We start from the raw sequence: 71,741 nt of genomic DNA, 5'->3' as shown, positions 1-71,741 counted from the left end.
CTTCAACCACCATCTGTCCCACCTGTGACAGAGACTGTAGGTCCCGCATTGGACTCTTCAGTCACCTGAGAACTCATTTTTAGTGTGGAAGCAAGTCATCCTTGTTACGTCCATAATGTAATTGAGTACTGTAGATGTAAGTGTGACCTTAGTCTCTTTATTCTAACCCAGAGTGTTTGTACAGCATGGGAGGCCTGCTTATATACAGTGCTCCCAAGGGATGATGGGATCCCTTGGGACTCCAACAGATACGCCCTCTGGTGGTGGCAGAATACTGGTTACATAGGGTTGCATACATAACAGTACTTTCTCCCAAAGTCAATAGTACACTTATTTACAGGGTGAGACAAACTGGGGCTTTTCGCTCCCTAGTCAATCGTTTCGATGCAAATGCAGGTGTAGGTGAGTTGGTTCGTTCTTCGCTGGGCTGATGAGCAGCTGGCCTTGCTGGGTTGCTGGGGATGATGAGTTCAGCTTCGTGGTCAACCGTGATGTTGGTTGCCACTTGTGTGTGACGGAGGGTCGAAGTTGGTGGTGTCCTCTTCAGGTTGCTCATGGCTGTCTGTGAATCGCAGTTTGGTTTGGTCCAAATGCTTTCTACAAGTTAGTCCATTTGACCTGAAACACCCTACTCCCATCTTTGAATACGACAGTGCCAGCAAGCCATTTAGGACCATGTCCAATAGTTGAGTACAAATACAGGGTCATTGACTTCAATATTGCATGACAAATTTGCGCGATCATGGTACGTGCTTTGCAGATGCCGCCTGCCCTCAACATGATTATGGAGATCAGGGTGGACAAGAGAGAGCCTTGTTTTAAGCACCCTTTTCATGAGCAGCTCAGCTGGGGGAACCCGATGAGCGAGTAGGGTCTGGTGCAGTAGCTGAGCAGGACTCGGGACAGGCGGGTCTGCAGGGAGCCTTCCGACACGCGTCTCAAGCTTTGCTTGATGGTTTGGACTGCCCGTTCTGCCTGGCCGTTGGATGCGGGCTTGAACGGGGCAGATGTGACGTGCTTGATCCCATTGCGGGTCATGAATTCCTTGAATTCAGCGCTGGTGAAGCACAGCCCGTTGTCGCTGACAAGGACATCAGGCAGGCCGTGCGTGGCAAACATGGCTCGTATGTTTTCGATGGTGGCAGTGGATGTGCTTACAGACATTATTACACACTCAATCCACTTAGAATAAGCATCCACAACAACCAAGAATATTTTGCCTAGAAACGGGCCAGCGAAGTCAACGTGGATCCTAGACCACGGTTTGGAGGGCCATGACCACAAACTTATGCCTCCCTGGGTGCATTGCTCAGTTGAGAGCAAGTGTTGCATTGGCTCACGCAAGACTCCAAATCTGAGTCGATGCCGGGCCACCACACATGGAATCTGGCTATAGCTTTCATCATTACTATTCCTGGGTGGGTACTGTGTAGGTCACGTATAAACGTTTCCCTGCCTTTCCTAGGCAAAACCACGCGATTACCTCACAAAAGACAGTCCGCCTCTACGGACATTTCATCTTTACGCCGCTGGAACAGCTTGATCTCTTCATGCATCTCCGCTGGGACGCTGGACCAGCTCCCATGGAGGACACAGTTTTTTACAAGTGACAGTAAAGGATCCTGGCTGGTCCAGTGCCGTAACGGGTGACTTTTCATTTTCAAATGCATCCATCACCAAGAGCAAGTCTGTAGGCTGTGCCATTTCCACCCCGGTGGTGGGCAAGTGGCCGACTGAGGGCATCAGCGCAGTTCTCTGTGCCTGGCCTGTGGCGAATTACATAGTTATATGCAGGCAACGTGAGCGCCCATCTTTGGATGCGAGCAGAGGTTGGTATTAATATCTTTGCTCTCTGAGAATAGCGATATGAGCAGCTTATGGTCAGTTTCTAACTCGAACTTAAGCCCAAACAGATACTGATGCATTTTTTTAACCCATAACCGCATGCCAGAGCTTCTTTTACAATCATGCTGTAGGCCCTTTAGGCCTTGGACAAACTCCTGGACGCATAAGCGACCGGTTGCAATGTTCCCGATTCGTTTGCTTGTTGTAACACACACACGACCCCGTATGAAGACGCATCGCAAGTTAGCACTAAACGTTTACAAGCAGTTTGTTGGAACATAACAGATTTCTAGCTTTCTCCTCTTGTGATTTCCCCCATACCCAGTCATCTCCCTTGTGTAGCAACATGTGTAGAGGTTCTAGCAAGGTGCTTAACCCGGGTAGGAAATTACCAAAATAATTGAGGAGTCCCAGGAACGGCCACAGCTCCGTCACGTTCTGTGGTCTCGACGCGTTCTTGATGGCCTCTGTCTTGGCGTCGGTGGGTCTGATGCCGTCTGCCGCGATTCTTCTCCCTAAGAACTCGACCTCTGACACCAGGAAAACACACTTCGAGTGTTTCAACCTGAGTCCCACACGATCTAGCCGGCTTAGAACCTCTTCCAGGTTCTTCGAGTGTTCGATGGTGTCCCGACCTGTGACCAGGATGTCGTCCTGGAAAACCACGGTGCGTAGAACTGACTTTAGCAGACTCTCCACGTTCCTTTGAAAAATAGCCGCGGCTGATCGAATCCCAAACGGGCATCTATTGTAGATGAACAGACCTTTGTGCATGTTGATGCAGGTGAGGCCTTTCGAAGATTCCACCAGCTCCTGCGTCATGTAGGCTGAGGTCAGGTCCAACTTGGTGAACGTCTTTCCCCCTGCCAGGGTCGCAAATAGCGAAAAACGGTTAATCGTTACTTTATAGTCCCCGCAAATTATGACCGTGCCATCGCCCTTGAGAACCGGAATAATAGGACTGGCCCACTCGTTGAACTCCACTGGTGTGATGATGCCCTCTCATTGCAGCCTGTCTAGCTCGATCTCCACTTTCTCTCGCATCATGTATGGCACCGCCCGTGTACCGGGAACCAAGTGGATCTGCACCTTTGCCCCAGAGAAATTTCCGATGCCTGGCTCAAACAACGACGGAAACTTGCTCAGAACCTGGGCACATGAGGCATCGCCGACAGACGAAAGCGCTCGGATGTCATCCCAGTTCCAGAATTTTCCCAGCCAGCTTCTGCCGAACAATGTGGGGCCATCCCCTGGTACAATCCATAGTGATAGTTCGTGCACTGCTCCATCATAGGAGACTTTTACTGCTGCGCTGCCAATAACAGGGATCAGCTCTTTAGTGTAAGTCCTCAGCTTGGTATGAATAGGACTCAACTTGTTGCACCACAGCCTGTTGAAGGCCTTTTTGTTTATGATGGACTGACTCGCACCCGTGTCCAGTTCCATGGATACTGGAATTCCATTCAGTTCAACTTTTAATGTGATCGGTGGACATTTTGTGGTGAAGGTGTGTACCCTGTACATTTCTGCCTCCTTGGTTTGAGTCTCTAGTTCAGTTTGATCCTCCATGGATCGGGCTTCCTCTGCAACGTGGTGGTTTTCAGGGTTTGCAGCTCGTCTGCATATTTGCTGGAGGTGTCCCATTGTTCCACAGCCTTTACACACATAGTGTTTGAAGCAGCATTGATGGGTTCGATGATCACCTCCGCAGCGCCAACAAAGTGTTAATTGCCTCACATTAACGTTTGATGGCGGTCTCTGGATCATCTGAGGTCATGCAGCTGCAGGCATGTACGTTCTGCCATATGTATTCCTGCCTGAAAACGACATTACTTTGTGTACAGTTTCTAGCCGAAACTTCTTTATGCTGCGAAATTTGTTTGGTGTTATCGCTGGTGGACATAAATGCTTGGGCTATCGTTATGGCTTTGCTCAGTTTCGGTGTTTCAACAGTCAATAGTTTGCGAAGGATAACCTCATGGCCAATGCCAAGCACAAAAAAGTCTCTTAGCATTTGCTCCAGGAATCCATCAAATTCACAATGTCCTGCAAGGTGCTTTAATTCGGCAACGTAGCTCACTACTTCCTGGCCTTCAGACCGTTGACACGTGTAGAATCGATACCTTGCCATCAGAACGCTCTCCTTCGGATTTAGATGCTCCCGGACCAGCGTACACAATTCTTCACCGGAGCAAGAAGATTCCATGAGGCCACAGGTTGTTGCCCCGCAGATGGTGAGGAGGATCGCCCTTCGTTTGGCAGCGTTCTCATTCCCTTCCAGCTTGTTGGCCACAAAGTATTGGTTGAGTCATTCCACGAAGGCCTCCCAATTGTTCCCTTCTGAGAATTTCTCCAGGATACCAACAGTTCTCTGCATTTTCGCATGATGGTTCGTTATCTCGTCGCCAGTTGTTACGTCCATAATAAAGTGATGTGATTGAGTACTGTAAACATGAGTAAGTGTGACCTTAGTCTCTTTATTCTAACTCCAGAGTGTTGGTGCAGCATGGGAGGCCTGCTTATATACAGTGCTCCCAAGGGAGATCCCTTGGGACTCCAATAGATACGCCCTCTGGTGGCGGTAGAATGCTAGTTACATAGGGTTGCATACATAACAAACCTCCACTCCAAGGGACTGCCTAAGAAGAAAGGAGAAGAGAAGAGAGTACAAGTAGAAATTTCAACATCAGATGTACTAGAAACAGGTCCAAGAGAAAATCAGAATTTAAGACTGAGTCCGAGTCAGGCACACAAACAGTCTGAAGTTGCAAAGGGTCCAACGGTCAATCAAGGGCTGCCCTTGGAGAAAAGCTTTCCTCAGGCTCAGCCTAGAATGAGTCTAAGTTCAACATCAAGTTTGGAAAGTTCTGTTCAAGAGCGAAAGTATCCTCTTCAAAACAGAAAACCAGTGATTAAGTTTGATTTATAAATATGGCAAAATAAGTCCATATATTTTGTGGTGTATAGCCATGCAAGTTATGCATAATGATTATTTGTCATGATTACTTCTTCAATAAGGAGGGAGAAGTGTAATATAGTGGACTACTGCTCCACCTAGTGGACTACTGTGGTAATGCAACTACTGATGTATAATAAAAGGATCATGTGACAAGGTCACATGACAAGTTTCTGTAGAGCCACTTCGTATATGTGTGTGTTTGTGATGTCATAAAAATATATTACAGAAAGGCTTTGGGGACTACACTTAAAAAGTACTTCATTGGCTGTGAAGCATTTTGGGATGACTTGAGGACATGAAAGGCGCTATATAAATGCAAGTCTTTGTTTTTTCTTTCTCTCTTTCACTTGGAACTGCCAAACACCCAACCTGAGTAAACAAGGGTAGACTCCACCTTCCCAGTGGGGAGTACTGCATACAGGCCAGGAAATTCTCGGCCTGTTGCCTATGATTTTCCTTCTCAGGGAAACTGGGACTGTGATTTTCCAGCTTGCAGTCGCCTCAAACATCACTCCATTCTCCAGACCACACAGTTGCCTCTGGTGCCTTCAAGAACAAATTTTAGATTAACTTGTTTGAGAAAGAGAAGCCAGAACAGATCTCGTGCAATGATGGCAACTTCACAGGGTGTCATCTCTCTGAATATAGAAGGAATGGATTATAACACAACTGTGGCAATGACAAGTTTATAGACAAATGTTTTTTTTTAATTTGATTTATTGAATGTTAAATTCGTAATTGATTCCATAGTCTTGCAGTCCCTGCCCCAGTCACAGGAGGTACGTTGAAACAATGCCACCAAACATCAAGGAGGCAAAAGAGTTTCTTACCTGAGTCGGCGAGGAGTCAGCGAGGGTGTCCGTGGAGGCCTATAAAAGGCCCAATAGTCAGGGAGCGTCGGCAGTCAAGGAGGAGGCTCGCTGGTGCAGGGTGAGAAGGCAAAAAAGAAGTAGAAAGAAATCGAAGGGTGACGTCACAGCCCAAGCGGGTAAGTGATTGGCTGGTGATTGGTGAGTAGTTTTTCTTTTTCGTTTCCTTTATCAGTAGGTAACCTTTATCATTGTTGTTGCCAAATTAAGTTAATCTAAGGGTTAAGTCATGACAGGAGAGCTCGGACACGTGTCAGGCTCCTCCTGTGCTATGTGGCAACTCAGGGACGCTTCTAGTGTCCCTGACGACTACATGTGCGGGAAGTGTATCCTGCTGCAGCTCCTGACAAACCACATTGCGGCACTGGAGCTGTGGGTGGATTCACTCTGGAGCATCTGCGATGCTGAGGATGCCGTGAATAGCATGTTTAGTGAGTTGGTCATACCGCAGGTAAAGGTTACACAGAAAGATAGGGGATGGGTGACCAGCAGGAAGAGCAGTGGAAGGAAGGTAGTGCAGAGGTCCTCTGCAGTCACCACCTCCAAAACAAATACACCGCTTTGGGTACTGTTGGGGGCAAAAACTCATCAGGGGAGGGCAGCAGCAGCCAAGTTCATGGCACCATGGGTGGCTCTGCTGCACAGGAGGGCAGGAAAAAGAGTGGGAGAGCCATAGTGGTAGGGGATTCTATTGTAAGGGGAATAGATAGACGTTTCTGCGGCCGCAATCGAGACTCCAGGATGGTATGTTGCCTCCCTGCTGCAAGGGCCAAGGATGTCTTGGAGCGGCTGTACGACATTTTGGAGGGGGAGGGTGAACAGCTAGTTGTTGTGGTGCATAGAGGTACCAATGATATAGGTAAAAAACGGTATGAGATCCTACAAGCTGAATTTAGGGAGCTAGGAGTTAAATTAAAAAGTAGGACCTGAAAGGTAGTAATCTCAGGATTGCTACCAGTGCCACGTGCTAGTCAGAGTAGGAATCGCAGGATAGCTCAGATGAATGGAGTCATGGTGCGTCAGCGAGAGGCTCGGGAGGTGCGTCGGAGAGGCGAGGCCTGTGCAGCTACAGGGAGAAGGCAAAAAAGTAGAAAGAAATCAAAAGGTGACATCACAGCCAAGGGGGTAAGTGATTGGCTCGTGATTGGTGAGTAGCTTTTCTTTTTCTTTCTTTATCAGTAAGTAACATTTAGCATTGTTGTTGTCAACCTAAGTGTATCTAAAAGTTAAGTAATGGCAGGAGAGCTCGGTCACGTGTTATGCTCCTCCTGTACTATGTGGGAAGTCAGGGACGCTTCCGGTGTCCCTGACGACTACATGTGCGGGAAGTGCATCCACCTGCAGCTCCAGACGGACCGCATTGTGGCACTGGAGCTGCGGGTGGATTCACTCTGGAGCATCCACGATGCTGAGAATGACGTGAATAGCACGTTTAGCGAGTTGGTCACACCGCAGGTAAAGGGTACACAGCCAGATAGTAAATGGGTGACCAGCAGGAAGAGCAGTGTAAGGAAGGTAGTGCAGGGGTCCCCTGCAGTCATCCCCCTGCAAAACCGATACATCGCTTTGGGTAGTGTTGAGGGGGATGACTCATCAGGGGAGGGCAGCAGCAGCCAAGTTCATGGCACCGTGGCTGGCTCTGCTGCTCAGGAGGGCAGGAAAAAGAGTGGGAGAGCTATAGTGATAGGGGATTCAATTGTAAGGGGAATAGATAGGCATTTCTGTGGCCGCAACCGAGACTCCAGGATGGTATGTTGCCTCCCTGGTGCAAGGGTCAAGGATGTCTCGGAGTGGATGCAGGACATTCTGAAAAGGGAGGGTGAACAGCCAGTTGTCGTGGTACACATAGGTACCAAAGATATAGGTAAAAAATGAGATGAGGTCCTACGAGACGAATTTAGGGAGCTAGGAGCTAAATTAAAAAGTGGGATCTCAAAAGTAGTAATCTCAGGATTGCTACCAGTGCCACGTGCTAGTCAGAGTAGGAATCGCAGGATAGCTCAGATGAATACGTGGCTTAAGGAGTGGTACAGAAGGGAGCGATTCAAATTATTCCTGGGGCATTGGAACCGGTTCTGGGGGAGGTGGGACCAGTACAAATCGGACGGTCTACACCTGGGCAGGACCGGAACCAATGTCCTAGTGGGAGTGTTTGCTCGTGTTGTTGGGGAGGAGTTAAACAAATATGGCAGGGGGATGGGAACCTATGCAGGGAGGCAGAGGGAAATAAAAGGGAGACAGAGGCAAAAGATAGAAAGGAGAATAGTAAAAGTGGTGGGCAGAGAATCCCAAGGCAAAAAACAAAAAGGGCCACATTACAGCAAAATTCTAAAGGGGCAAGGTGTGTTAAAAAAAACAAGCCTGAAGGCTCTGTGCCTCAATGCGAGGAGTATTTGGAATAAGGTGGACGAACTAACTGTGCAGATAGCAGTTAATGGATACGATGTAATTGGCATCACAGAGACATGGCTCCAGGGTGACCAAGGCTGGGAACTCAACATCCAGGGGTATTCAGCATTTAGGAAGGATAGGCAGAGAGGAAAAGGAGGCGGGGTGGCATTGCTGGTCAAAGAAGAAATTAATGCAATAGTAAGGAAGGACATTGGCTTGGATGATGTGGAATCGGTATGGGTGGAGCTGCAGAATGCCAAAGAGCAGAAAATGCTGGTGGGAATTGTGTACAGGCCACCAAACAGTAGTAGTGAGGTTGGGGAAAGCATAAAACAAGAAATAAGGGATGTGTGCAATAAAGGTACAGCAGTTATCATGGACGACTTTAATTTACATATAGATTGGGTTAACCAAACTGGTAGCAATGCAGTAGAGGAGGATTTCCTGGAGTGTATTAGGGATGGTTTTCTTGACCAATATGTGGAGGAACCGACTAGAGAGATGGCCATCCTAGACTGGGTGATGTGTAATGAGAAGGGTCTAATTAGCAATCTTGTTGTGCGAGGCCCCTTGGGGAAGAGTGACCATAATATGGTAGAATTCTTTATGAAGATTGAGAGTAACACCGTTAATTCAGAAACTAGAGTCCAAAACTTAAGGAAAGCTAACTTCGATGGCATGATGCGTGAATTGGCTAGAATAGACTGGCAAATGATACTTAAAGGGCTGACGGTGGATAGGCAATGGCAAACATTTATAGATCACAAGGATTAACTTCTACAGTTGTACATCCCTGTCTGGAATAAAAATAAAACAGGGAAGGTGGCTCAACCGTGGCTAACAAGGGAAATGAAGGATAGTGTTAGATCCAAGGATGAGGCATAACTGAAGACTGGGAGAAATTTAGAATTCAGCAGAGGAGGACAAAGGGTTTAATTAGGAGGGGGAGAATAGAGTATGAGAGGAAGCTTGCCGGGAAAATAAAAACTGACTGCAAAACCTTCTATAGATATGTGAAGAGAAAAAGATTGGTGAAAACAAACATAGGTCCCTTACAGTCAGACTCAGGCGAATTAATAATGGGGAACAAAGAAGTGGCAGACCAATTGAACAAATACCTTGGTTCTGTCTTCACGAAGGAAGACACAAATGACCTTCCGGATGTATTAGGGAACCGAGGGTCTAGTGAGAAGGAGGAACTGAAGGATATCCTTATTAGGCAGGAAATAGTGTTGGGGAAATTGATGGGATTGAAGGCCGATAAATCCCTGGGGCCTGATTGTCTGCATCCCAGAGTACTTAAAGAGGTGGCCCTAGAAATAGTGGATGCATTGGTAATCATTTTCCAGCAGTCTACCGACTCTGGATCAGTTCCCATGGACTGGACGGTAGCTAATGTAACACCACTTTTTAAAAAAGGAGGGAGAGAGAAAACGGGTAATTATAGACCTGTTAGCCTGACATCAGTCGTGGGGAAAATGTTGGAATCTATTATTAAGGATGAAATAGTCGCGCATTTGCAAAGCGGTAACAGGATCGGTCCAAGTCAGCATGGATTTATGAAATGGAAATCATGCTTGACCAATCTTCTGGAATTTTTTGAGGATGTAACTAGCAGAGTGGACAAGGGAGAACCAGTGGATGTGGTGTATTTGGACTTTCAAAAGGCCTTTGACAAGGTACCACATAAGAGATTGGTGTACAAGATCAAGGCACATGGTATTGGGGATAATGTACTGGCATGGATAGAGAATTGGTTGGCAGGCAGGAAGCAGAGAGTCGGGATAAACGGGTCCTTTTCAGAATGGGAGGCAGTGACTAGTGGAGTACTGCAGGGCTCAGTGCTGGGACCCCAGCTCTTCACAATATATATTAATGATTTGAATGAAGGAATTGAGGGTAATATCTCCAAGTTTGTAGATTACATTAAACTGGGTGGCGGTGTGAGCTGTGAGGAGGATGCTAAGAGGCTGCAGGGTGATTTGGACAGGTTAGGAGTGGGCAAATGCATGGTGGATGCAGTATAATGTGGATAAATGTGAGGTTATCCACTTTGGTGGCAAAAACACGAAGGCAGAATATTATCTGAATGTCGGCATGATTAGGAAAAGGGGAGGTGCAACGAGACCCGAGTGTCATGGTTCATCAGTCATTGAAAGTTGGCATGCAGGTACAGCAGGAAGTGAAGAAGAAAAATAGTATGTTGGCCTTCATAGCTAGGTGATTTGAGTACAGGAGCAGGGAGGTCTTGCTGCAGTTGTACAGGGTCTTGGTGAGGCCTCACCTGGAATATTGTGTTCAGTTTCGGTCTCCTAATCTGAGGAAGGACGTTCTTGCTATTGAGGGAGTGCAGCGAAGGTTCACCAGACTGATTCCTGGGATGGCAGGACTGACATATGTGGAGAGATTGGATCGATTGGGCCTGTATTCACTGGAGTTTAGAAGGATGAGAGGGGATCTCATAGAAACATATAAAATTCTGACTGGACTGGACAGGTTAGATGCAGGAAGAATGTTCCCGATGTTGGGGAAGTCCAGAACCAAGGCACACAGTCGAAGGATAAGGGGTAAGCATTTAGGACTGAGATGAGGAGAAACTTCTTCATTCAGAGAGTTGTTAACCTGTGGAATTCCCTACCGCAGAGAGTTGTTGATGCCAGTTCATTGGATATATTCAAGAGGGAGTTAGATATGGCCCTTACGGCTAAAGAGATCAAGGGGTATGGAGAGAAAGCAGGAAAGGGGTACTGAGGTGAATGCTCAGCCATGATCTTATTGAATGGTGGTGCAGGCTCGAAGGGCTGAATGGCCTACTCTTGCACCTATTTTCTATATTTCTATGTTTCTGTAGCAACTGAGTCCGAGTAAATGAAAGTTTCTGGGGACCGTCACTAACTGCTTCTAATCAGGGGTTTGGGCCATTTAACACTTTCCTCAGCATTTAGTGGCATTCAGGCCGAACAGAATTTCATGGACTGCGCTGTGCCAGGTTTCAGTGCATTCTTGGAAGGTTTGTTCAACCACATTTCTCCTGCTGAAGCTGCTGGGTCCACTCTCGAGTGGCCATTTTGAATGTGTGCCTCTGAGTGGTGAGCGCCAGCAGGCAATTTGACTGCAGAAGGCATTACAGCTGAATTCAACTTGGTTCTCAGCTGATGCCCACTTTCACATCCAAACTGAAGCTTGGGGTGGGTTGAGGGGGGATGTGGGGAGGGGTGATGTGGGGGAGAGGGAGGATGTGGGGGTGGTGAGATATGGGGAGGATGGAATGTGGGGAGGGGGAAGGGGGGATGAGAGGGAGGGGGATTTGAGGAGGGGGTGATATTGAGGGGGATGTTGGGGTGGAGATGTGGGGGAGGAGGAATGTGGGGAGGGGAGGGGGGAATGAGAGAGAAGGGGATTTGAGGTGGGGGTGATGTTGGGGGGGCTGTGGGTGAGTGGATGTGGGGGGAGGAGATGTGAGGGAGGTGGGGATGTGGCGAGGGAGGGTGGGGGTGGAATGAGGGGGGGATGTGGGCAGGGGAGTTGGTCACATGATTTCAGTCAGAAGCGGGCTCTGTGGTTGGATTTCCCCTCTTCCCCCCAGGTGCTGAAGCCAATATAACACCTGAACTGTGGTCTCGGTTAAGATTGAGCAGCAGTGGAGGTGTGGAATAGTAACGTGCCACTGCGGAATGGACGTATGGAGAAGATGCGTGTCAGACAGGTGCAACTGATAGCCCAGGAATTTTGCTGCATTTCCTTTTCTTAGACGTTGAGCAAACGAGACGATGTGGAGCTCAGCACCATCCCGATAGAGTCTGCAACAGTTTCCTCAGCTGTGAAAGGGTTAACTCTGTACCCGTGCCAGTCACACCGACCAATTGTGGCACGTGTTGGGAGCATTAATGCCAATGTACGCAGCGGGCGATAGGGTTAAAGGGGTCATAAGTAGGGTTGCCAACTCTGATTGGACAGATTCCTGGAGGTGTCATCACATGACCTGCTGCCTCCAAATCCCCGGCCCCCATTGGTCGCCCGACACGTCCATCCGTGCAGAGAGCTGCCTTCTGATGCCAACTGGTAAACGGATCGTCTCTTCATCACCTGATTGGATGATTTTTGACTGTTGGTCAAACAGATAGTTTCCACACCTCCTACATGTCCACAAGTAATAAATTAAAGTGTTCTAAGAAAATGTTTTTAAAGTCTTGATGATTTTTCCCCCAGGTTGCTGGCAGCAGTGCCCTGGAGATGAATCCCTTATTCCTGGAGACTCCAGGCCAATCCTAGAGGGTTGGCAACCCCCAGTCGCAAGGCTTTAAAACATCCAAACCAGCGTCTGAATCACAACACAAAAATGCCTCTGAAGGTTTGACAAGCACTCACTCCCACCCCGAACTACATCTGAGTCATTAACCTAAACCCAATGCATGTACTCACAAACAGGAGAAAGGAAAGCTCCCACTCAGTGAGGTATCTCATTCATTCTTTATTTGGTGAGAGTATTTTTGTCACTCGCCGAGAAAGGTCAATTGCCCACTTTCCCATTTAAAAAATAAATAGAATATGAGAATCATTTACAGGCCTCTTCAACAGGACAGAATTATAAGGGATCGATTTCTGACTGGGCACTCCTACGCTTGAAAATTTGGAAGTTTGCCCCCTGTAGTGTTGCTCCCAAATGCAGATGGATAGCTTCAGTAACAAGGCCCTGCCTTGTTTATTACAGCCAGGGCTGAGAACCAGAGAGCTCTACACACGCACGCAAGGTTCTAAGCAGAGAGGTCACCTCTCAGCTGAACTGTCTCTGGGAACGTTTATATATATATTTTTTTTTATTTCAAAATATACTTTATGGGAACGTTTATATATATATTTTTTTTTTTGAAATTCGTAGCCAATCGTTCCAATTCTTTGCCAAATCACAAACGCCAGAGGTCACCTTGCACACGCCAAGGATCACTCTGCGCCAATGCTCTTAGCCAAAAGGCCTAGAGCCACTGCACCGTTCCTGGAAGTACTGCAATACCAGGTTCGTGCCATGGAGGTGGATGGGTCAGGTCCCCCACACACCTCCGTGGAGGTGGATGGGTCAAGCCACCCCACCCACCTCCTGTTTCCAAAAAAGCAAGCATATACCTTCCTGATCCAGGGAGAACCACCCGGAGGTCATGGTGGCTACTCCCCTGTCAGGTCAGTTACGCATGATCTTAGCCAAAAGGCCGAGAAGCGATTTTTTATATACTGTACAGGACCTCACAGGCCCCTGCGTACTTTGCAAAGTCCCCTCGGCTCCTCCCCACAGTCAGGTCTGCACCTCCCTCCTGAGTTATATCGGTTCCTGAAAGAAGGGCTTGGATTTCTATAGCGCCTTTCACAACCACCGGACATCTCAAAGCACTTTACAGCCAATGAAGTACTTTTGGAGTGTAGTCACTGTTGTAATGTGGGAAACGCAGCAGCCAATTTGCGCACAGCAAGCTCCCACAAACAGCAACATGATAATGACCAGAAAATCTGTTTTTTTGTTCTGCTGATCAAGGGATAAATATCAGGCAGGACACTGGGATAACTCCCTTTGCACTTCTTCGAAATAGTGCCATGGGATCTTTTTCGTCTATTTGAGAGAGCAGACGGGGGTCTCGGTTTATCATCTTATCCGAAAGACGGCACCTCGGACAGTGCAGCATTCCATTGGGGGTGTCAGCCTAGATTTATGTGCTCGAATCCCTGGAGTGGTGATTGAACCCACAACCTTCTGAACCAGAGGCAAGAATGCTACTCACTGAGCCACAGCTGACTCTGACGCAAAGTGCTTTGCCAGGAGAGCCGACCACGAGATGTTGTGAGATTGGCTGGTGAACACACTCCTGACACACGTGAGCAACAGCTTTGCAGATCCCCTGTACCCACAGCGAGCCGAGCCATAAAATCGAGACACGCGATCCCATGGACCCACTTTTACATGGCCTGATTTGGGGTACTTCACTGCGACTGTACAACCGCAGGCTCAGACCTCCGATAACTGAAGCCAGCCAAGTCCGACGCCAAATTTCTCGGGTTTCTGCCCGTTGCATCAGCCTCGCCCACAAAAGCAGGACACTTCAGGACCATTAGAGCTAGTTGGTTGTTTTGTGGAAAAGTTTGGCTCTGCTTCTTTGCAGAATCCAAAAGCTGATGTTACATTTGCATTGTAAGTGGCAATTAGCTGCAGCAATGCAAGCAGTGCTGAAGGTTTGAGGATGGGACGTGCTGTAATACTCCGACATGATCATAGGGATCAAGGGGTATGAAGAGAAAGCAGGAAAGGTGTACAGAAGGAATGATCAGCCATGATCTTATTGAATGGCGGTGCAGGCTCGAAGGGCCGAATGGCCTACTCCTGCACCTATTTTCTATGTTTCTATCAGAGGGCTGTGGGTTCAAGTCCCACTGCAGAGATTTCAGCATATAATCTAGTCCGACACTCCAGTGCAGTACTGAGGGAGCACTGCACTGTCGGAGGTGCTGTCTTTTAAACTTTAAACCAAGGCCCAGAGTGGCCTCTCAAGTCCCTTAGTGCTGTTTCGAAGCGGAGCAAGGGAGTTCTCCTGGGTGTCCTGGCCAATATTTATCTCTCAATCAACATCACTGAAACAGATTATCTGGTCATTATCACTTTGCTGTTTGTGGGAGCTTGCTGTGTGCGAATACCAGCTAGGGTGTGGGAACAAGAAGGCCTGGCACCCTTATATCGTCCAAGGAGTTCCACGCATGAAATCAGTGTCTCTCACTCTGCATGTGCTCTTCCAACATCTCAAGGCTACTTTTCCACTTCACAAGTTTACATAAAAGTAGAGCAGATAACACATACTAAAAGGGAAAAGGCTCAGATATCCCATATCCTAGACTCTTTTGAAGGAGGCCACCCTGGGCATCTTTGCATAGAAGAGCATGGAGTTAGATGGGGAAGGTAAGGCCACAGATGGTGGATGCAGAGAGGGTATTTCCACTCATAGGGGAAACTAAAACTAGGGGCATAGTCTCAGAATAAGGGGCCGCCCATTTAAAACTGAGATGAAGAGGAATTTCTTCTCTCAGAGGGTTGTAAATCTATAGAATTCTCTGCTGTGGAGTCTGGGTCTTTGAATATAGTTAAGGTGGAGATAGACAGATTTTTGAGTGATAAGGGAGTAAAGGGTTATGGGGAGCGGACAGGAAAGTGGAGCTGAGTCCATGATCAGATCAGCCATGATCATATTGAATGGCGGAGCAGGCTTGAGGGGCCAAGTGGCCGACTCCTGCTCCTATTTCTTATGTTCACAGGCTTCCCCCAAGTTGAAGACATTCCTGATCTCAGAGCATGTCCCCCGCCACACAGGTTTACACACAGCAACACACACAAACATCTTTCATATCTTGAAACGCTCGCTCTGTTTAAAGGTGCCTTTTGGAGCCAGCATATTGCACTTATGTCTTTGTAGATCAGCGAACACAAACCTACCAGTGCCACAGGTTTTTGAATGCAGCAGCACATAGTTAGTGAGCTGGAGAGTGAAAGGCGCTATATAAATGCAAGTCTTTCCTTCTTTCTTTATCTGTCTTTGTCAATGACAGGGCCATGCTTATGTTGCAGATTGGCTGCCGGTGTCCACCCAACAGATGGCCAAGTTCTTCCATTGGTTCTCCACTGGCTTGAAACTTATTGAGGTGATTGTTCCTCGTCATTCGCAGGTAGATGTGCCAAGGTCTGAGGCTATGGCTAGTGGCACAATGGCAGCTCTGGGGCCCGCATGCCTGCTTTTGTGTTGCACCATTACATCGTCAAATACTGCATTCGGGGTTCATCCAAAATAATCTTCACTTGTTGCCCGCTATGGGAATCTGCATCTTGCCCCAGATGCCTTGTGGTATCGCAAGCCCTTGTGAAAGTTGGTACTGGAAGAATTCCTTTCCATGCGCTCTCCTTTTTCAAATGTTCCTGTTCTAACCATGTCTGAGCGTGGTATCCACTCGGTTTGCCAACTCTGGCTGGAGGTTTCATCACATGACCTCCCTCCAACTGCCCCGCCCCCATGCTTCCCCCATTGGTCGCCCAACATGTCCATTCTCACGGGGCAACTCTTTCCCTCACCCAATTGGAAAGTGACCAGACTCCTCAATGACTGTCAGTCAAACATAAAAAATAGGAGCAGTAGTAGGCCATTTGGCCCTTCGAGCATGCTCCACCATTCAATATGATCATGGCTGAACCTCTAGCTCAACATCATATTCCCGCTTTCTCCCCATACCCCTTGATACCCTTTGTGTGTCGAAATCTATCCATCTCCTTCTTAAATATATTCAGTGACTTGGCATCTACAGCCTTCTGTGGTTGAGAATTCCACAGGTTCACCACCCTCTGAGTGAAGAAATGTCTCCTCATCTCAGTCCTAAATTTCCTACCCTGTATCCTGAGACTGTGACCCCTTGTTCTAGACTTCCCAGCCAGGGGAAACATCCTCCCCACATCTAGTCTGTCCAACCCTGTTAGAATTTTATACGTTTCAATGAGATCCCCTCTCATTCTTCTGAACTCTAGTGAATCATCATCATAGGCAGTCCCTCGGAATCGAGGAAGACTTGCTTCCAATCCTAAAGTGAGTGCTTTAGTGGCTGAACAGTCCAATACGAGAGCCACAGTCCCTGTCACAGGTGGGACAGATAGTCGTTGAGGGAAGGGGTGGGTGGGACTGGTTTGCCGCACGCTCTTTCCGCTGCCTGCGCTTGTTTTCTGCATGCTCTCGGCGATGAGACGGGTGCTCAGCACCCTTTCGGATGCACTTTCTCCACTTAGGGTGATCTTGGGCCAGGGGCTCCCAGGTGTCAGTGGGGATGTCGCACTTTTTCAGGGAGGCTTTGAGGTTGTCCTTGCAGCATTTCCGCTGCCCACCTTTGGCTCGTGTGCCATGAAGGAGCTCTGAGTAGAGCACTTGCTTTGAGTCTCGAGTCTGGCATGCGAACCATGTGGCCTGTTCACTGGAGCTGATCGAGTGTGGTCAGTGCTTCAATGCTGGGGCTGTTAGCCTGGATGAGGATGCTGATGTTGGTACACCTATCCTCCCAGGGGAGTCAGGCTTAGTCGACCCAATCTCTCCTCATTAGACAGTCCTACCATCCCAGGAATCAGTCTGGTGAAGCTTCGCTGCACTTCCTCTATAGCAAGTATATCCTTTCCTCGGTAAGGAGACCAAAACTGCACACAATACTCCAGGTGTGGTCTCACCAAGGCTCTGTATAACTGTAGTAAGACATCCTTGCTCCTAAGTCTTTTATTTTCCATTGTTGAAAGAAAATGATTTTATTCTAATACCCTTATGATTTTTCTCCCGGGTTTGCTCCCAGCAGTGCCCCGGAGATTTAACTTCAATTACTGGAGACCGCAGGACAACCCTGGAGGGTTGGGTACTCCAGTATCCATTCATGCACACTTGAAGCAGGAGTTTCCATAGTGACCTTGAGTGGGAACTCTAGTTGATCGCTGAGGCCAGATGAAGTAGTGTTTGGTGTGCAAACTTAAAGCACATGGTATCGAGGGTAATGTATTGGCGTGGATAGAGAACTGGTTGGCAGACAGGAAGCAAAGAATAGGAATAAACGGGTGCTTTTCAGAATTGAAGGCAGTGACTATTGGTGTACCGCAAGGCTCAGTGCTGGGTACCCAGCTATTTACAATGTACATTAATGATTTGGTTGAAGGAATTGAGTGTAATATCTCCAAGTTTGCAGATGACACTAAGCTGGGTGGCAGTGTGCGCTATGAAGAGGATGCTAAGAGGCTGCAGGGTGACTTGGACAGGTTAGGTGAGTGGGCAAATGCAATATAATAAGAATAAATGTGAGGTTATCCACTTTGGTGGCAAAAACAGGGAGGCAGATTATCTGAATGGTGACAGATTAGGAAAAGGGGAGGTGCAACGAGACCTTGGTGTCATGGTATATCAGTCATTGAAATTTGGCATGCAGGTACAGCAGGCAGTGAAGAAGGCAATTGGCATGTTGGTTTTCATAGCAAGAGGATTTGAGTATAGGAGCAGGGAGGTCTTACTGCAGTTGTACAGGGCCCTGGTGAGGCCACACCTTGAATATTGTGTTCAGTTTTGGTCTCCTAATCTAAGGAAAGACATTCTTGCTATTGAGGGAGTGCAGTGAAGATTCATCAGACTGATTCCCGGAATGGCTGGACTGACATATGAAGAAAGACTGGATCGACTAGGCTTATATTCACTGGAATTTAGAAGAATGAGAGGGGATCTCATAGAAACATATACAACTCTGATGGGATTGGACAGGTTAGATGCAGGGAGAATGTTCCTGATATTGGGGAAGTCCAGAACCAGGGGACACAGTCTAAGGATAAGGGGTAAGCCATTTAGGACTGAGATGAGGAGAAACTTCTTCACTCAGAGCCTGTGGAATTCTCTACCGCAGAATGTTGTTGAGGTCAGTTTATTAGATATATTCAAAAGGGAGTTAGATGTGGCCTTTACGGCTAAAGGAATCAAGGGGTATGGGGAGAAAGCAGGAATGGGGTACTGAAGTTGCATGATCAGCCATGATCATATTGAATGGTGGTGCAGGCTTGAAGGGCCGAATGGCCTACTCCTGCACCTATTTTCTATGTTTCTATGATGTTTGAGACCAGTTAATTCAACAGAGACAAGGGATGGAACCTGGAACTTTTTTGGTTTGTGTGGCTCGGGGGAAGAATTATTTATTTTGTTGTTTACAAGAGGTATTTGCTTCTCCAAAGCTCAGAGGATCAACAACCTGTTCAGGCCTCGGCCAATGTCGCTATTAAATGTGTTCATAATCAGAATGCAAGAACAGCCCAGAAAGACACTTACGCTGAATTCCCCACTTCCCTAAACTCCCATTAGGGTAACACAACCTTAGAAAAGGTAGACGCCAGCACAAGATATGTAGGAGAGCGGGATTCATAGTTTGAATGCATTAGCAGAGAGCCTGCAGACACAATAGGCTAAATGGCCTTTTTTTCTATTCATTCTCGGGCATGGTCAGCATTTATTGCCCATCCCTAATTGCCCTTGAGAAGGTGGTGGTGAGCTGCCTTCTTGAACCGCTGCAGTCCGTGTGGTGAAGGTGCTCCCACAGTGCTGTTAGGGAGGAGGTTCCAGGATTTTGATCCAGCGACGATGGCGGAACTACGATATATTTCCAAGTCAGGATGGTGTGTAACTTGGAGGGGAATGTGGAGGTGATGGTGTTCTCATGCGCTTGCTGCCCTTGTCCTTCTAGGCGGTGGAGGTCGCGGGTTTGGAAGACACTGTAAAATTCTACTGAAGCCCTGTAAATGTCTCACTTACTGTCCAGTCATTATGCGAATGATAATAGATTTAAAACAAGCTTACTGTGATGAGTGACTAAAAAATGTTCCCAAAAAGTTATTCCAAAAATACATGTTAATAACAATTTTGGAAATATTGAAAACAACTGTAATTAAAAAGTACTGTAAATAATATAACAAAACAAAATCCCAAACCTGTTCCCCTTTAAGGGTAACATTGCACCTGAAACACAAATCTATTTCTTTTCTTGCAGATGCTGATAGACCTGTTGCACATTTCAATTATTTTCCGTTTTTATTTCCAACAATTTTTTGAAATGGTATTTTATTGGCAATTGGATCATCGCCCTCTCAACACCTAAAGCCATCGACCAGATGAAGAGCACTGGAGAGCCTACAAGCAAGTGAGCAGTGAGATAGATGAGACTGTCGATTAACCTGTTTAGGAAACTCAATGAGGGGCAGGCAAGGAGAACCTGCGCATGAGCCCGAACAACACCAACTTATAGCGCCTTTAATGTAGTTTAAAAAAAAGTCCCAAGGCACCTCACAGGGGCGATTATCAAACAAAGTTTGTCACCGAGCCACATAAGGAGATATTGGGACAGATGAAAAGCTTGGTCAAACAGGTTAGTTTTAAGGAGCATCTTAAAGAAGGAAAGAGTGGTCAAGAGGCGGAGTGGTTTAGGGAGGGAATTCCAGAGCTTCGGGCCTCGGCAGCTGAAAGCACGGCTGTCAACGGTGAAGCGATGGAAATCGTGGATGCACAAGAGGCCAGAATTGGAGGAGCTGGAGAAATTTACAGAGGTGTGTTATTAAGAGAGTGAGGAACGATGGTAAGGGAAACTTCCTTACAGAGTTGTTGGAGCATTGAATGCTGTGAGTGGAGAGAACCCATTCAGTTTTTTAATGGAACATTTGATAAATATTTGAAACGGAGGCAGATATAGGGTTATCATAGTGCAGGGCAGCAGGATTAGTTTTGGATTGCTCTACAAAAAGCCTTGTGTGTAAGCTATTATAAAGGGCAAACTGCACAGTGCTTGTTATTTTCCATCATTTGATGGGCAAGGGCTCTTCCCCCGCTCTCCTCCTGCAAGTGCTGACTCCTCAATGGAATCCTAGTTAGGTATTACTGTGCTCCATCAGGGGGATATGGTGCTGTCCTCCCGTACCTCACCCACAGAACCATTCTTTATTATAAGCCTAGAAAGCAGGTATTGGCTAATCAACTATAGGGCTATCACAACCAAGTCCAAGCTTGGTCCACCCACCTTGTCCACACTGACCTACACTGGCCACTGGATCACAATCAAAGTTGGGAACCCAATGTGGTGGAAGCAGGGAAGTGGGGAGAGATGGGACACATCATTCACTGAAAGTATCCAGTTAATTGAGATTGTTGTCCACAAAGTCAGTGTCAAGATCATTTCGCTGATTGAAGCCCCCCTCCCACTCGAGAAGAGAAGTTCTCCCCAGTGTCCTGGCCAATATTTATCTCTGAACCAACATCACTAAAAAAAACAGATGACCTGGTCATTATCCCATCGCTGTTTGTGGGAGCTTGCTGTGCGCAAATTGGCTGCTACGTTTTCTACATTACAACAGTGACTACACTTCAAGAGTAATTCAGTGGCTGTAAAGCGTTTGGGACGCCCTGAGGTTGTGAAAGGCGGCTACATAAATGCAAGTCTTCCTGGCTTACATTAACACGGGACGAGAGTGTGGCGTGGTGGGAGATGAAAGGGGGAGCGACAAGCAAGAGGCCAGGGTAATTTTAGCTTTTCAATTCAGACGCCCAGCAGATCCCAATGGGAATGACAAGATGGCCGCCGGGCAGGGGACGGAATATTGAGTGGCAGCAGACCATTGCTAGGGACACGAGAAAACGGTCCGTGGAATAAGGTGAGCGTAGGGAAGGGGGGCGGTCGGGTCGGGCTGATATTGGTCGTGAGAAGGGGAAGGGAAGCCCAGGGTTGGGAGGGGGTCCGAATGATCCATTTTGTGGCCTGCAGGAGCAGGACTACTACTCTTGGCCCACAAGTATACCTTCAAAAATATCTTACTAATTGGGCCTCTTCTGGCCCTGGAATCGAGTCTCCACACGATCCTAAGGCGCAGGGCACTGGGTTAAAATAGCGCTGAGGTCCAAAGGTCATCTCCGAACGCCGATTTTTGAATATTGATGAGGCCCTCACCCGTTTGGGGGAGAAAGACGGATTTGCTCCCGAAACCCCAGGGTTACCCACCCTCCGGGATTGTCCTGCAGCCTCCAGGAACTGAAGATTAATATTCAGTACACTGCCGCGGGGCAACGTCTTGAGTTATTGGCTGTAAAAGCATTGGAAATGGGAAAAGGAAGGCTGACTGACAGTCAAGAATCATCTAATCGGGTACTGCCCCCTTTCCAATGGGCATTGGAAGGCGGTGCGGGGCCAGGAGCGACGTGTTGGCCGACCAATGGCCAATGGGGGTGGGGCAGTTTGAGGCCAGAGGTCATGTGATGAAATCTCCAGGGATAGATGGAAGCAGTGATGGCCACCCGATCAAACCCGGGAGTTAAAACAGCGACCTACAACAACAACAACAACTTGTATTTACATAGCGCCTTTAATGTAGTGAAACGCCCCAACGTGCATCACAGGAGTATTATGCGATAAAAATGTGACAACGAGGCGCACGAGTAGAAATTAGCGCAGGTGACAAAAAGCTTGGTCAAAGAGGTGGGTTTTAAGGAGCGTCCTGAAGGAGTGCAATGCCAACTGGGAGGTAAGCATTCTGCCGCACCGACACCTGGGGGTCCCTGGCCAAAGACCGCCCTAAGTGGAAGAAGAGCATCCGGGAGGGCGCTGAGCACCTTGAGTCTCGTCGCCGAGAGCATGCAGAAATCAAGCGCAGGCAGCGGAAGGAGCGTGCGGCAAACCAGTCCCACCCTCCCTTTACTTCAACCACTGTCTGTCCCACCTGTGACAGAGAGTGCAATTCCCGGATTTGACTGTACAGCCACCTGAGAACTTACTTTTAGAGTGGAAGCAAGTCTTCCTCGATTTCGAGGGACTGCCTGTGATGATGATGAAATACTTAATCCCCTGTAATCTCGTTGCGTGTGTGTGTGGGGCGGGTGGGGGAAGGCAGTTATGGTATTTAGTTACATTTTGAAATACCCCGTTGTTTCTGTCGCCACAAGCTTCCTTGATAGACGATTCCAAACACTCTTAACTCTTGAATCATCAGAAATGGAACTCAGTATCTGTTCTGAATGTAATTTCCGCTAATGCCCATTGATGCACTGTGCTGTACATTAAAGAATTAACCTGATAATCATTTGTCTTTTACTGGGATGCGTGAGAGGCAATCTTGACTCGGGAACATTGTAGGATTCTGAGCACTTGCATTTAAAAAGGACATCGCCACATTGAAGAGCAAGTGATGACTCCAAGACTGAAACCTCACGCTGATGAGCAGAATCTCGCTGTATTGAATTCATTTGCATTGGAGCTACGATCGACAAGGGCCATGATCCAGTTCTGTAAGGTGTTTCGGGGCATGGTGATGGGGGTGTAGCAAGAGATTTAACAGAACTGGAGGATGCAAGCACAAAAGTAGCAAGCCTTGAGCAAGGGTGAAGATTTGAATTGCTTTCCCTCTGACTAATAAGTGGAATAAATCCCATAACCTCAACATTTTTCCAAAAACTGAACAAATTTACCAATAGCAATGCAAAAACTCCAATAATCTCTCCACCAGCTTTCTCCTCTATCTCTCTCTCTCTCCTTTCACTCCCTTCTGTGCATGTGCAGATGACCCCTAACCTCCTGAAACGCAGGAAAAGGCTGTTGCTATGGACGCTGGCCTTGCACAACTGAATAAATCGCTAACGGCCGTTTCACATCGCTATGGCTAACGCCGCAATTAAAAAGCGGAAATTAGCGGGTTTTAAAATGGCCGATATTCCGGCGATCACAAAAAAAATATAATCGCCAACACCGAAAATACCGCCCATTTCTGGGCGATTTGGACACCAATGCAAAGTCTCGCCTTCAAAGCTGTCGACGGACAGGTTTCATCATTGAGACAGAGGATATAACACCGTTTAACAAGGACTTGGATAAGAAGTTGAAAAAGATAAAAGGATATGGGGAAAGGCCAGGGAAAGGGAATTAGAATGGAACACGAGGACTAGCACAAGTTCAATGGCCAAGTGACCTCCTTCTGCCGTGTAATTATATCCACGATGCATAAAGGTTTTTTTCAAATAGGGTTTTTAGAAAATGGAATGCTTTATTATAGTATGAAATATATTATGGAATACTAGGCTTCCCAATCCTGTTTGGAATATCAGCAGTGCAATGAATGCTGTAGTTGGAATGGTAAGCTTCAATTATCAAGTTAACCTTGAATTACATTCGGGGTTAAGGAGGAATTTCACTGAACCGTTCGCTGTGATTGCTCACGAACCTAATGACCTCCTTCTGGTGCTAAGACAGAGATAGACAGATTTTTGAACGATAAGGGAATAAAGGGTTATGGAGAGCGGGCAGGGAGTCCATGATCAGATCAGCCATGATCTTATTGAATGGCAGAGCAGGCTCGAGGAGCCAAATGGCCGACTCCTGCTCCTATTTCTTATGTTCTTAATATGATCACGCCTCTATGAAGCACCTTGGGATGTTTTCCTATGTTAAAACTACTATATAAACGCAATCGTTGTTGTCTTGATAAATTGGGGGAAGTGTGAGCTGTGTGTTGGGAAAGGGTGAGTTTAATGGGCCAAATGGCCTTTGCTCATTCCATACCTTCTTCCATAACAGCTGAGTGCTGTTTACAAAACTGATGTCCACTTGTACTTCAATCACCTCCTGTATCCGTCCGGGATGTGGGCGTCGCTGGCAAGGCTGGCATTTATTGCCCATCCCTAATTGCCCTTGAGAAGGTGGAGGTGAGCCACCTTCTTGAGCCGCTGCAGTGACATGTCCCTTTAAGGCCTCTCCGTGTATCCCGTGTACCCCGGGTTATAACATTTAGGGAAACTGGCAGGAAATTACTGGATTTCTTCCCATCATTTTTTTATACTTTTGATGCTTTGAATTTTGACAGTTGAAGTATAACAGGTGGCACTGGCCGGGAATCTTGTTAAAGGTGCACTTTACACTGAGTGCTCACACTAAGTCAGAGGACGTGTCGTTTTATTATGGGGAGTTGGGCTGTGTTCGTTTTCTTTATTCATTCACCGGGATGTGGGCGTCGCTGGCAAGGCCGGCATTTATTGCCCATCTCTAACTGGCTCAAAGTGGTGGTGAGCCGCGCCTTCTCTAACCGCTGCGTTCTGTGTAGTGAAGGTTCTCCCGCTGTGAAGTTATGGAGGGAGTTCCAGGAGTTTGAGGAGGAGGAATTTCTTCACTTAAACGATTGTGAATTTTTGGAATTCTCTACCCCCCAGGGCTGTGAATGCTCAGTCGTTGAATATATTCAAGGCTGAGATCATTAGACTTTTGGACTCTATGGGAATCCAGGGATATGGGGATCGGGCTGGAAAGTGGAGGTGATGTAGAAGTTCAGCCAAGATCTTACTGAATGCCGGAACAGGCTCAAAGAAGCGAATGGCCTAGTTTAGCTCCCATTTTTTTATGTTCTTATGTAAAATGGATGGCCACGAATTCTATTGGCCATGATTCTGGTTTGAAGGCTCGGTTTTAGGGCTTGTATTGGACTGAACTGGAGCCAAACCAATGATCCTGATTTATCTCATAGGAAATAACGGTGTTCCCACCAGCCTCGGGTTTGAAAACAGGAGAGTTCAGTCCAGATTAATTGACAACAAGCAACTGAGGAATCCTCTGGCCTATGAGGAATCTCAGGGGTGAGAGCATCAGGCGGGATCTCAGGCTAGCAACAAGGGTGAACGAAGAGCTTTGTAGTACCAATCGTTTAATGACATATCAGCCATCGTACAGAGGTGTTCCCAACTGCAGGTACAGTACAATGAAACACAGTATCGGAGGCTAACGCGAACCTCACACTCCTATATCCACAGTTTGTATTCTCACTAACCAATACTCCGCAAGCCAGCTGCAGAGCAACTCCTCAATACTCTGTGTAATCAGAGCCCAGGCAAACATGAGGTAAAAAGTGTGTTCTCTCAAAGCAAAGCATGGCTCTGAGCTTTGAACTGTCGAACGTGAAGGTTCCTGCGTGCTTCGAATCGACCTGGAATGTTCAGTATTGCGTTGCTGTGATTACTAGGATGGTTCCGACCCATTTGACAACCAAAAAAAACGAGCCAAGAAATTCAGCAAGCTTGGCCAGTTTCCTCCTGTCATCACGCCCGAGGTGGCACTGGCACAGCGGATCAGATTACCCTCTGAGCAGCGTCAGGACAGCGTGGGAAACAAAGTCCAGTGAGCACGACTGAGCATCTGAACTTTCCTCGGTGCCTCAGTGTGAAGCTCCGGCCTGGCCCACGGCTCATCGGCAACTGTTGGATCGGCGGGGTCGAAGTTCACCGAGAGAGCGAGCAAGCGAGAAACTCTCCAATGTCACACAAAAGCACACAAATAAAACCCAGCTTTGAGGCACTCGGAGTAAAGTGCTGTGACACGAGTCGGAGCGTGAAGACAATGGAACGTGTGAACGCTTAAATAGTTTTTTTAAAAAACACACAACTTTTAAATAGACGAAGCCTTGTGCAACTAAAATGCTCCCTTCCGTACTCCTCACTAAGCTGCTCACTCGATTGGTCCAAGAGTGTGAATACTGAGCTCTCAACTTGTGGCTTTTTCTTGCCCGTCGAGCTCCCAGCTCTTCTCCCGAGGGATCAGCCAATCAGTTCCCAGTCTTTGATGCTGCTCTTAATAGATAGATTTTTGAAGTCATGGGGAATCAAGGGAATGTGGAAATCGGGCGGGAAAGTGGAGTTGAGGTCGATGATCAACCATGATCTTATTGAACGGCGCAGTAAGCCTCGAGAGGCCGCATGGCGTACTCCTGCTCCTATTTCTTATCTTCTTAAAATTTGTCGGAGTGGACGCTCTGATTGGCTGCAGCTCTGCCCGCTCACCCACTTCAGCGGGAGCCGTCACGAAGATCACGTTATTCCGCTGTGGCGGACATATGCTGTTGCAATCCTCGCACTCTCAAGTAGAATACAGAGATGTGGCTAGTTCTCAAAATCCAGGGCCTTTGGACACCAAACTGAACCCTCCAACAAAAGATCGAGCAAATGACCCCGGTCAGTGTATTCGTGACTGATTTATTTCTGCTCACTAAACCAGGGCACCAATCTGAGTCAGGTCTTGGCCTGTGTAACCTGCCGGATTCCGACCCCAATCGCCGCCACTCACCATCATGCCACATCACCACTCTGTATGGAGACTAACCTTCACCCACCGCGTACTACTGTATCACCACCAGCTCACGTTAAGTATCACACTTGCGCAGCCCAGATTGGAGCAGAGAAGGATTGGCATCTCCATGAAGACAATGGACGGAGCAGCGTCAGAGGGATATGTTGGTCAGAGTTTTTCCCACTCCTCCGTGCAAATGTCAAACACCCCTGGCCCGCCCAGGCTTCACGGGGGAATTGTTGACGTTACGCTGCAGACGCAGGATCGGGTGGAACGCCGGTTCTACACCCCGCTCAATACTCGGAGAGAGAAACCGAGCAGTGTTTCAAAGCAGCACCGCACCTGATCCCATTGGGCGGGTTGGGTTAAATTTGCCCCTCCGTATGTTAGTATCGCCAATAGAAATTTCCAGGATCAGTTCCCCACACACGAGTGGACTGTCTGGTTGCTCAGCCAGAGAGGGGGCTGTGCAGTCCCTCGCCAAGAGGGAGATCAGTTGCTCCGGCAACATTGCAATATACTGGACGGAAGTATGTGGGTGGCGCACAATTCCTGGTACGTGTAACCAGCAGGCGAGGCCCCCCACACGCTTGCTATTGGTTCTTGGCGTGCAGTTACCTGTCCTATCCTACTTTGAACCTGCTGTACACTTTGAGAATGAGCAGGGGCCTCATATATTGGTTATCACCAATTCATTCTTGGACGAACCTCTGCTCTTCTGCATATATTACAATATCACCTGGACGTAAATAAATATCTCAGTAACTTATTCCAGAGTTAGCCTGCTCAGACACAAATAGAAAATTCTCACCTAGAAACGTTTAGAAGGAAATCGAATCCCATTTTCTCACTAAACAAAACAATTTGGCACCACGTATCTACAATGTATCTCTAAAACCTCAAGCATAGACTGCAACCCCATTAAATTGCGTCCCAAATGCCAATATCTACTGTCAAAAATATAATCTTCAAGTCCTAAAGACAACTCTACAATTAGGAGAATAAAACTCCACGAAATTCTATTAAAAACATTTCTATAACTTAAAACTGAATTCACGCTCTCTCCTATAATTTGATATTTCAGCCTAAAACCTAAATTCATTACAAATAAGATTAAGTTCCTCTGTAACCGTCTCCCAATCTAGCCCCGACACCACACAAAATCTTTATAAAATCAAGTCATAAAAATAATCTTTCCCTTAATAAATAAATCTCCCATATTGTGTGTGTTTAATATATCTGTGTTCATGTTACCAGCTGTACTTTCGGCAACTGTTTTTGTCCTTCGCAGTGCCGTCTAAAGCCATTGCACATCCATCCAAGAGATGTTCGAGTTTGTCCTGCAGCTTTGCAGAAGGGCAAACGAGAATTTGCAACAACAGAGCTTCAAGTTTCGTCTCTAAGGCTATATAAAAAGGTAAGGCGTTTGCTTGCAGCTACTTCACGACGATTGCAACTTCATCCGTCACCCCCGAGTTGGGCGGATCAAAAGTTTCGAGTTTCGAGCAGGCTGGCAGACCTGTTTGCGAGAGTTCCCGCATCCTTGACCAGTTTGTAGCCAAACAGCTTCATCGCCGGCTCGCACACCTTCTGGACAACCTCGGCGATCTTGAAGGGCAGAGCCAGCCGCCACTTCTCGAACTGCTCCGACGAATTCTTGTGGGTGGAGTAGACATTGTCGCTGCCCTTTGAGGTCTGGGTGTTTATGTAGATCCACTTTTTGACCTCCGGGGTGATGGGAATGCCGGCGAAGTGGTACATCTCGTGCGCCTTCTTCATGGGCTCCAACGCTATGTCCTCGTAGCGCATCAGCATGAAGCGGTCCTTGAGCCAAGGGGGCTGGCTGAGGCCGAGCTGCGCCGAGGCCCGGAGGTTTTCACAGTTCCCCCGGAGTTTGCTGACCTCGTCGTCATCCGGCACCGCTCCCTTCTCGGCCCACTTCTTCCAGGCCTCGTACTTGCTGGGGAAGGCCACCATCCGGGAGGCCAGCACTGCCCTGGGGTCGCGCACCAGCTGGATGACCCGGAGGTTGATCCGGAGATCTTCCACCAGCGGCCGCAGGAACTCCAGCTGCCGGAGGCGCACCGTCTTCATGGCCATGTGCTGCTTCTGGCGGCAGGCCTGCGCGGCCAGCGTCATGTTGAGCAGACCGCACCGGCGCACCCGGCAGTGGAACCTCTCGGTCGAGCCCGGCTTGGGCGGGGTGCACACCGCCCCCTCGCACAGCGACTTGCTGGAGCCTCGGCGGAACAGGAAGGCGGTGATGTGCCGGTCGGGCATGGGGAACAGGAAGTTTTCCAGCGCGTACAGGTCGCACAGCATCAGCTGCTGCACCACGTCGCGGTAAACGATGGAGGAGGCCACCGCGTTGGCGCCGCCGGGCTCGAAGGTGACAGTCCTCTCCACGTGCCACAGCGGCTCGAACAGGTAGAAGACGTCGCTGTTCTGGTTGAAGAACTCGCCCACAAAGGACGAGCCTGTCCTCGTCGTCGCCATCAGCAGCAAGTGCTTCCTGCCCGTCAGATCCCGCGTGTCTTCCCGGCTCGCCGCAGCCTGCGGTGATGTGCAGTTCCTCTGCGCTTTCAGCAGCTGCCAGAGGGCCGAGCTCGTGCCAACGACAAGGGAGTCATTCTCAGACAAGGCCCTGGCCGAAACTGTGTTGTTTAACCCCACAATCTCCACCTGTGGGAACTTCAGTGCAAACTTGTCAGACACCCTGAATCGGGAGGAAAAAAAAAATAGCGCATTAATGGAAAGATATCAATTGGTCAATATTATAAACACAATCAACTGATGGGCTCAGGAGAATGATTAGAATCTGTCGAAGGGTCGATATTATAAACAGAATCTATAAATGAATCGTGACCATGAACAGAATTAAATCGGTATTACAAATAACAACAACAACTTGTAGTTATATACCCCATTAACATTGACAGTTCACAGGACAAAAAAATAAACAGAATCTATTGCTGGATCTATGAGGGTACAGTTGTGCAGTGGTTATGTTACTAGACCAGTAATCCAGATAACAGGAGTTTGAAATCCCACCAAGGCAGTTTGAGAAGGCAGATAATGAAACAGTCCATACCCAAATGCAACAGCCCCTTACCATCAACATCCTGGGATCCCAACTGATCAGAAACTGAACTGAAGCAGCCCTATCAATTCTGTGGCTAGGGCAGGTCAGAGGCTAAGTATTCTGTGGTAAGTGGCTCCCCATCTCCCTCCCCAAAGCCTCTCCAACACTGGCAAAGCACAAATCAGGGGTGTGATTGAATGCTCTCCACTGCAACAATGTCCAAGAACTCAATACCATCAAGGACAAAGAAGCCCGCTTGATCAGCATCTCATCCACCGCTTTAACATCTACTCCCTCCACTGGGGCCGCAGTGTGGACTATCTACAGGATGCATTGCAGTGTCTCGCCAAGACTGCTTCGGCAGCATTTCCCAAATCCGAGACTTCTGCCAGCTAGAAGAACAAGGGCAACAGGTGCATGGGAACACCAGTAGCTCCAAGTTCTCCCTGCAAGTCACACACCATAAAGACTGAGTCATGTATCACCATTCATCATCATTGGGTCAAAATCCAGGAACTCCTTATCGAACAGCACTGTAGGAGCACCTTCACCACACGGACTGCAGTGGTCCCAGAAGGCGGCCCACCACCACTTTTTCAAGGGCAACTTGGGATGGGTAAAGAATGCCAGCCTTGCCAGCGACACCTACATTCCAAGAATTATGAGGAAACTATTAGACATAAAATCTATCGACAGATTGGGATTATAGGTGGAATTGCAAATAGAATCTATTGATGGAACAATATTAATAATGGAATCAACTGATGGATTGGGGTTATGTTAAACATTTGTCTACAGTTATTGTAGTGACCCCGAGCCTTGCATGTCTTAAGGTTTATAAAATACAAATGGGGAGAAATTCACATAGTTTGCGCCTCCCACTAGTGCCCACAGGGGGCGCTAACAGCGTGCAAACGATTTCTCCCCGAGGTGGGGGCACGCTACTGCCTCCCACAGAATTGTGCGGGAGTTAGCAGAGGTGCAAACCGGCAGCACCCTGCTCCCGCTGAGAGTGTCAAGGCCGGTGATGGTGATGTCATCGCCATGCACAGCGACCCGTTTTCATCCCGCAGCAGAAATTGGGCAGCACCCCACAAGACCGCCGCGGGTGACGTCAGCGGCAACTTCGCGGTTCGCGAGCCGGGCCGCACTCTGCTCGTGGGGCAGGGGGAAAAAAGGGGAGATGCGTGCCACCATTTTTTTCTCCCAGCCGACTTACCAGTCCGGCCTTTCGTTGTCTATTTCGCGGGGTCCGTGCCATGATGGTGCAGCTGTTAATACGGATTCTTTTTCCCTCAATCTGTTTCAGCGAATACACTGACACGCGAACACCTCTTGCCTTTTCTGTAAAAGACCTTTATTGAAGATTCTCTGGCCGAGACTTGTCAAGACAAAGGGACACTCTCAATCAGAGTCTGTTTACCTTCCCCTGGACAAGCCCCTTTTCAGTGCGAAAAGCACAGTAGATATATATTTTCAAAACAGAACACATTTGATTCGCACTTGGTCTATCCAATCCCTTTCTGCCTCCCCCCCCCCCCCCCCCCCCCGAGTACGTCCAATGGCAGGCAAGAAAGTCTCCCAATTAGGGATGGTGTCAGGTAGGTTAGTTATAGCTTTGCTACACTGTCTTCCCTTATCAGTAAAGAACCCAATTAGTTTCTCTTCCTCCTTATCAGTCGAAGCTATTACTTTTCCCTTCCTATCTAGAATTGCTTTCTTTCTTTGTGCTGCCTTGGGCTTTCTCATGACCCGTGTCTAACCTCAACTTCAACTCTTGGTAACCACTTTTTTTTCTGTTGATTCTGCAGTTGTCTGCATCTTGACCATTTCTTTAGCTACTTTCCCATAATTCCCTATCTCCATCCTTTTGCCACCTTCTCTAGCCATCTACCACTTTCGCAACCCTTTTACACATTCTCATTCCCCCCCTTTTATCATTCCATGATAACCCTGGTGCTTATTCCAGGAGTATTGTGTTTAGCCGTGCGCACTCTCTTTCCTGATCCTCCTTGTTGTCTGTGAGTCCGCCTCGAGCCTCTTCGCAAGGTCTTATCAATGTCTGTTTAGGTTCTCACATCGTATCCTGTTGGAATATTATTGAATTGATAACTTTTGGAGCCTTGGTACAAGGCCGAAGAGAGGCCTTTTACCTCCTTATGGGCCAGTGCAGGAACCAGCACTTTAACCCTTGTCCCACTGGTATCCCTAATGCCAAATTTTTCTCTTACATTTCCCCCCTTTTGGCCCTTGGCTATACGCCAAGCTGGCCATATTTCCCAATAACTATCTCCCTGTAGGCAAGTTCCAGATACGTTCACCTGGGTGGCCATCTCCCAAGCTTCGGGACCTCCTGAAACCTTCCCACAGAGCTATATAAAGTAAGTCCTTCCTGTAGGACTGCTTAAATTTTCATCCCTCATGGCCTTAATCATAGTGCGTGCCCTGACTTATCGTTTGGCCTGTTTAATTCGTGCACATGTTAATCCCATCATGACCATCAGAACCAGACCCTGTATTACTACAAGTACATGTGATATTATTCTTATCCATGGGTGAATTTGAATATTAAGTCCAATGTCCCACAGCTTTGAGTACCAGGGCTGATCAGCCAGCATTGCGTTAGTGTCTCTCTGTAAGTTGTCTATTTCTTCCATCAGCCGGACATACTGTCGTCTTTGATTCTGGATTCCTTGCACCAAACGTAATTGTTCCTCATTTAGTTCCGGCATCTGTTTGCCTTGCGGTTCCCATACTGCCTCTTCATACCCCTCTCGGAGGGTATCCGTGATTGTTCCGTCGATGATTTCCGTTGTCTCGGGATGTATATAATATCCGTCTATGTCTATTTCTCCCTTGGGTCTGAAGCAGAAGTTAGGAGTAATGAGGACACAGGGGGTGACTCCTCCCCTGGTCTTAATGGTTAAGTTGGCTGCCCCCGTGCTCGCGCATCACTCTCCGTTCCCTTGCGGGGCAGCGATGGTCTCAAGATCGTGTTCGAGAGGAGTGATACTCAGCATGCATCCGTTTGTTTGGTGGAATCTGCACTCATCATTCGTCATTCATGGCGTACCTCGACATAAAACCACTTGGTTAATTTTATAGCAGTCAGTTATATCAATGCCTTTGGTACTATTGTTAATTTTAATCACCCGTCTGGCAGGCTGATGGTAACGTAACCGAGTTTGGTTTCTCACTTCACCAATATTATCGATCTGATATAAGAGGTCTCCCTTTGTTATATCATACTGTGGTATGGACAACACAAATCCGATCATATTCACCCGCCCAGTAATACATCTGAATTTCGGCACCCATGCGTGACTATTCCTTCGTACCTCGCATGTGTTATTCATTTTTTTATCTAGAGTCCAATTGTTAAGTATGCTGTTCGGAATCCAATCTGGTATGTCTCCATTCTGGAGTTGCTCCAAATTATGTTGTACCTCACTTAATATCCAGGCCCCATACCCGGAGCAAACTATCTCAGCCTGTAATCGTTTACTTATATCTTTCCCCATTCCGTGGATCAATTTTATTGTCTTGGCATTTCGGCAATGTATGGGCCACTTGTAACAGTTCCCCTTCCGCGCCATCTCCCCACCGCGCATGTAGGGCTTGGTTATCCAAGTCCCTCCCCACTAAACCACTCAAGACTACGCCATTAAGTTGTTAACCTGGTCGTATATTGCCTACAGGCCTATGGAATTCATTGTCATAACCCCTGCTGCATAACCCGTGCCTAGCGTTTCCAGTATTCCCCTTTTTTTCCCGACCTTGCCCTGTTCCATTTCTGACATTAAATCTCAGGGTAGTGGGTTCCGGGCCTTCGAGGATCCGTTGTGCCAGGTTCTGGTATAGACTTATAGTTTCATTCCCACAGAAGCTAGGAAAAATTATATCCATTAGGTTTAGGATAAGTAGTCGCTGACGCACCCCAAATTATATCCTTTCTTTAGATTATTTTATTACTAGCTCCGTTTTCTTCCCAGCCTTCTGTTCTTGCGGGGTGGATTTGGCGGCTTGTTTGCAGCTTCGTCTGCCCAGGCATGAGCTTCTAGAACTGAAATTCCATCCAGTTGGATTTCTGCGCCCTTCCCCTTTTGGTCCTATGAACTTGCTCCTGTCCTTGGAATCTACTGGTGCCCATGGCATCGGCAGCCTGCTGCATTACAACCTTACTTAATACACTATACATAGCCATGCGTTAAAATAAGTTCTGTCCTTGCTCCAGTCCTTGGCTGCTGGGATGCATATTTCGGCAGTCAAATTAAACAAAGCTAGTTCATGTAGTTGTGTCTTTCCTGCGTGTGCTATATCTCTCATAGTCCATCTGTATTATCCTGTGCCTGCGTGGGCCTCAAGGTCCCCAGTATCCTGAGTCTCCAGAGTCGAAGTAGCCGCTGCGGTCCCATCTCGGTGAGTGTTTTATCTGCAAATTTTAAACAGATAGCCTGGTTGTCACCAGGTGTTAGGTTCTGGTCTACTCATCTTTTATCCATGCATGTCGAGGTCACTCTGTGAAATCGGAGGTAAAGTTAGGTTGGGTTTGTAGACTACACTTACCCACCGTGGGGTACATTGGCTCTATTGCCATAGGTGATGGTGCTATGGCTGCGCACTGCACTATCTGTCTGGCCCCGTTTTTTTAAAAATCTCTTCCAGCTTATTTATCTTAGCTTTTAACTCTTGAATTTGTTTTGTTTGAGTATCTTTCTTTTATTTGTATCAGGCGAGTATTATTACATAGGCTAATTCTGTTTTTATTTTTATTCTGACTATCGCACCATTTCCTCTGTTAGGTGAGTCTTTTTTATTCTATTAAGAAATCCAAATTAATAATGTCCAATATAAAACAGCAGTCAATGGAAAGGGTTAACTCCTTTACAGGTTTGTAAGAAAGCCTGATGTCATTACGTGACTTCACGTAATCATCCGAAAAATTCTTATTTTTTAAGTCTTTGTGCCTTCAAAACTTACTTAGAAATTAGGAATCCGTTAAAAAAGCAGAAATCATTAGTAAAGCCATCATAATAAAAGTCTTCTCATCAGGGAAGACAGCATTTTAGAGTAAACTCCAATGTTTTCTTAACTTCTAATTGGCAAAGATTTTTTTTGATTGATTTAAAACGAGACCACACATTTTTAATAGCTATTTTCTTTACTGAAATCCAAATTTCACACACGCTGTGTACATTCTAACATTTCGTTTTATTTTGCGGTCCCGTTCACTGGGCAAATCTTGTGTTTTATTTCTCTCTCGGCACAAAATCTAAACATCCGTGCCAGTTCCATTTTCTATAAGAATTTTAAAATTCAGTAAGATTCTCTAATTCCCAGTTTTTTTTCTTTGCTGAGTTCGCATAGCTTAGATCTTTTCTCCTCGTTATTTTCAAAACCCTCCTGCTTGTTTAGACTGTTCGGGACTTTTCTTGATAAACAACGTCCATTTTGGAAATCTTTCAAACTGGAGTGAAACTTTCTCATAATTTAAAATCAAGGTGGATTCAAAAAAAAAAAATTATTAAATTAAATCTGATCTCTTAAAGAAAAAAGGAGATATAAAACTAAAAGGTTTGGAAACAATCTAGAAATACCTTCAGGGATCAGGTCAAACTCCTGGGCGAGTGGCGAGCTATCTGCGAAGGTGTAAAAGGGACTTTTGAAAAATGTTAAAAACAGCAAGCTTTAGCAGTTTAGAAGAGATATTTTAACGACTTTGAAACTGGAGCATTTTGAGATAACGAAAAGCAGCCCTCAAATCCTGTAGAGTGTCTTTTACCTCTTCCAATTTTTTTTTCCTTTTCCTAATTAAACCAATATCTTTTTCACAGCAAACATCAACTAGTATTTAGTAAGTTATATCTTTTTCCATCACAAACACATTTTTTTCAGCACTTATTTTAGTACGTTACATCTTTTTTTTCAGATCTCCTTTCTTCAAATTAGGTTTTGTATTTTACATGGAGGGCTCGTGACTCCATAAATTTGTTAATTTCAAATCATTTGTTTACTTTCAAAATGGCGTCTTTATCTTTTTCTTTTCTCCATAACTAGAAATGGAGTCAGCAATTAGGCTTTGAGGGCTGCTTTTCGTTGCCTCAAAATGCTCCAGTTTCAAAGTCGTTAAAATGTCTCTTCTAAACTGCTAAAGCTTGCTGTTTTTAACATTTTTCAAAAGTCCCTTTTACATCTTCGCAGATAACTCGCCCAGGAGTTTGACCTGATCCCTGAAGGTATTTCTAGATTGTTTCCAAACCTTTTAGTTTTATATCTCCTTTTTTCTTTAAGAGATCAGATTTAATTTAATAATTTTTTTTTTGAATCCACCTCAGTATTTTGCTGTGCCTTCTCTGAATATCTCAAAATCCCAATTCAAACTTGTAATTTCAATCTTTATTTAAAACTTTTTTTTTGAGCTAAAAGCTTTTTTAAAAGGCATTCTTTATCTCATTCCGAGACTAAATTTACATCTTTCAATCCAATGTAATCAATCATTGCATGTTTTCTTTCGACAAGTAAATCAGCGTGTCAAATAAATTCTTTTTTTTCAACCACCGGGGCCATGTATTTTTTATCTTTTACTCAACAAACCTATCCTTTGTGCATTTCCTAGCTCCGTAACTTATCATCCGAATAAATCCACACATGCGTTTCTAACGTAAAATGTCTTAAAACATCCCACATACAGGACAACACTACAAAGGGTTAAAAAAAACTTTCACTCTGTTTAGAAAAGTGGGTGGAGCTAAAATAAACAGACAGTTGCATTCCTCTTCCAACCAGGCTTTCGGAAACATGAAAACATAAAAATTAATTCCGCAGTCAAAAAATCACACAAGTACTCTCATTCAAAAACAGACATTCACAAAAGTCTCTCTTCATTCAACAAAGCTTATTAATTAAATTTTTTCTTTGGCCGGCTCTATTTTTGGATCCATGATTGCCCAATTTTATCCTTACACAATTCCTTTTATCCTTACACAATTCCTCGCGTCACCCCGCGATTTAGTTTTACACAATTTCCCTTTTCTTCCGCGCGCCCCGTGGTTTTCCTATTCGCGTCGCCGCGCGATAGTCTATTTCCCTATCCCTCTGTGTCGCCGCGCGATTATCTATTTCCCTATCCCACCGTGTCATCGCGCGGTTTGCGTCACCGCGCCATTGTCTTTCCCTATCCCTCTGCGTCGCCGCGCGGTCCGCGTCGCCGCGCGATTGAAGTCCAATCAGCGCCTAGACGGACTAAGTGATATACAAAGTCGACGTCGTACCTGACTTGGACACTTATTTCCTAAGTTAAAAGGTATTCGGCAGATTGACCTGGATCTCGTTCAGACGCTACCTGAGAACCAGCGAGTGGCCAAACTTTCCTCAGACTTTTGGAACTGAAGGAAACTGAAGTGGTATTTTAAAGGGTACTCACTCCAGTGGCCACTTTCCTCCCGCCTCGTCCAAGGCTAGTTCGGCTCTTAATTCGCAAGCTTTCGGCAGCCGTCCGTTGAGATCCCACTTCTGACACCAAATGTTAATACGGATTCTTTTTCCCTCAATCTGTTTCAGCGAATACACTGACGCGAACACCTCTTGCCTTTTCTGTAAAAGACCTTTATTGAAGATTCTCCGGCCGGGACTTGTCAAGACAAAGGGACACTCTCAATCAGAGCCTGTTTACCTTAACCTGGACAAGCCCCTTTTCAGCGCGAAAAGCAAAGTAGATATACATTTTCAAAACAGAACACATTTGATTCGCACTTGGTCTATCCAATCCCTTTCTGCCTCCCCCCCCGAGTACGTCCAATGGCAGGTAAGAAAGTCTCCCAATTAGGGCTGGTGTCAGGTAGGTTAGTTATAGCCTTGCTACACTGTCTTCCCTTATCAGTAAAGAACCCAATTAGTTTCTCTTCCTCCTTATCAGTAGAAGCTATTACTTCCTATCTAGAATTGCTTTCTTTCTTTGTGCTGCCTTAGGCTTTCTCATGACCCGTGTCTAACCTCAACTTCAACTCTTGGTAACCCCTTTTTTTTTCTGTTGATTCTGCAGTTGTCTGCATCTTGACCATTTCTTTAGCTACTTTCCCATGATTCCCTATCTCCATCCTTTTGCCACCTTCTCTAGCCATCTACCACTTTCGCAACCCTTTTACACATTCTCACAGCTTGGCACCCCGCTCCTCGAGAAGTGGAGGCCCCTCGCCCCCATTGCACAATTCACAGCGTGCCTTCCCCTTTAAGAGAAAGCGTAGCGCTAGAAAATTCACGTGCTTACCACCCGACATCGCACTCCACTTCCTCCCGAGGACGGTAACCCTAAATTCGCAACCGGGGCGGGACTTCTGGACCGGGTGCAGGGAGTCCCGCCTTGCCTCGGTTACCCCCCCACCCCCAAACGGGCCGATACCGAATTTCGCCCTTCAAAATGTGTGAAGTTGACATCATCTAAAGGAAGAAAAGACAGATTGATGTTTGGGCATGACTTGCACCAGATCTTTGCTTTCGATGATTTTGGCTCACACTTATCCCGCTGAAACTACTTGAAACACAAATTGTCTATTTGCGATACCTTAGTTCAGGTAATCACCCTGTCTATGACTTACCATGCCAAAGGGAAACCTTTTGTCTAGAATTCACTGTCAGATGGAATCAGTGTGGGTAGGTATGGTTTAAGGTTTCAGTTTTCAAATTAACATAGCAACAGGAGGAGGCCATTCAACCTCTCGATCCTGTTCCGCCATTCAATTAGATCATGGCTGATCTGTATCTTAACTCCATTTACCTTCCTTGGTTCCATAACCTTTATTACCCTTGCCTAACAAAACGCTATCAATCTCAGTTTGGACATTTTTGATTGGTCCCCAGCCTCAACAGCTTTTTGGGGGAAGAGAGTTCCAGATTCCCACCATCCTTTGTGTGAAGAAGTGCTTCCTGACATCACCATGAAAGGCCTGGCTCTAATTTTAAGGTTATACTCCCTAGTTCTGGATTCCCTCTACCAGAGAAAATAGATTCTATCTATCCACCCTATCAACTCCTTTAGTCATATTCCAACACCCCAATTAGATCACCCTTTAATCTTCTACACCAACGCAGTGCATCTGGGCTTATGATTCCCAATGAAAGGAGTGGAACCCTTTACAAGCGTATCGAACCCCATACAACGTTTATTTTCATATTTAAAACATTTGTCACCCTTTTAGGAGAAATTATTTTTGGCTTGAAGGCCAGAATTACGGTGTGGTCCCCAAATGTCCAGCAAATAAAGTCTCCAAAAGCAAAGTTTTCTTGGGGGAAGGGGAGGAGAGACAGCGGAGGGAAGGAGCCGGGAAAAGGAGGAGAAGGGGGGGGGGGGCGAGAACATGCCCCAAGAACCTCTTAGGAACTGAATCCCATTTCTTCCACACTTTACATCGCACTCTGAGCCATTTCTGCTTCAACACTGCTGCAGAATGTGATTTTAGGTTCTGTTTTTCGCACTAAAAGCATTAGAATGTTTGCTTGGAAAATCAGCACTAACAGCAGAAAGCCCCCTCCAACCGTGCATATTTCATTGGGCACCGACCACGATCTTCCATCTGTTGGATGATCAAAGCAAATGCAAGATATCATAGTCCATAATTTGCCAAAAAGCCACAGGCAACAAGCAAGACGACCTGATCTTGTGGCCTGACCTGATCTTATGGCCCCGTTCAGTGTGTCTGCAGCTTAAGTTGCAGCAAGCCCCAAGCCCCACTGCATTTTCAGTCTAACCTTTTGGGGGAGAAATTTGCAATGTTTGCACCTCCCAATGGGGTGCAAGTGATTTCTCACGCGGGCTACCACCTCCCGCAAAATTGCACGGAAATTAGTGGGGACGCAAAACCGACAGTGCCCCGCTCCCGCCGGTAACGCCCCGGGCCGCTGCGTATGACGATGGTGACATCGTCGCCGCGCGTAGCAGCCTGTTTGCGCTCTGCAGCGTAAATTGGCCAGCGCCCCGTGAGGCCGCCGTGGCCGATGTCAGAGCCACCCTCGCGGGTCGCGAATCGGGCCGCACTCCGCTCGCGGGGAGAAAAGTCCGTGCCACGATGGTGCAGCCCGGCACTCCGCTGCTGTGCCGCGGTGGTGCAGCCACGGCACCCCACTACCCTGGTGGCTGCAGTGAAGGCCCCTCGCCCCACTGCAGAGCTTGCAGCGTGCCCTCCCCTTTAATGGAAGGGGAGGGCCCTGTGCTCGCGCCAGCGCTATGCAGACAGGCCGCGTAGTGCTGGCAAATTTGAGCGCTTACTGCCCTGGTCCCTCCCTTGAGAGGAAGTGTCACACCCGACATGGTGCTCCACTTCCTCTTGGGGGCGGTACCCCCAATTTCGCGGTCGGGATGGGTTCTTTCGCGCCGGACACAGGACGTCTCGCCTTGCCTCGTTTACCATCCCCAAACGGGGCGATACCGAATGTCGACCCCTGTGTCTCCATGTCTCATAAAATCTACATTCTGGGCTGATTTTTAAGTGGCCAGATTTAGGAGCTGTTTCAAGCTAGCTTTCTAGGCTGGCCACTCTGCATGCACATGAGATCCAAGACAGCTCAATCCAGAATCATTTCCCTCAGCATGCTCACCGTTGACAAGGAAGGGGTAGGATTTCAGGTTGGTGTGCACCAGCAACAACCAACGAAAGCTGCTTCTTGGGGTTCCTTTAGAACTTTACAATGTTCTGCAATCTCGTTAAAGGTTACATCCTGCCTTGTTCCTGCCTCCTCTTCCCGTCTGATGCCACGATCCTCCACAGCATCGGAGATGCTCGCTGTGACAACCTAAAAACTTTCTCGAGAGTTACTGAGATCAGCGAGATCCCTTGCTAGTTTTCCATTGTCACTAGACTCACTAACCTCTGAAGGTCTCTCAATATCCAGGTCTATTTATTTCTATCTTGAATATACTCAACGATTGAGCCTCTACAGCTCTCTTGGGTAGAGAATTCCAAAGATTCACCACCCTCTGAATGAAGAAATTTCTCCTCATCTCAGTTCTAAATGTCCGGCCCCGTATTCTGAGACTGTGACCCCTGGTTCTAGACTTCCCAGCCAGAGGAAACATCCTCCCCGCATCTACCCTGTCAAGCCCTGTAAGAATTGTGTACATTTCAATGAGATCACCTCTTATTCTTCTAAACCCTAGAGAATATGGGCTTAGTCTACTTAATCTCTCAAAGAAGCCCCCTCCAAACTCCAATGAATCTGCTGGTGCCTAAAAGACTTGTTTGCCATTGACACTAAGCCAGATGAACTCTCTTGACCATATAGCATATAGAAAACTGACCTTCTACACCGAATGCACCAAAAGCAAGAAGGAAAGTAAGTGTTATGGGGTCCCAGTTTATTTTTCATTATTTTGTTTGTGAATTTTGTGCAGATGAAGCCGATGGAAGTTTTTCCTGAGAAATGCAATACATTTGAAGCTCCCATTGCCTTTTTAAGAATGTGTTCTCCAGATGAGGGCAATGCTGGCCCTAGTTGCCCTGAGAAGGTGGACCTTTTCAGCAACTTTGGGCCTTGTTAGGCCATTTAGGAGGGCAGTGTACAGGACTGCTGCCAGCATCACGCACTCCCAAGTCACGTGGAGCTCCCTCTTCTCTGCCCCAACCAGGTGCCTCAGGCCCAAGCTCAGAGGAGAGCTCCCTGCTGCATCAAGGTTACAGTCCCATTTCCCACAATAGCCTCCCGTGCCCTGACAGAAGCCCTTTTCTATTTGAAGCCTGCAGTCAGCAGCATTCGCTACACTTGGAAATATCAGTGACTAAAACCTTTGTTGCTTCAATGGACAGAAGGTCAAGAGTTTCCTGAGTCACGCACACCGCTGTTGGGTCTCCGTGTAGCAGCATCGAGTCAATCCTCTCACCATTAGTAACGGGATACTTGGCTCCGCGGCCTGCGAAGGGTCTTTGTTAAGGGCAGCACGGGATGAAAGAGAAAGCGGAGATCAGCTCACAGAGATGCCAGTTCTGTCCTGGGGCATACCTCCTCCTGTGACACCCCCTCCTGGGACACCCCCTCCTGTGCCACACCCCCTCATGTACCCCACCCCTTCCTGAACCCCATCCCATCCTGGGACATCCCCTCCTGTACCCCATCCCGTCCTGTGTCACACCCCCTTCAGCTAATATAAAAGATTAGTTCTAACCAATGTCACATCAGAGATATCCAGCAACTGGACTGTCCCAACCCATTCCACACAGGACCTGTACAGCAAGGCCACAATGTCCTCTCTGCTCTCTGGGCTGGAGTTGAACTCAAGTCCCAGAGGTAAAAAGGTTTTGTTTACGACATTGAACCATTCACCAGGTCGTTCCCAAATCCAGTTTTTTCATTGGGGTCGACACTTGACCAGGATTGTACAGGAACAGTGGACAACCAAACAGACAATATTTACGTAGAGTTACATCGGGACCAAAATTGTTCTCCAACCGAAAGGGGGCGCACTCACCGATCGTAAAGATCTTTCTCCATCCCAATCCATGGTGCGGAGAGTGGAGCAAAATTCGTCTCTTTCAATTTTTTACTCTACCGTGCAGTGTTCGGGGCGTACGTTGGTCGGTGTCACCAGCGCCACACTGATACCGTCAGTGCAATGTCCCTCCCCTTTATTTAAAGGGGAGGGCTTCTGCGAACTCAGCAAGAAGTTTAGTTTGGCCCACTGGGTCACCAGGGAGAGTTTCGACGGGGCCAGCATCCCGGTATCCAAGAGGGAGGTCTGGACGAACCTGTGAGCGCCCGTGTCGTGCCGACCTCGGAATCGGCCGACAATTAAAATAAGATGGTGGCTGCAGGAAAGTACCCTCCCCTTTAAGGGCGGACCCGCCCTCCAGCCACTGGCAGTTTCCCGCCGGGGAAAAGCTGTCGGGGGCACCGAGCGGTGGACGATCCTCTCCCGCGGGGCAATTTCCCGTGGGGCGGAAAGGGGTCGCCGCCGATCAGTGGGGGATCGGCGCCGGTCAGTGAGGGGCGGGGCCAGTCAGTGGGGGGCGGGGCCAGTCAGTGGGGGGCGGGGCCAGTCAGTGGGGGGTTGGCGCCGATCAGTGGGGGATCGGCGCCGGTCAGTGGGGGGCGGGGCCAGTCAGTGGGGGGCGGGGCCAGTCAGTGGGGGGCGGGGCCAGTCAGTGGAGGGTCGGTGCCGGTCAGTGGGGGGCGGGGCCAGTCAGTGGGGGGTTGGCGCCGATCAGTGGGGGATCGGCGCCGGTCAGTGGGGGGCGGGGCCAGTCAGTGGGGGGTCGGTGCCGGTCAGTGGGGGGTCGGTGCCGGTCAGTGGGGGATCGGCGCCGGTCAGTGGGGGGTCGGTGCCGGTCAGTGGGGGATCGGCGCCGGTCAGTGGGGGATCGGCGCCGGTCAGTGGGGGGCGGGGCCAGTCAGTGGGGGGCGGGGCCAGTCAGTGGGGGGCGGGGCCAGTCAGTGGGGGGCGGGGCCAGTCAGTGGGGGGTTGGCGCCGATCAGTGGGGGATCGGCGCCGGTCAGTGGGGGGCGGGGCCAGTCAGTGGGGGGCGGGGCCAGTCAGTGGGGGGCGGGGCCAGTCAGTGGAGGGTCGGTGCCGGTCAGTGGGGGGCGGGGCCAGTCAGTGGGGGGTTGGCGCCGATCAGTGGGGGATCGGCGCCGGTCAGTGGGGGGCGGGGCCAGTCAGTGGGGGGTCGGTGCCGGTCAGTGGGGGGTCGGTGCCGGTCAGTGGGGGATCGGCGCCGGTCAGTGGGGGGTCGGTGCCGGTCAGTGGGGGATCGGCGCCGGTCAGTGGGGGATCGGCGCCGGTCAGTGGGGGGCGGGGCCAGTCAGTGGGGGGCGGGGCCAGTCAGTGGGGGGCGGGGCCAGTCAGTGGGGGGTTGGCGCCGATCAGTGGGGGATCGGCGCCGGTCAGTGGGGGGCGGGGCCAGTCAGTGGGGGGTCGGTGCCGGTCAGTGGGGGATCGGCGCCGGTCAGTGGGGGGCGGGGCCAGTCAGTGGGGGGTCGGCAGTGGTCAGTGGGGGGCGGGGCCAGTCAGTGGGGGGGTTGGCGCCGATCAGTGGGGGATCGGCGCCGGTCAGTGGGGGGCGGGGCCAGTCAGTGGGGGGCGGGGCCAGTCAGTGGGGGGTTGGCGCCGATCAGTGGGGGATCGGCGCCGGTCAGTGGGGGGCGGGGCCAGTCAGTGGGGGGCGGGGCCAGTCAGTGGGGGGCGGGGCCAGTCAGTGGGGGGTTGGCGCCGATCAGTGGGGGATCGGCGCCGGTCAGTGGGGGGCGGGGCCAGTCAGTGGGGGTCGGCAGTGGTCAGTGGGGGGTCGGTGCCGGTTGGTGGGAGGGGGATCAGCAGTGGGGATCGGCACTGGTCAGTGGGGGGGTCACCGCCGGTCGGTGACGGGTCGGTGCTGGTCAGTGGGGATTGGCGCCGGTCAGTGGGGGGTCTGTGCCGGTTGGTGTGAGGGGGGTCGGCGTCGGTCGGTGGGGGGGTTGGCGTCGGTCAGTGGGGGGTCTGTGCTGGTTGGTGTGAGGGGGGTCGCCGCCGGTCGGTGATGGGTCGTTGTCGGTTGGTGTGGGGGTCGCCGACGGTCAGTACGGGGGTCGCCGATGGTCAGTTATGGGGTCAGCACGTGCTCGATGGGAAGGCAACCCGGCAAAAAAAGGAGGGCAATTTGTGTCGGTTAGGCGGTGAGTACTCACCGACCCATGTCCCCCTCTTCGAGGTAGTTACGGCTCTTATAGAAAGGGCACAGTTCAGCCCCATGGAGTCTACAGCACACAACCAGGCCATTAGGCCCAAGGGGCGTTTACGGCCCGCTCGAGCCTCCTCCCACTCCTCATCCTCTAACCCGGACAATTCTGGGAGATGTGAAATACAAAGAGGGGACAAAGCCTTACCTTGAAATTATATTGTTTTCTTTCTCAATGATCACAAGAGCAGCAACAAAAAACAGAATGATTGCATATTTGCTCCTCATTCTCATCGCTACTGGCTGGGAGTCTGCAATCCTGGTGCAGCCGCTGCACGGGGAGTCCCTACGTACTGGAGTGATGGTCTCAGTGGTCCGTTTGCAATTCCGCAATGCCTGCTTCAGTACCAGGGCAATGCCAGTCTACCAGTGAAGGCATCTGTCGCGTCGGCTTCTGCCTGTCCCCAGTAACACCAAATTGTGCTGCAAAGACAATTTCAGAGAAGCAGTTTTAACAATTGGCTCATAGCAGCAGACGCGCAAAACCTGCCCCATCCCTTCCCCCAGTCAGTAAGGTCGGCAGCTCTGTTTGAACATAGTCCAGGAGGTTTCATTCCATGATCTCCTCCTACAACCACCCCACCCCCCCCACACACCTTCCATTGGTCGCTCAACCCCGTCCAGCCTCAGCGGCCCCCAGCGATCATTGCCACAGCCAATTGGAAAGCGCAAAGACTTTTCTTTACCCAACTGGATGATTCTTGACCATCAAACCGTCTTCTTTCCCATCTCCACTATTTTGTTTTTAGCACTAATGAGCAGAAGTGCTCAAAGTAAATGAAAACATTTTTTTGTTCAATGCCCCTGTGATATTTCTCCCGGGTTTGCTGGCAGCGGTATCCAGGCGATTAATTGTCAATTCCTGGAGAGTCCTGGGGGGGGTTGGAAACCCCTAGCCAATCACCGTTAAAGATAGACATTTGCAAGCACTCTCTCGCACGTTCAAATGTAAGATTACAATGCAGGGATTGTCAAAAACAAGCTGGATCAATGTCAACTCGGGTTAACTGTTAGAATTCACCAAGAGATTTATGGCAGTCTTTTGACCCCCGAACCACTTACCGTATTGCAATCTCTTTGTCTCTTCTCCACCTTGCTGTTACACACTCTCCCCCAACCACCCTACTCCCTCAGACTGAACGTCATACAGGGAGCCTTAATTACAAGCACTCTCTCTCCACAGTTGCCTCTCTCTCTAATGTCTGCTTGTGTCACACTCTCCCTCACCCACCTTGCTCCCTCAGACGGAACATCATGCAGGAAGCCTTAATGACAAGCACTCTCTCTCCACAGTTGCCTCTCTCTCTACAGTGTCTGATTATCACACCTCAAGAAAGCTTTCAGAAAGTGGCGATTGGATTCTGTCCAGGTGTCGAGCAAGACTCAGGAGACTCTTACTTAAATTATTCTGAGAGTGGGACTTTGAACCAACGGTTTATGAAATGAGTGGTGGCTATATGACAATGTGCTAGATCAATAAATGCACTTAATTATACACTGTAATGTTGTGCCCCTGCGGCTTTTGTGCAATACTTTTTAAGCTATCATCTCAAATTGTTCCCACTGCAACATCAAACAACTTTAATTTATATAGCCCATTTTACGTAGCATAACGTCCCCAGGCACTTACGACTGTTGACTGATAGAGGTTCTTTCTGTTCTGTCGCATAACTTGCTCTGAAAAATTGTACTCAAAATTTGGAAGGACAGAATCTATAAGTGTAGGAAATGAATTTGAGAATCCTCATCCTCCTTTTCAAACGTCTCCACAACCTTGCACCATCCTACCCGAATCTTACATCCTCTCCCGCTTTCACCCTCCACCGACCTCCCTCCTTCGGTCCAATTACGCGCCCTCACTGGAATTCAGAAGAATGAGAGGTGATCTTATCGAAACGTATAAGATTATGAGGAGGCTTGACAGGGTGGATGCAGAGAGGATGTTTCCACTGATGAGGGAGACTAGAACTAGAGGGCATGATCTTAGAATAATGGGCCGCCCACTTAAAACTGAGATGAGGAGAAATTTCTTCTCAGAGGGTTGTGGATCTGTGGAATTCGCTGCCTCTGAGAGCTGTGGAGGCTGGGTCATTGAATAAATTTAAGACAGAAATAGACAGTTTCTTAAACGATAAAGGATTAAGGGGTTATGGGGAGCGGGCGGGGAAGTGGAGCTGAGTCCATGATCAGATCAGCCATGATCTTATTAAATGGTGGAGCAGGCTCGAGGAGTCGCATGGCCTACTCCTGCTCCTATTTCTTATGTTCTTTTCCCACTACTAGTGGCATACCCTCAGCCCTACTAAAACTCCCTCCATAAGCCTCACCAAATCTCAATTTCTCTCCCTGCCTTTAAGTAACTTTCTTAAATCCCATCTTTTCAAACAACTTTGTGGTTACCTCATAAAATTAAGTCGGACTTACAGCCGAGAAACAGGCCATTGGGCCCAACGGGTCCGTGCCGGTGTTTATGCTTCACTCGAGCCTCCTCCCTCCCCTTTTCATCTCACCCCCACAAGTGCAAACATCTTCGCTATGCCTACCTTATCAACCCCTTTCCTAATTTTACAGGTCAGCCTTCTCTACTCTGGAGAAAACAGCCCTAGCCCGTTCAATCTTTCTAGTTTTGGAACTAATAAATAAGATGCAAAGTTTGGAAGTCTGTTTTTAAAAGGCTTAACACCATATTCTCGCCAAGAGTTCTTCAACATTCTGTTGTTGCTAAAAATGTAATTGAATACTTTTCTACATCATTTATATCAGTAAACATCTCACCAAGAGGGTCATGTTTCCTTGTTTTTAATTTATTTCCTTTAATGGCTCATGTTTCATCCCTTCCACATTCCACACTCATCTAAAACTCAGCAGCCCATGTCCTAACTCGCACCAAGTCCCGCTCACCCATCACCCCCTGTGCTCGCTGACCTACGTTGGCTCCCAGTTAAACAACGCCTTGATTTCAAAATTCTCATCCTTCATTACAAATCACTCCATGGCCACGCCCCTCCCTATCTCTGTAATCTTTTTCAGCCTCACAATCCCACGAGATGTCTGCGCTCCTCAAATTCTGGCCTCTTGAACATCCCTCATTATAACTGTTCAACCATTGGTGGCCGTGCCTTCAGCTGCCTGGACTCTTAAGCTCTGGAACTCCCTCCCTAAACCTCTCTACCTCTCTTTCCTCCTTTAAGACGCTCCTTAAAACCTGCCTCTTTAAACAAGCTTTTGGTCACCTGCCTTAATTTCTGTGGCTCGGTGTCAAATTTATCTGTTTGTCTGTAACACTGTTGTAAAGTGCCTTGGGACGTTTTACTACGTTAAAGGCGCTATACAGGTGTGGTGTCCGAAATCCAGAAACCTCGGGACCGAGGTAGTTCCGGATTCCGGGTATTTCCGGATTTTGTCACATCTTTGCCTAGGCCGAGGTGGGTGGGGTCAGGCAGCCGAGGTAAGGGGGCGGCAGCCGAGGCGAGGTCGGACCGCCAAGGTGGGGGAGTCCGGATTTCGGAACATTTTCCAGTTTCCGGATGGCCCCGCCACAGATCGGCCCGGTGTCTGGATTCCGGAACATTCTGAATGTTGGAACTCCGTATTTCGGACACTCAACCTGTATAAAGTTATTATTATTATTATAATGGTTTAAGGATATCTATGCCACTCGGCAAGGAGTGAATCCTCTGTGTGATACGCAGGCTAGTGCACTCACTGCTGGCTGCAAGACTGTGCATCTCCACCCTATCCCCTCCATCATCATAGACAATCCCTCAAAATCGAAGAAGACTTGCTTCCAGTCTACAAGTGAGTTCTCAGGTGACTGTACAGTCCAATACAGGAATTACAGTCTCTGTCTCAGGTGCGACAGATAGTCGTTGAAGGAAAGGGTGGGTGGAGAGCCTCGTGGGGAGCACCATGGTGGAGCAACAAACACCACCACCTGGGTGAAAGATCTGTGGACTTACGGCAGCCAGTGTGGGTGGGAAAACCCGGCAGCCCGACACCCGTCTGTGGAGCCCACACAAGGGCCGGACAAATGTCCGTGACGGTAAGCGGGGAGCTGAGTACGAACAAATGCCTGCTCCAACCCGGCAAGGTGCGGTCAGTGGACTTGGCAACTCCTGACTACCAGCAAACCCCCAGGAGTCGTCACCCGACGATCCAAAGCAACGCATTGCCTGAGAACGCCGCACCGATCCTTCAGACGCAACCCTCGGCCTCCTGCTGAGGCTAGCGCCGGAAAGAGCGCATCGCACGAGAGATTCGCTACTCTGCCCGTGTACATCAACAAGCAGGGCAAAAATAACCGTGCTGCCTGCGCTCGATTTGCAGGCGGCCGTTAACCCTGGCCAGCGGGGACACCAGCTGAATCGAATTTCTCGGCCTTGTTTTCTAAAGAATAGGCGACCTCCGTATTCCTCCTAGGAAAATGTACCTCTTCCAACTCGCCATCCTGGCATGATGTTCCTTTGTTGTTTCCCCCCGTTGCTGGGACAAGCCGTGGGATATTGCAAGTTCTTGCCGTCGCTGGTTGCTTTCCACATTTCAAGTGGATACACTGAGAAACTGTCAAGCCCACCATTATAGTGTCCTGAAATCTCAAGGGAGTCTAACACTGATCAATCAGCAGCAAGTGAGGGAGACAAAACAGTACGTGACACTGTTTTGGAATGTTGTACTCCCCTCCCCCCTGCCCCAATTTCCAAGTAGACCGGATTTTTTTTTTGTTGAAACAACAACAAAAAATGAAAACCTTCCTCTGGTCAAAATAAAAACTCGACAGCCGAAGCAATGCAGAAGGAGCAGAGAAAGCGGTGCGTTACAGCGCCTGTTCAATCTGATATAGGTTTGTGTCTATGAGATCACACTGCTCTCAGGGTGAATCGTTAGGTTAATGGTTAACAAGCTGCAGTGCAAAGGTATGCTAATGGAGGATTTGTATCTGTACATTACAGAAATTCGGTGCATTGTGTGTGAGGGGGCCGGGGGGGGATGTGGGGGTGGAGTTGGCCTGAGTTTGCAGGATTCCACGATTCAGTGCCAAACACAGTCCACTCGCCCACTCATCCACTATCCTTTCCTTCCCCTCCCTGGACCCCTTCCTCCCGCCCCCCCCCCCCCCCCCAGTCTTGCTGGAGTACAGTTCCACAAGAAAAATAATAAAAAGGGGGAAAACAGGAGAAGCAAATGCTGGAACTCTGAAATTAAAAAGTGACCATGGTGGAAAGGCACAGCTGCTCAGTCAGAACCTGTACATTGTGAATCCTCGGATCGCTGACCTTTTATAAGGACCGAGTCCTGATTGATAAGCAGGCATTTTAATAAGGTTAGAAGAAATGGGGGTGGGGGTAAGGGAAGGAGGGGGTGGGGAGGAAGGGGTTAAATGGCCCAAAAACTGTATGTTCATCATCGTCATAAGCAATCCCTCGGAATCGAGGAAGACTTCCACTCTTAACATGAGTTCTTTGGTGGCTGAACAGTCCAATACGAGAACCACAGTCCCTGGTGGGACAGATCGTCGTTGAAGGAAAGGGTGGGTGGGACAAGTTTGCCGCACGCTCCTTCCGCTACCTGCGCTTGATTTCTGCATGCTCTCGGCGATGAGACTCGAGGTACTCAACGCCCTCCCGAATGCACTTCCTCCACTTAGGGCGGTCTTTGGCCAGGGACTCCCAGGTGTCGGTGGGGATGTTGCATTTTATCAACGAGGCTTTGAGGTTGTCCTTGTAACGTTTCCTCTGCCCACCTCTGGCTCGTTTGCTGTGAAGGAGTTCCAAGTAGAGCGCTTGCTTTGGGAGTCTCGTGTCTGGCATGCGAGGGATTGGTCTTCAAACACTCTTTTCCTCAGGCGGCCGAAGGCTGCACTGGCGCACTGGAGGCGGTGTTGAATCTCGTCGTCAATGCCTACTCTTGATAGAAGATTGTTCGATGATGTGAAAGTTCATCCCTGAGCAAGGGAGAAAGAATGGGCCAATAGGACGGGGGGAAAGGAATTTGACACCAACAAAAGTTTGAGAATGTAAGGAAAAATGAGCAAAGAGAGGGAAAAACATCAGATCAGATATTAGAGCAGGAAATACAGGCAGAACGTGGTCAATTCCCAGTTGCAACAAGAAGACAGAAAGATGAGTCCACACACTGAACCCAGAGCTTGCCAGCATTGTGCTCTAACAGAGCCTCCCTCCTGAATATCAACCTGATCCCTTTCCCACGGGGCCACTTTGCAGGTCATATGACCTTAGAACTCCCGCTTTGTGATTGGCCCATCTGTTGTCACTACACCTCCCCCGTTTTCCAACCTCACTGCAATGCCTGTCCACCTTTGCTCACCCAATGTCCCCGCACATGTGCACTCAGTGACCCGGACTGTGCGGCCTGCGGTGAAGTGACGCCGTTTGCCGCTGACCTCGGAGAAAACTGGCCACAAACCTTTAGCGGGCTCTGTGTCGTCGATTTCACCTTTACCGATGTGACTTTGCACCTGGCACAATCTACAGAGGTTCTGTGGCGTCCAGCCACAGTGATATCATCAAGCTGGCTAAGCAGCCAACCACACTGAAGAATTCTCACAGACTGCAAACCAGGAAGTAAAAAGCAGGATTTATCCACTACTTTAAATATTTTTTTTTCACAGAAAGCGAAATAAGGATTGGGACGTGCACATGGGATTAAGGTAAAAACTGAAATATCATAAATATATTTAAAAATATAAAATAAAAATGTTTTATTATTTTATAAATCTATGGAACGTTTATTATGGAATGGAGAAAATGACACTCCACAAATATAAAATTAGGTTTTTAGGGCCATAGAGGTTGTTTAGCAGTAATTGTGTCTTAGTACACTGTTAAAATCTCATTTAACATCACTAAAAAACAGACTCTCTCATCATTCTGACATTGCTGCTTGTGGGAGCTTGCTGTGCGCAATTTGGCTGCCGCATTTCCTACATTACAACAGTGATTACACTTTTTTTTTAAGCCCTTCATTGGCTGTACAGCACTTTGGGACGTCCAGTGATCATAAAAGACGCTATATAAATGCAAGTCTTTCTTTCATTCAACAAGGAGTAACATTTTCAAGGATTTCTACAGCGAGAATTGTTATGTTTTCAGTACAACCTCACAAACACACACAGGCTCTGAGATGGCTGATAACATCAGGAAGCCAGTCAGGTGGCTCCCTCTTTATTGTAAACAGCATGGCTGCAATGCCACAGTAGTCCACTGGGTAGAGCTACATATATTACAAGAATAGTGCATAAAAAGTGGAAGTTGACGTGATATCTAATTGACTTCCACAACGCACCCTGTGGAGCTGCAGGATATCACTGACAGCAGCTTTCAGATATCAGCGTTTAACTATGCACGTGTGGAGCCTATCGGCTGCTGTCTGTTAATGACAGCGATTGCTGCCAGTTTCTTCATCATTACAACCGCACATTCTGGGCCATTATCTTTTCAGCCAATATGTTTATGGCTAGAAAACAGAAACTGTCTGGACATCACAAAATATCGATCGAACCAGGGCCCCTTTTGTCTGCATGGATTAGCACTACACTGGTTCGAACCTTCCCCCAATCGCAAGCATTCTGTCTGTCTAAACATCCGCAATCAGCTAACCACATTTGCAAACTAGCATTGTACTTCCTGCAATAGCACAGCTGTTCATGCAAAACAAAACAGAGAGCAAAAGTCAAGCAGCAGGTGGTGCATAGACCTCGAGCGACAGAGACTGAGGCACAGATTGCTCCGTTTGTAACTGACCTATAAAAGTACTATGGCCCCAAGTTTCCACATGATTTGCTCCTGATTTTTAGGAGCAACTGGTGTAGAACGGAGTATCTTAGAAATCGGAATTCTCGTCATTTAGTTTGCTCCAGTTCTAGTCAGTTAGAACAATTTCACTTTGGAACAGAATTTTCTTTTTCAAAAGGGGGCGTGTCCGGCCACTTACGCCTGTTTTCAAAGTCTCGTCAGTGAAAACTTACTCCAAACGAACTTAGAATGGAGTAAGTGAAGATTTTTGTACGCTCGAAAAAACCTTGTCTACACTTTAGAAAATCAGGCGTAGGTTGCAAATCAGGCGTAGGGAATGGTGGGGGGGGGGGGTTTAAAGGGAAGTTTACAAACATTAAACACTTCAATTTTACAAATAAAGAGCTATCATCAATAATAAATGATAAATACATCAATAAATCAACCAATAAATCAATCAAAAAAAATGAATAAGAAATAATTTTTTTTTTAAATCAATAAATAAAACATTTTCTACTTACCGACTGCAGCACCGGAAGCCCTCCAACAGCGTGCTGGGATGCCCCCCCCAGTGTGTCTCTGTCAGTGTCTCTATCTCTCTGTCTGTCTGTGTGTGTCTCTCATTCTCTGTCTGTCAGTGTCTGTGTTTCTGACAGCGAGGAAGGGGGAGGAGGGGGGTAGAGGGAGAGAGAGGGGAGCAGAGGGAGGGAAGGGGGAGGGATGAGGGAAAAGGTGGAGGGATGGGGAGAGGGTGGAGGGGGGGAGAAAGGAGATGGGGGAAAGGAAATGGGGGGGGAGGAGATGGGGGGGGTGAAGGAGATGGGGGGGAAGGAGATGGGGGGTGAAGGAAATGGGGAGGGAAGGAGATGGGGGGGAAGGAGATTGGGGGAGGGGAAAGGCGAAGGGGAGGGAGGCTGAACAGGCCGGGCCCGAGACTCTGGGGGGGGGGGGGAGCGGGAATCGGGTCGGGTCCAGTCGGGGGGGGGGGAGCGGGAGTCGGGTCGTGTCCAGTCGGGGGGGAGGGGGGGGTAGCGGGAATGGGAGTTGGGTCCGGTCCGGTCCGGAGGTGGGAAGCGGGAGTCGAGTCGGGTCGGGAGGAAGCAGGAGCTGGGCGTGGGAGGAGCCTTATTCACGCAGCCCCAGCGAGGCCATTCGGCCAGGGCTAGGGGCTGTGTGCTTCGGGCCCCTCCCACACAGTTTCGGGCGCCTGGAGCTACTGCACTTGCGTGCCCACTGTAGCGCACATGTGCAGAGGTCCCGGCACTGTTTTCAGCGCAGGGGCCTGGCTCCGCCCCCTACAGCTCGTGCTGCGCTGCGCCGAGGGCCAGAGGACCTGCAGGGAGGTGGAGAACACGGAAGTTTTTTTTAGGCGCACTTTGTGGCGCGAAAAACGGGCGTCCAGGTCGGGACTGCGCCGTTCTAGGCGCGGCTCGAAACTTGGGCCCTATAAAAGGTTCAACAACTCTCCATATGCGTGGACCTTAAAAGTAATGTGTCAGTTGTGGCTCGGCAGGTAGCAGTCGCACCACTGGGTCAGAAGGTCGTGGGTTCAAGTCCCACTCCAGAGGTTTGAGTACACAATCTAGGCCAACACTCCAGTGCAGTGCTGAGGGAGTGTTGCGTTGTCAGAGGTGCCATCTTTCGAATGAGACATTAAAATGAGGACCTGTCTGCTCTCGCAGGTAGAAGATCCCATGGTACTATTTCAAAGACGAGCAGGGGAGTTAACCCCAGTGTCCTAGCCAATATTTATTTGTAAACCAACATCACTAAAAACAGATTATCTGGTCATTTATCAAATTGTTGTTTGTGGGAATTTGCTGTGTGCAAATTGGCTGCTGCATTATTCTTGTTACAACAGCGACAACACTTCAAAAATTATTTCATTGGCTGTAAAGCACTTTGGAACATCCTGAGGTCATGAAAGGCGCTATATAAATGCAAGTTGTCCTTAGTCCATTCCAGGACTTGAGCACACTCCACTGTCGTACTGAGAGAGTGCTGTGTTGTCAGAAGTGCTGTCTTTCCAACGAGGTACTAATATCTCTGCCAGTTCTGATGGTTTAGGTGGGCAGTAAAGATCCCATCAACCTATTAGAGTAGGGAGTTTTCCCGGTGTACCGGCCAACATTCCTCCCTCACCCAACAATCACCAAAAGCAGATTAACTGGCTGTTCATTAAAATGATGCTTGTGACACTTTGCTTTGTGCAAAATGGCTGCAACATTTATCCATACAACAACATCAATTACACTTCAAAGCAATTCATTGTACGTAAAGTGCCTTGGGATGTGCATGTGAGATGTGGACAGATGCTACAAAAAGCAGAATCATTCTTCCCTTTGCTGCTGTCACCAGGCCGATTGGTTGCGTTAACTATAGGAAAGCGCATTTAAACCAATACACTTTAAATCGACACTAACGTTCAAATTGTTCCCACCATATAACTTCACACCACAAAAGCTGGCTATCCATTTAATCCCACTCCCCTGAAACTGAATCCTATTGAACTCTTCATTATAAGAACATAAAAAAACAGGAGCAGGAGTAGGCCATTTGGCCCCTCGAGCCTGCTCTGCCATTCAATAAGATCATGGCTAATCTTCTACCTCAACTCCACTTTCTTGCACTATCCCCATATCCCTTGGTCCCAAATATCTATCGATCTCAGCCTTGAATATACTCAACGACTGAGCCTCCACAGCCCTCTGGGGTAGAGAATTCCAAAGATTCACCACTCTCTGAGTGAAGAAATTTCTCCTCATCTCAGTCCTAAATGGCTGACCCTTTATTCTGAGACTCCCTAGCTAGGGCAAACCTTCTCCCTGCATCTACCCTGTCAACAACAATAATAACTTGTATTTATATAGCGCCTTTAACTGAGTGAAACATCCCAAGCTGTACTGTTCCGTGATTCTATGATTCTATTCTATTATTCTATGATCTTCAGCATTGAACAGGATGGATAGTAATTGCTGAATAACATCATGAGATTATTACAGATGATAATGATGCGCCTTAATTCAGTGATCCAGAAAGTTTCTAAAGATCCTGCCACTGCCTTATCCAATTGTTGCTTAAACGGTTCCCGGGTTTTAGCCTTCCCTGCTCTATCTGAAAGTTTATTCTGCACTTCAATTATTCTTTGTTTGAAGAATTTCCCAATATTCATAAACTTTGACGAGTTTGAACCTGTGGCTCCCTGTCATACTGCCAGTTTCACTTGAAGCGATAATTTGGATTTACCTTTTCCAACTCCTGGACTATGCCATATATTAGCCGTGGCTCAGTGGTAGAACTCTTGCCCCTGAGTCAGAAGGTTGAGAGTTTAAGTTCTGTTCCCAAAATCGCTAAAAAAACAGATCATCTGGTCATTATCACATTGCTCTTTGTGAGAGCTTGCTGTGCACAAATTGGCTGCCACATTTCCTACATTACAACAGCGACTACACTTCAAAAAATATTTCATTGGCTGTAACATGTTTTGGGACGTCATAAGAACATAAGATAAGAACATAAAAAGCAGGGGTAGGTCATTCGGCCCTTGAAGCCTGGTCCACCATTCAATAAGATCATGGCTGATCTTCTACCTTAACTCCACTTTCCTGCCCTAGCCCCATATTCCTTGATTCCCTTAATATCATGAAACACAAAAGTTAGCATGCAGGTACAGCAAATAATTAGGAAGGCAAATGGAATGTTGGCCTTTATTGCAAGAGGGATAGAGTATAAAAGCAAGGAAGTCCTGCTACAACTGTACAGGGACCACGCCTGGAGTATTGTGTACAGTTTTGGTCTCTTAAGGAGGGATATACTTGCATTGGAGGCAGTTCAGAGAAGGTTCACTTGGTTGATTCCTGAGTTGAAGGGTTGTCTTATGAAGAAATGTTGACCAGATTGGGCCTATACTCATTGGAGTTTAGAAGATTGAGAGGTGATCTTATTGAAACGTATGATTCTGAAGGGGCTTGACATGGTAGATGCAGAGAGGATGTTTCCTCTCGTGGGGAAATCTAGAACTAGGGGGAATAGTTTCAGAATAAGGGGTTACCCATTTAGAAGATGAAGTATTTCTTCTCTGAGGGACATGCATCTTTGGAATTCTCTGCCCCAGAGAGCTGTGGAGGTTGGGTCATTGAATATATTTAAAGTGGAGATAAGACAGATTTTTGAACGGTAAGAGAGTGAAGGGTTATGGGGAGCGGGCAGGAAAGTGGAGTTGAGGCCAAGATCGGATCAGCCATGATCTTATTGAATGGCGGAGCAGGTTCGAGGGGCCAAATGGTCTATGCATGCTCCTATTTCTTATATCCAAAAATTGATCGATCTTTGCCTTGAATATACTCAACGACTGAGCCTCCACAACTCTCTGGGGTAGAGAATTCCAGCGATTCACCACCCTCTGAGTGAAGAAATTTCTCCTCATCTCAGTCCTAAATGGCCGCCCCCTTATTCTGAGACTGTGACCCATGGTTCTAGACTCCCCAGCCAGAGGAAACATCCTCCCTGCATCTACCCTGTCAAGCCCTGTAAGAATGTTGTATGTTTCAATGAGTGGTAGAGTCAGGTGGTGAAAGGTGCTATATAAGTGCAAACTCTTTCTTTATATCCCTATAAGACCACCTGTCCTTTCCAGGCTAAAAGATCCACATTTCTCCAACCTTTCCTTATAATTCACGACCATGGACGCCATGGGCAGGAATTTCTCCGGGGGAAAGGTTCTCCTGATCGGCAACTAATCCGCCAAATCGGAAGAATGCGCGAGGAAATGGCTGAAGTAGGAATCGGCCTCATTGCTCTTTCCGGCACTTTCTCCGTCCGGTGTTGGAAATGAAGCACTATTCCATGATTCCCATGTGGAATTCATTCTGCTGAGAACCTAACTCAACCTAGTTCTGACAGCCCAGTTCAGCTATTTCCCAGCTCCATCGCTGACTTTGTTCAAATTTGAACAGTCACTGGGACTGTGCAATAAGGAGGCTATTTGTTCTGGAGTTTACTGCAATACACACTCGTGCGAACATCTGGAAATGAAAGACCATAATCTTCTCCCAGTAATAGTCCCTTGGGATTGTAATTACTACAGCAGTGAGGCAGGCAGACACGTATACAGACAAACACACCAGTGGAACTCAGCTGTAATCATTAGCATCATCATAGGCAATCCCTCGGAATCGAGGAAGACTTGCTTCCATTCTAAAAATGTGTTCTTTGGTTCTTGTATTGGACTGTTCAGCCACCTCAGTCCCTGTCACAGGTGGGACAGACAGTCGCTGAGGGAAAGGAAGTGTGGGACTGGTTTGCCGCATGCTCTTTCCGCTGCCTGCACTTGATTTCCACATGCTCTCAGTGATGAGACTCGAGGTGCTCAGCGCCCTCCAGGATGCACTTCCTCCACTTAGGGCGGTCTTTGGTCAGGGACTCCCAGGTGTAAGTGGGGATGTTGCACTTTATCAGGGAGGCTTTGAGGGTGTCCTTGAAACGTTTCCTCTGCCCACCTTGGGCTCGTTTGCCTTGAAGGAGTTCCGAGTAGAGCGCTTGCTTTGGGAGCCTCATGTCTGGCATAATAAGACACTGCTGGAAATCTCAGTGGATCAGGCAGCATTTGTGGAGAGCAACAGAGTCAACGTTTTGGGTCTGTGACCCTTCGTCAGAACTGGCAACGGGTCTTTTGCCAGTTCTGACAAAGGGTCACAGACCCGAAACGTTAACTCTGTTTCTCTCTTCACAGATGCTGCCCGACCCGCTGAGATTTCCAGCATTTTCTGCTTTTATTTCAGATTCCAGCATCCGCAGTATTTTGTTTGTGTGATAAGTGACTCTTCGCCAAGACTAACGGGAGGAACAAAACCGGGATTAGGTGATTTGTGGAATTAGTGTCCGAGGGTAGTTTTAACCCTTCCAGAACTTTCCTCTAACGTTGCTTTGTCGGCCTTCCTTTCCTCGGAGCCTCACCTGTCCATGAAGTGCTGGGACACCTGAGCAAGAGGAATGGAAGAATTGACAAGTGTCAGCAGTGGGCGATGGGTTAGAGGATGGATTGGATCATCATCATCATCAGAGGCAGTCCCTCGAGATGAGGATGACTTGCTTCCACACCGAAAAGGGATGAGTTCACAGGTGTTTCAATGAAGGACCTAATATTCCGGATCCCGAACTACATCTTGAAGTGTGGAAGATGCCTGTGCGTGGATTTTTTTAACGTGTGGTGACTGTTGCACACCAGCCACCACACGGGCTTGACAGAGCTAGGTCTTGGTCCAGTGGCAAGGGTTAACCAAGACGACTGGAGACCAGATTGGATCACAGGTGTGAGGGACAGCAAAGCTCCCTTTATACAGGCCTCGTCACGCACTCCCAGGTCAGATACCGACCATCAATGACACCTGCATCAGTTGTAGGCGCTGAGCAATGGTGTCTCCGCACTGCCGGATTTTACACAATATAAGGATAATACAGGTGTGTGATTTATTTAATCCACAGCAGCTCATCCTGGAGGGGACAATGAACCCGACTTTGGACCCATTCCCACTGATTGAGTACTGGGGATCTACCTAACTCTTCCTGGACTATGTGGTAACACAAGTGGATATAAATTATTTCCTGCTTTGGCCAGTTCAGTGCTCTCTTTTCTAGAAGGGTCTACTGTTGCTAGATTGTCGCTGGAGAAATACCGTCAACGATGTCTCTGCAAGATCCTGCAAATCCCCTGGGAGGACAGACGCACCAACATTAGCGTCCTCGACCAGGCCAACAACCCCAGCATTGAAGCACTGACCACACTTGAGCAGCTCTGCCGGGCAGGCCACATTGTTCACATGCCAGACACGAGACTCTCAAAGCAAGCGCTCTACTTGGAACTCCTTCACGGCAAACGAGCCAAAGGTGGGCAGAGGAAACGTTACAAGGACACCCTCAAAGCCTCCCTGACAAAGTACAACATCCCCACCGACACCTGGGAGTCCCTGGCCAAAGACCACCCTAGGTGGAGGAAGTGCATCCGGGAGGGCGCTGAGCACCTCGAGTCTCGTCGCCGTGAGCATGCAGAGACCAAGCGCAGACAGCGGAACGAGCGTGCGGCAAACCAGTCCCACCCACCCCTTCCCTCAACGACTATCTGTGACAGGGACTGTGGCTCTCATATTGGACTGTTCAGCCACCTAAGGACTCATTTTTAGCATGGAAGTCGTCCTTGATTCCGAGGGACTGCCAATGATGATAAGATTGTCATCCTTATGTTTGTGTGCACGTGATAAACAAATCAGTCCAGGGCTTGGTTTCCACGGTGACCAAGCTCTTTTTATTCCAACTTCAAGCATTGTCAACAACAATAACAACTTATATTTATATAGCACCTTTAACATAGAAAAATGTCCCAAGGCGCTTCACAGCAGTGCTATAAAACAAAACAAATCCATTTAACACCGAGCCACACAAGAAGAAATTAGGGCAGGTGACCAAAAGCTTGGTCAAAGAGGTAGGTTTTAAGAAGCGTCTTAAAGGAGGAGAGAGTGGTATAGAGGCGGAGAAGTTTAGGGAGGGAGTTCCCAGGAGATCACATGGCTCCAGTTGGGGTGGAGTGTAGAATGTTGCGGTGTAAGGGGTGTCGCAGTTGTGTTGGGCGGACTGGTTGGGCTGGGTGCTCTTTACCTGTCCGCCATTGTTCATTGTTCATTGTTCATAGGTTTATATGTAATCTTCAGGGCTGCTGACCGAGGGCCGTGTGGCTCTTTGTCGGCCGGCGCGGACACGGTGGGCCGAAATAGCCTCTTCTGTGCTGTCGATGTTTCGATGTTTCCAGAGCTTAGGGCCCAAGCAGCTGAGTCTCCATGGTTACCGGTCTACCAGATGGTTGGATCAGGCAGTACATCAACACAAGTGGGACTGAGAGCAATTTTTAAGGACTATTCTATTGGTGCCGGCCATTTCTGGTTCAATATCAGTTTGGGTGAAGATCGCTAGCCACGTGAAAGAGCCATTTTGTGGTCCAACACCTTCGTGTTCTCAGCAATTTTCCCCCTAAGGCGCACCAATCGGGAGGTCCCTCACTGGCCATTCACCAGCAGTTGCCGCTGGAGCAAATTTAAAGGGACCGCACACGAAAAAGACAATGAGAGGGAAGCTTGATTCTCGGCCATCGTGTCCTGCCATTGCGAGCTGGGGACGTGGACCATTTTCATGCTGTCAGGAAGAGGTTCTCTGCCACGCTACTCCATTCTTCAGCCCTGGCTTCCACCCATAAGAGATGGAGGCAAAGAAGCAGAGATTTATTTGCAAATAAAAGCACACTTAAAAACACATTGTGATTTTGGAAAGCGGCCCATTTGAGTTTTGGAAGCCTGTTTTTCAGTAAATTACACATATTCTTCAATAGCACGGTGCGGGACTTTGGAATTTTATTATTTGAAGTTTCTCTGCTGGGAACGAGATATTTTGGCCCTTTGGCCCTTTGTGGCTTGGCTTCTCCCTCTGCATCAATCATCGGATAGGTCATTCAGCCCCTCGAGCATGTTCCACCATTCTATGAGATCATGGCTGATCTCTATCTTAACTCCATCCACTTGCTCAGAGCTTGTTTCTTTTTTTCTCCGTGTCTCTAATAGCAGTTGGTCATTATCCCGCCATTCACACCCTATCTCGACTAATGTTTTTCTAACTCCTGGCATTAGCATTTGAATTTGGGCCATCATCCCTTTTTGTCTCTCTAATCTCTCCTGTCTTCCCCTCCCCTTCTCAGTGCTGGCTAAGAATCCGTTCTTTTCGAACACTCTCCAGTTCTGACGAAGGGTCATCGACCTGAAACGTTAACTCTGCTTCCTCTCCACAAACGCTGCCTGACCCGCTGAGATTTCAGCGTTTTGTTTTTATTCCTTAACTCCATCCACCTGGCTTGGCTCTGTAACTCTTCGGACAGGATTTTCCCGTCCTTTGCGCTACCGGTTTCACCCCGGAGCGGTGCGAAAGGCGGCGGTGAGGTCTCCAGCGCCCTGCCGCGATCCTCCGGTCGGATTTGGCGGCAGCGCTGAGCAGCACCGGCAGGAAGAGCTGTGCCGGGTGTGCATCGCCCCTGGTTGTGACACCGGCGCGAGTTTGAGCTCCTGCCCGATCCGTCCGCCCGGAAGTGCGCCCGCAATGAACGCCTGGGAAATCGGAGCAGTCTAGCCATGCCCGGCAGCAGAGAGGAAGTTAAAGTATGACAAAAGTAAGCGCGAGTGTTTTTTGTTTTAATTTTTTGTGCGATCTGAGTTTTGGTGGCATGGGCAATGTTTTAGGAATGTTTTTGTGGTTTGTTTAGGTCCCGTCCCCCCGGCCTCTCTCGGAGCGCCACGAAAGGTGTACAAAGCCTCTCTTAGCATTGACACAGGGCCCAGATGCCCAAATTTACATACCAAAGCGCAAACTATTCCCGGCACCTAACTTTCCCGCCCCGCCGCCATTATCGCCCCGTAAACAGAACAGGTAAAAATCCAGCCCTTAGTATCGTTCACTAACAAAAATCGATCAATCTCCCCCCCCCTCCCGAGCATCAACAGCTTTTGGGGGAAAGTGTTCCAGATTTCCACTGTGTGGAAGAACTGCTTCCTGACATCACCCCTGAACGGCCGAGCTCTAACTAACTTGAACCCATGCACTGTCCCCAGGGTCAATGGTCCAGCAGATGGTTGGGTCAGGGAGCACGTCAACCCGTCACCATTTCTGGAGAGTGCAGCTGAGAATCCTTGCAAAAAAAAACTTACAGTTATATTTCGCAACCACCAGTCGCTCCAACGTGTTTTACAGCCAATGAAGTTCTTTGTAAAGTCGAATCACTATTGTAATGTTGCATCCGAAAGCAATGATGGATGGAGCGAGGCAGAGCCTTGTAATTAACAGCTCTCAGGCCTCATTACTGGGGGAGCTGCTGACTGGGGGTGGGGGGGGGGGGGGGGCGGGGTGTCAGGTGGCCGGGATTTCTTCAATTACTTTCTTTAGAGAGACCTGGTTATGAAGGTCCTGATCACTTTACGTAAGAGGGGCATCCTCCAAACAAAAAAACGACTTGCATTTATATAGCGCCTTTCACGACCACCGGATGTCTCAAAGCGCTTTACGGCCAATTAAATACTTTTTGAAGTGTAGTCACTGTTGTAATGTGGGAAACGCAGCAGCCAATTTGCGCACATCAAGCTCACACTAAAAGCAATGTGATAAGGACCAGATAATCTGTTTTTGTTATGCTGATTGAGGGATAAATATTGGCCCCAGGACACCGGGGATAACTCCCCTGCTCTTCTTCGAAATAGTGCCATGGGATCTTTCACGTCCACCTGAGAGAGCAGACAGGACTATGTAAATAGTTATAAATCCCAGCATGCCATGCAATTCTTATATTACAACAGTGACTACACTCTGAAAAAAAGTACTTCATCGGGCGTAAAGCACTTTGGGACATCCTGAGGTCGTGAAAGGCGCTATAGAAATGCAAGTCTTTCTTTCCTCTCCAGTTAATTCAGAGACTAGGGTCCTGAACTTAAGGAAAGGTAACTTCGATGGTATGAGACGTGAATTGGATAGGATAGACTGGTGAATGATACTTTAAGGGTTGACGGTGGATAGGCAATAGCAGACATTTAAATATCATATGGATGAACTACAACAATTGTACATCCCTGTCTGGCATAAAAATAAAATGGGGAAGGTGGCTCAACCGTGGCTAGCAAGAGAAATTAGGGATAGTGTTAAATCCAAGGCAGAGGCATATAAAGTGTCCAAAAATAGTAGCAAACCTGAGGACTGGGAGAAATTTAGAATTCAGCAGAGGAGGACAAAGGTTTTAATTAGGAGGGGGAAAATAGAGTATGAGAGGAAGCTTGCAGTGAACATAAAAACTGCCTGCAAAAGCTTCTATAGTTATGTGAAGAGAAAAAGATTAGTGAAGACAAATGTAGGTTCCCTGCAGTCAGAATCAGGTAAATATATAATGGGGAACAAAGAAATGGCAGACCAATTGAACAAATACTTTGGTTCTGTCTTCACTAAGGAAGACACAAATAACCTTCCGGAAATACTAAGGGTCCAAGGGTCTAGTGAGAAGGAGGTACTGAAGGAAATCCTTATTAGTCAAGATATTTGTGTTAGGGAAATTGATGGAACTGAAGGCCGATAAATCCCCAGGGCCTGATAGTCTGCATCCCAGAGTACTTAAGGAAGTGGCCCTAAAAATAGTGGATGCATTGGTGGTCATTTTCCAACATTCTATAGACTCTGGATCAGTTTCTATGGATTGGTGAGTAGCTACTGTAACCCCACTTTTTAAAAAAGGAGGGAGAGAGAAAACAGGGAATTATAGACCGGTTAGCCTGACATCGGTAGTGGGGAAAATGTTGGAATCAATTATTAAAGATGTAATAGTAGCGCATTTAGAAAGCAGTGACAGGATTAGTCCAAGTCAGCATGGATTTATGAAAGGGAAATTATGCTTGACAAATCTCGAATTTTTTGAGGATGTAACTAGTAGAATGGACAAGGGAGAACCAGTGGATGTGATGTATTTGGACTTTCAAAAGGCTTTTGACAAGGTTCCACACAAGAGATTGGTGTGCAAAATTAAAGCACATGGTATTGGTGGTAATGTATTGATGTGGATAGAGAACTGGTTGGCAGACAGGAAGCAAAGAGTAGGAGTAAATGGGTACTTTTCAGAATGGCAGGCAGTAAATAGTGGGGCCCCAGCTGTTTACATTGTACATTAATGATTTAGACGGGGGGATTAAATGTAGTATCTCCAAATTTGCGGATGACACTAAGTTGAGTGGCAGTGTGAGCTGCGAGGAGGACGCTATGAGGCTGCAGAGTGACTTGGATAGGTTAGGTGAGTGGGCAAATGCGTGGCAGATGAAGTATGATGTGGATAAATGTGAGGTTATCCACTTTGGTGGTAAAAACAGAGAGACAGACTATTATCTGAATGGTGATAGATTAGGAAAAGGGGAGGTGCAACGAGACCTGGGTATCATGGTACATCAGTCATTGAAGGTTGGCATGCAGGTACAGCAAGCGGTTAAGAAAGTAAATGGCATGTTGGCCTTCATAGCGAGGGGATTTGAGTACGGGGCAGGGAGGTGTTACTACAGTTGTACAGGGCATTGGTGAGGCCACACCTGGAGTATTGTGTACAGTTTTGGTCTCCTAACTTGAGGAAGGACATTCTTGCTATTGAGGTAGTGCAGCAAAGGTTCACCAGACTGATTCCTGGGATGGCGGGACTGACCTATCAAGAAAGACTGGATCAATTGGACTTGTATTCACTGGAGTTCAGACGAATGAGAGGGGATCTCATAGAAAGGTTTAAAATTCTTACAGGTTTAGACAGGGTCGATGCAGGAAGAATGTTCCCAATGTTGGGGAAGTGCAGAACCAGGGGTCACAGCCTAAGGATAAGGGGTAAGCCATTTAGGACCGAGATGAGAAGCAACTTCTTCACCCAGAGAGTGGTGAACCTGTGGAATTCTCTACCACAGAAAGTTGTTGAGGCCAATTCACTAAATATATTCAAGAAGGAGTTGGATGTAGTCCTTACTACTCGGGGGATCAAGGGGTATGGCGAGAAAGCAGGAATGGGGTACTGAAGTTGCATGTTCAGCCATGAGCTCGTTGAATGGTGGTGCAGGCTCGTGGGGCCGAATGGCCTACTCCTGCACCTATTTTCTATGTTTCTATGTTTCCTGGCAGGCGTTCTTACAGCCTGAATAAAGTGGTGAGTACATCGCGGATCTCCGGTGGAAACACCCAGAGAGCAAGGTAAGTTTTTTTCCTTATTTATTTCTGCATGTTTTCCTTTAGTTGTAACAGTGGGGAAGTCTGTGTGTGTGGGGGTCAGAGAAGTTTTAGGTTTTTCTCCTTCCCGTTTTTCACCTAACATGCCAGCAGCCTCCCGATGCGGAATTCAGTCGGCCTCCTGAGCTCCCGCCCAAGGGTGAGTGTGCAACGCCACCTTTAGCACTGCTCTCTCATCTTTGGGCGGCGAAACTAAATTTGGCCGTTTGAGACTGCACCTAACGCCCGGTGGTAAAATCAGCACTCAGGCGGTGACACCGTCCCAAAAACGACCGTAACCAATTTCTAGCCCTATGTACTTGTGTAACATAAACCCAGTAACACTTTGTGATGCAAATATGTCACCAATCTAATACATAGTGATCTATTTATCATCTATCTATATATTGAGGCGAATAGTATAGATGTATATAAGAGGCAGCTAGATAAACATATGAGGGAGAAGGGAATAGATAGATTTAGATAAGGATCTAGGAAGCTCAAGCGGATTCTAAACACCGGCATGAACTAGTTGGGCTAAATGGCCAGTTTCTGTGCTGCATACTCTATGTAATCTTTATAACTATCTATCGTCGATCTATCTATCATCTATTTCTCAATCTATCATCTATTTCTCTATTTATCTATCTTTCTATCATCAATCATCTATTTCTCTATCATCTATTTCTCTATTTATCTATCTTTCTATCATCTATCATCTATTTCCCTATCTATCTATGATCTATTTCTCTATTTATCTATCTATCTATTTATCCCTTTCTTACATTACAACAGTGACTACACGTCAAAAGTACTTCATTGGCTGTAAAGCGCTATGGGGCATCCTGAGGTTGTGAAAGTGACTATATAAATGATTCTTTCTTTTCTTTACAATGGGTTTTGTTGAGCTGTGCAAGCACTTTTAGCTATGATCAGTCCATAAAACAGAGCAACAGGTAAAGGCCATTAGACCGTTAACTGAAAGAACGAGGAGTAGGCCATTCAACCCCTCGGATTCCACTGCATACCTAGAATCATAGAATCTGACGGGACAGAAGGAGGCCGTTGGGCTCATCTTGCCTGTGCCGGCTCTGGAGCGAGGAGAGACTGGGAAGAGCAGAGGAGAAGAAAAAGATGAAAGAATTACAAGTGAGGGTGGCAGCCTTGTCCTTCAGCACTCACGAGGAGGAATCCCGTAGTGACGATGACAAGGGTGATCAAGTCCTCCCAACAGCGCCCCCACAGTTAAAAAAAAACACTGAAGGTGGAGGTTCCCGCTGCCAAGTATTGAGGAAATGATACTTCTAACACCAGTAGTAATGCAGGGAGTGTCGCCGATTAACCCGGTCTAAAGTAGGTGGCAGCACGGGGGCCCCCCTTAGTTACCAAACACCTGCACTCAGGAGGGAAGATAAAGAGGGAAAGTCAGGTTGTAGCCAGTCACATGATGTTCACAAGACTCAATAAAGCCCCAGTCAATTGGGTCTAGGTCATCCACAGTGAGGTATGCAGTTGTGAGCCTAGTTGATAAACTGGTAATGTGTCGTGTGATTGTTAAACATTTGTGAATAAATCAACTAGTATTTAATATTAAAAAAAGAGGGAGTCAAGTAGTATATGAATGCAAAAATAAAGAAGTAGGGGTCTGACCCTTTCAGAATTGTGCCAACTTAATGGGCAATTGCCCATATATGGGAATAGCAGACCTAGCTCAGTTATTAAATACAGTTTGCTTGCTGCAACAGGCACAAGCCTTGACAATAAATACTTTTCTACTGCTGCATGCTGCCTTAGCTCCAGGTGTGACATTACCTGATAGGTTTTTGGGGGTAAACGGCAGCTAATAAAAAAACCCTGGGTTGAATACTTGATGTGTAACAAAAAGGCTCGAACCCTGCGATCAAAATGCTGGGGAAAAAGCGGCATTTTTTTTTGAATATCCATCACCTCCCCTTTAACTATCGTCTCGCTAGTGGCCTCCCACCTGTTTCATGTTCCCTGAAGCTGTCGCAGGCATCGCCCGGTGCAGCTTTAGGGGGCGCTCGCCAATTTAGGGATTGGGGCGATAGCGGGCACTCTGCTTCCATGCCGGGATGTTGGCACAGCAGCCCCACTCCCCAGTGGTCCATGCTGTTGTGTATCTATAAAGCATGTACTCCCATGTTCCGCCATCAGGGAACGCATCCCCTGAAGTCCCAAGGGATCCCAGCATCCCTTGGGAGCACTGTATATAAGCCGGCCCCTAAGGCCTGTTTCTCACTCTGGAGTGTCTTAATAAAGACTGAGGTCACTGTTACTTGAACCTCCCTGTGTGCAGTCTCATCTGTGTTAGGAACACAATAACTGACGACGAGTATACGAATCCAACGCAAAGATGCAGCAAACTGTGGGCATCCTGGAGAAGTTCTCGGAGGGTGAGGACTGGGAAGCCTATGTCGAATGGCTAGACCAGTACTTTGAGCTGGACGGAGAAGGAAGCTGCAAAAAGGAGAGCGGCCTGCCTCACGGTCTGCGGGGCACCGACCTACAGCCTCATGAAGAATCTTCTGGCTCCGGTGAAACCCACAGATAAGTCGTATGAGGAGCTGTGTACACTGGTTCGGGAGCATCTTAACCCGAGGGAGAGCATGCTGATGGCAAGGTATCGGTTCTACACGTGCCAGCGATCTGAAGGTCAGGAAGTGGCGAGCTACGTCGCCGAGCTAAAGCGACTTGCAGGACAATGTGAGTTTGATGGCTACCTGGAGCAGATGCTCAGAGACTTTTTTGTACTGGGCATTGGCCATGAGACCACCCTACGAAAACTTTTGACTGTAGAGACACCGACCTTCAGTAAGGCCATTGCAATAGCACAGGTGTTTATGTCCACCAGTGATAACACCAAACAAATCTCTTATCACACAAGTGCTAGCAATGTTCGTAAATTAACTGGAACTGTGTTTGCGAGCAGAAATGTACAGGGCAGAAACCACGAGTCTGCAACTGCCAGGAGGCCTCAGATGACTCAGAGTCCACAAGAAAGGATGAATGCAAGGCAATTCACACCTTGTTGGCGATGTGGACGCTTCCATTCAGCCTATTCATGCCGCTTCAAAGGGTATGTTTGCAAGTGCGGTGGAACAATGGGGCACCGCCAACAAGCTTGCAGATGAGCTGCAAGCTCTGCAAATCCTGCTAACCACCACCTGGCAAGAGGAAGATCGGTTCATGGTACATCAAAGCAATTTTGAGCCTCAGAGAGAGGAGGCAGATGCTGAAATACACGGGGTGCACACATTTTCGATGAAATGTCCACCTATAATGCTAAATGTAAAATTGAATGGCTTACCCGTAGCCATGGAACTGGACACTGGCGCTAGCCAATCCATCATGAGTAAAAAGATGTTTGAGAGACTGTGGTGCAACAAGGCACTCAGACCAGCCCTGAGCCCCATCCACACAAAACTGAGAACGTACACCAAAGAGCTCATCATTGTCCTGGGCAGCACCATGGTCAGGTCACCTACAAGGGCACGGTGCACGAATTGCCACTCTGGATTGTCCCGAGCGATGGCCCCACACTGCTTGGAAGGAGCTGGCTGGGCAAAATCTGCTGGAACTGGGATAACATCCAAGCGCTATCACGTGTCGATGAGGCCTCATGTATCCAGGTTCTTAACAAATTTCCTTTCCTTTCTGAGCCAGGCATTGGAAGCTTTTCCGGGGTGAAGGTGCGGATCCACTTGGTCCCAGAGGCACGACCCATTCACCACAAGGCGCGAGCGGTACCTCACATGATGAGGGAGACTGGAAATCGAGTTGGAGAGGCTGCAACGCGAGGACATCATCTCCCCAGTAGAATTCAGCGAGTGGGCCAGCCCGATTGTTCCAGTACTCAAAAGTGATGGCAGGGTCAGGATTTGCGGCGATTATAAAGTAACTATTAATCGTTTCTCGCTACAGGACCAATACCCGCTACCTAAAGCAGACGACCTATTTGTGACGCTGGCAGGAGGCAAGACGTTCACCAAGTTCAACCTGACTTCGGCCTACATGACGCAGGAGCTGGAGGAGTCTTTGAAGGGCCTCACCTGCATCAATACGCACAAGGGACTGTTCATCTACAACAGATGCCCGTTTGGAACTCGGTCAGCTGCAGCGGTCTTCCAGAGAAACATGGAGAGCCTACTCAAGTCGGTACCACGCACGGTGGTTTTTCAGGACGACACATTGGTCACGGGTCGGGACACCGTCGAGCACCTTCAAAACCTGGAGGAGGTCCTCCAGCGACTGGATCGCGTAGGGCTGCGGCTGAAGAGGTCGAAATGCGTCTTCATGGCAACAGAAGTGGAGCTTTTGGGGAGAAAGAGCGCGGCGGACGGCATTCGGCCCACAGACGCCAAGACAGAGGCTATCAGGAATGCGTCCAGGCCACAGAACGTCACGGAGCTGCGGTCATTCCTGGTACTCCTGAACTATTTTGGTAACTTCCTACCGGGGTTAAGCACCCTCTTAGAGCCCCTACATGTGTTATTGAGTAAAGGTGAGAACTGGGTATGGGGAAAAAAACCAAGTAATTGCTTTTGAGAAAGCCAGAAACATTTTATGCTCCAACAAGTTGCTTGTATTATATAACCCGTGTAAAAAACTTGTGCTAGCATGTGATGCGTCGTCGTACGGAGTCGGGTGTGTATTACAACAAGCTAACGTTGTGGGGAAGTTGCAACCTGTCGCCTATGCCTCCAGGAGCTTGTCTAAGGCCGAGACAGCCTACAGCATGATTGAGAAAGAGGCATTAGCGTGTGTGTTCGGGTAAAGAAAATGCATCAGTACCTGTTTGGCCTCAAATTTGATCAGGAAACCGATCACAAGCCCCTCATATCCCAGTTCGCTGAAAACAAGGGGATAAATACTAATGCCTCAGCCTGCATACAAAGGTGGGCACTCACTCTATCAGCGTATAACTATACCATCCGCCATAGGCCAGGCACCGAGAACTGTGCGGATGCTCTCAGTCGGCTACCACTGCCCACAACGGGGGTGGAAATGGCGCAGTCTGCAAACTTGTTGATGGTGGCGCAGCCCGCAGACTTGTTGATGGTCATGGAAGCATTTGAAAATGATAAATCACCTGTCACGGCCCGCCAGATTAGGACTTGGACCAGCCAAGATTCTCTGCTGTCCCTAGTAAAAAAAACTGTGTACTGCATGGGAGCTGGGCCAGCATCCCCATTGAAATGCAAGAGCTAACCAAGCCGTTCCAGCGGCGAAAGGACGAGCTGTTCATTCAGGCAGATTGCCTGTTGTGCGGTAACCACATAGTGCTACCCAAAAAGAGCAGGGAGACGTTCATCTCGGATCTCCGCAGCACACACCCGGGTATAGTATTGATGAAAGCGATAGCCAGATCCCACGTGTGGTGGCCCAGTATCGACTCTGACTTAGAGTCCTGTGTACGGCAATGCAGCGTGTGTGCTCAGTTGAGCAACGCTCCCAGAGAGGCACCACTAAGTTTGTGGTCCTGGCCGAGGATTCATGTCGATTATGCGGGCCCGTTTCTCGGTAAAATGTTCCTGGTGGTGGTGGATGCTGTTTCAAAATGGATTGAATGTGAAATAATGTCGGGAAGCACCGCCACCGTCGCCATTGAAAGCCTGAGGGCCATGTTTGCCACCCACGGCCTGCCTGACATACTGGTCAGTGACAACGGGCCATGTTTCACCAGTGCCAAATTTAAAGAATTCATGACCCGCAATGGGATCAAACATGTCACCTCGGCCGCATTTAAACCAGCCTCCAATGGGCAGGCAGAGCGGGCAGTACAAACAATCAAATAGAGCCTTAAACAAGTCACAGGAAGCTCACTCCAAACCCGCCTGTCCCGAGTACTGCTCAGCTACCGCACGAGACCCCACTCGCTCACAGGGGTGCTCCCGGCTGAGCCACTCATGAAAAGGACACTTAAAACCAGACTCTCACTGGTTCACCCCAACCTGCATGATCAGGTAGAGAGCAGGCGGCAGCAACAAAATGTAAAAGATGGTCGCGCCACTGTGTCACGGGAAATTGATCTGAATGACCCTGTGTATGTGCTAAACTATGGACATGGTCCCAAGTGGATCGCGGGCATGGTGATAGCTAAAGAAGGGAGTAGGGTGATTGTAGTCAAACTAGACAATGGACAAATTTGCAGAAAGCACCTGGACCAAACGAGGCTGCGGTTCACAGACTGCCCTGAACAACCCACAGCAGACACCACCTTTTGCGAGCCCACAACACACACCCAAAGGATCAACGACACCACCCCGGACCGGGAAATCGAACCCATCATGCCCAACAGCCCAGGAAGGTCAGGCTCACCCAGCAGGCCTGCAGGGCCAACAACACGCCAGCCCAGCGAGGGCACAGCCAACACACCAGAACAGACATTTGTACCTAGGCGGTCCATCAGGGAAAGAAAGGCTCCCGACCGCCTCACCGTGTAAATAGTTTTCACTTTGACTTTAGGCGGGGAGTGATGTTGTGTCTCTGTAAAGCATGCACTCCCATGTTCCGCCACCAGAGAGCACATCCCCTGATATCCCAAGGGATCCCAGCATCCCTTGGGAGCACTGTATATAAGCCGGCCCCTAAGGCCTATTCCTCACTCTGGATTGCCTTAATAAAGACTGAGGTCACTGTTACTTTAACCTCCCTGTGTGCAGTCTCATCTGTGTTCGGAAC

The 71,741-nt window shown here is 48.1% G+C and overlaps 1 protein-coding gene and 1 pseudogene across 1 annotated transcript; both read right to left on the bottom strand.

The window, feature by feature from the left end:
* Nucleotides 1–13,041: 13,041 nt before the first annotated feature.
* On the bottom strand, nt 13,042–13,280 carry LOC139235259 (U2 spliceosomal RNA; annotated as a pseudogene).
* Nucleotides 13,281–25,295: 12,015 nt separating this feature from the next.
* LOC139234588 (carbohydrate sulfotransferase 3-like) lies at nt 25,296–44,727 on the bottom strand. Its single transcript, XM_070865275.1, has 4 exons — nt 44,642–44,727; nt 41,547–41,707; nt 39,201–39,366; nt 25,296–29,431 (listed from the first exon to the last, which is right to left on the bottom strand). The coding sequence occupies exons 1-4, from the start codon at nt 44,725–44,727 to the stop codon at nt 28,201–28,203; spliced, it is 1,644 nt and encodes a 547-aa protein (XP_070721376.1). The 3' UTR covers nt 25,296–28,200.
* Between the last annotated feature and the right edge of the window lie 27,014 nt (nt 44,728–71,741).

The sequence above is a fragment of the Pristiophorus japonicus genome, chromosome 22, assembly GCF_044704955.1.
Source record: "Pristiophorus japonicus isolate sPriJap1 chromosome 22, sPriJap1.hap1, whole genome shotgun sequence".
Taxonomy (NCBI): Eukaryota; Metazoa; Chordata; class Chondrichthyes; family Pristiophoridae; genus Pristiophorus; species Pristiophorus japonicus.
The sequence above is the reverse complement of the archived record's forward strand: the minus strand, read 5'-3'. Positions and strand labels throughout refer to the sequence as shown.

What these genes read in the sequence shown, in the direction of transcription:
- LOC139234588 (XM_070865275.1), bottom strand. Translation starts at nt 44,727, where the DNA reads ATGAGAATGAGGAGCAAATATGCAATCATTCTGTTTTTTGTTGCTGCT. An exon ending in AGTCACTGATATTTCCAAGT is followed by an intron (nt 39,367 to 41,546) that starts GTAGCGAATGCT and finishes ATCATCCAACAG; the next exon opens with ATGGAAGATCGTGGTCGGTG. An exon ending in GAAATGGCTCAGAGTGCGAT is followed by an intron (nt 29,432 to 39,200) that starts GTAAAGTGTGGA and finishes CTCCCGATTCAG; the next exon opens with GGTGTCTGACAAGTTTGCAC.